This window comes from the organism of the source record quoted next, unplaced genomic scaffold, assembly GCF_019419815.1.
Source record: "Pyrus x bretschneideri cultivar Hongxiangsu unplaced genomic scaffold, Pyrus_bretschneideri_v1 Contig15, whole genome shotgun sequence".
NCBI lineage: Eukaryota > Viridiplantae > Streptophyta > Magnoliopsida > Rosales > Rosaceae > Pyrus > Pyrus x bretschneideri.
Genome location: NW_025999446.1, coordinates 1,699,540 through 1,771,628, shown reverse-complemented (window position 1 = coordinate 1,771,628; position 72,089 = coordinate 1,699,540). Strand labels below are relative to the sequence as shown.

The 72,089-nt window shown below is 35.5% G+C and overlaps 4 protein-coding genes, 1 non-coding gene and 2 pseudogenes across 5 annotated transcripts; 5 read left to right on the top strand and 2 right to left on the bottom strand.

Annotated features, from left to right (window-relative positions):
* The first annotated feature begins 5,570 nt into the window (after positions 1–5,570).
* On the top strand, positions 5,571–8,207 carry LOC125475622 (patatin-like protein 2). The gene is made up of 7 exons (XM_048580600.1): positions 5,571–5,793; positions 6,212–6,393; positions 6,502–6,691; positions 6,815–6,976; positions 7,064–7,366; positions 7,484–7,656; positions 7,768–8,207. Exons 1-7 carry the CDS (start codon positions 5,659–5,661, stop codon positions 7,847–7,849), a joined length of 1,227 nt encoding a protein of 408 aa, XP_048436557.1. The 5' UTR covers positions 5,571–5,658; the 3' UTR covers positions 7,850–8,207.
* Positions 8,208–10,514: 2,307 nt separating this feature from the next.
* LOC125475438 lies at positions 10,515–14,237 on the top strand (annotated as a pseudogene).
* Positions 14,238–14,722: 485 nt separating this feature from the next.
* Positions 14,723–17,031, bottom strand: LOC103959548 (patatin-like protein 2). Its single transcript, XM_009371902.3, has 7 exons — positions 16,758–17,031; positions 16,441–16,622; positions 16,065–16,254; positions 15,800–15,961; positions 15,305–15,610; positions 15,018–15,190; positions 14,723–14,877 (listed from the first exon to the last, which is right to left on the bottom strand). Exons 1-7 carry the CDS (start codon positions 16,908–16,910, stop codon positions 14,793–14,795), a joined length of 1,251 nt encoding a protein of 416 aa, XP_009370177.2. The 5' UTR covers positions 16,911–17,031; the 3' UTR covers positions 14,723–14,792.
* An 8,048-nt stretch (positions 17,032–25,079) lies between these two features.
* Positions 25,080–27,635, top strand: LOC103959569 (patatin-like protein 2). Its single transcript, XM_048580602.1, has 7 exons — positions 25,080–25,214; positions 25,640–25,821; positions 25,929–26,118; positions 26,242–26,403; positions 26,492–26,794; positions 26,912–27,084; positions 27,196–27,635. Exons 1-7 carry the CDS (start codon positions 25,080–25,082, stop codon positions 27,275–27,277), a joined length of 1,227 nt encoding a protein of 408 aa, XP_048436559.1. The 3' UTR covers positions 27,278–27,635.
* A 1,781-nt stretch (positions 27,636–29,416) lies between these two features.
* On the top strand, positions 29,417–33,454 carry LOC125475437 (annotated as a pseudogene).
* A 521-nt stretch (positions 33,455–33,975) lies between these two features.
* On the bottom strand, positions 33,976–36,493 carry LOC125475601 (patatin-like protein 2). The gene is made up of 7 exons (XM_048580574.1): positions 36,229–36,493; positions 35,912–36,093; positions 35,535–35,724; positions 35,270–35,431; positions 34,775–35,080; positions 34,444–34,616; positions 33,976–34,303 (listed from the first exon to the last, which is right to left on the bottom strand). The coding sequence occupies exons 1-7, from the start codon at positions 36,379–36,381 to the stop codon at positions 34,219–34,221; spliced, it is 1,251 nt and encodes a 416-aa protein (XP_048436531.1). The 5' UTR covers positions 36,382–36,493; the 3' UTR covers positions 33,976–34,218.
* A 31,381-nt stretch (positions 36,494–67,874) lies between these two features.
* Positions 67,875–71,573, top strand: LOC103959549. Its single transcript, XR_007256869.1, has 7 exons — positions 67,875–67,976; positions 68,149–68,216; positions 68,561–68,633; positions 69,358–69,481; positions 69,578–69,677; positions 70,355–70,454; positions 71,203–71,573. It is a non-coding gene; the product is annotated as an uncharacterized LOC103959549 (transcript).
* The last annotated feature ends 516 nt before the right edge of the window (positions 71,574–72,089 follow it).

The following is a 72,089-nucleotide window of genomic DNA, read 5'->3' as shown; positions in this document are numbered from 1 at the left end:
TTAGCTAGGCCATTTTGTTCAGGGGTTAGGGACATGATTTGTTATGGATAATTCCCTTGTCTTGCAAGAAAATATGTAATTTATGATTGACATATTCTCCACCTCCATCAGTTTGTAAGGTTTTAACAAAAGTTGAGAATTGATTTTGCACAAATGTACACAGAATGAAACAAAGGAAGCAAATAAGTCTGATTTATTAACAAGAGGGAATAACTAACAAAATCTATTACACAAATCAATAAGAATGACAAAGTATTTAAAACTATCCATTGAATTGCATGGTGCAGGACCTCATAGGTCACTGTGAACAATCTCAAAAGGAACAATAGATTGATGAGACCTAGATTGAAATCGTAGCTTAGTGAACTTTCCCTCTAAACAGCTATTACACAGTGCAGGATTAACATCTTTAGCACAAGAGATAACAGCAATCCTAAGCAACAGTAGGGTTAGATGGATGACCTAAACAACTATGCCAAAGATTGGAGTTGACAAGTCTTCTAAAGCATGCAATAGCTTGTTGAATGCTTATTTGTGGTTGAGCAAGTGAAGGGATATGATATAGACCATCACTGCACAGTCCTTTATACAAGATCCTCCATGTGGCTTTATCTTGGATCCAAAAACAATAGGCATCGAAAATAAGCCAACATTTATTGTCAAGACAAATCTTGTGAACTGATAGCAAGTTATGAGATAATTGTGGAACATATAAAATGGATTGAGTTTAATTAGATGAACTGAAGGTTTGATAATGCTGCTACCAATGTGAAACACTTTCAAACCTTCACAATTGACAGTTTGAACTGTTTCATTTGCAAGATATGGAGATGCCAATGACAAATTTTGAAGATCAGAAGTCATGTTGGAGCATAGGATATGAGTAACCAGCCATAGGTGCAGATGGAGCATAAGACATACTAGGCTGAGAAAACTGAGATACACCAATGTAATTAGGACCCTTTTCATTGTAGAAACAAAACCAAGTGGAGTGATTATGTTTTCCACATATATGACAACCTTGTTTTGGTGGTTGTTTTAATGCCCCAAAAAAGCAGGAGAATGACCAAATGTATTACATAGTTGGCAAATGACTGAAGGAGAAGAAGAACCACCACTTAGGGTACTGCCAAGAACACCTGATGCAGAAGTGGGATACACATTGTAAGACTGTCTAGGGAATCTAGACCCTTGATTGAATTTGCCCCTTCCCTTTTGCTTGTTTTGATTAAATTGTCTGGATCCTCCTAAGAAGTAAGTTGATTGTCTAGAAGAAGGTCCATAGTTGTTGTGAAATTGTTGCTGGGGTTGCACATTTGTGTTTTTAGACTCAGAGGAAACATTGTTAGCTATCATTGCAGAAAGAAACTGTGAATTCACACTGTTTTCCACAACCAATTCCTCAGCAAGAAGTTTAGACCTAAAGTCTTTAAGAGAATCAACATTTTCACGCCCCCTTATAACTGTCCTAAAAGTGTTATACTCAGGTGATAATCCATTCAAGGCAAGAGTCACAATGTCTTCATTTGCAAAGTGAACCCCAACAGCTGAGAGGTAATCTCTAACCTTTTTAATTTTCTGCAGATATTGTGACATAGAATCTGACCCCTTCTTGATAGTTTGAAGATTGGATTTTCTTCTAAAAAATGCTTATTTGAAAGATAGTAGAAAACTGTTCTTTCAGCCTTGTCCATAAATCTTGAGCATTAGTGCTTCCAATTGCACAAGAAGCAACAATCGGAGACAAAGTAGCAGTGATCAATTGCATCAGTGCATGATCATGCATCTTCCAAAGAATATATTCATCATTTTCAACTTGTGTGGAAGAATTAAGGGTATTATTTTCAATGAGCAATTAACAATCTAGCAGGACATGGATGAGTACCATAAACAAATCTAGAGAGTCCATGACCATCAAGTAGTAATTGCATTTGAAATTATCAATTCAAGTAATTAGAATCATCAAGTTTAACATTCACAAATGTAGAAATAGTGGAAATATATGAAGTAATCGGCGATTGAACAATCTGTAGTTGTGAAGCAGTCATCATGATTGCAAAAATCAATTGATTCAGAGAAGCAAGAAGAACTATCACACAAATCTTTTCGAACAGTGATATCGTGAAGAATAGAGAATCGTAGTAAAAATCCCTAGAAATTAAAGGGTATGAACATTGCAAACCCTAGAAATTGTGACCAAAATCACCAACCTTGAGAAATGAAGAAACTAAGATGAAGAACTCAGCAAAGAGAGACAAAGAGTAGCGGAAGCACGTCAGAGGATCAAGGATGTGTTTTCAATTTCTACGAGTGATACCATGCATGGGCTTATAAGCCTATAGCAAGGCATGTCCATCACTAACGTGGGACAAACTTTTGCTCACATCATCAAATCTCAATACGCTCCTACACGTGTGGCTGATTTTCAAGTCTACATGTGGACAAAATGGGTGACGCGTAAGCACGTGTGGCCCTTGGGCTTTCACATGAAGCACAACCTGCTCTGATACCATGTTAACCATAGCTGATCGATCTGATAGTTCTTGAATATGTATCTTAGAAAGAGAAATAGAGGATTTGAAAAGAGAGAAAGAAGAGGAAAATTTGATATCGTTGTATTTCTTAATGAAGTTATTACATCACACTTCTATTTATAAGCAATAGAATCTAACAACCTTCACTAATTAACTTTACATATGAATGACAAGTGTCACAATCTCTATACATTGAATATACTCTAACAGTGCAGGTTGGCATTTAATTAAGCCTTCGTGATCAGGCCTTATCATCGACGATACTAGGGCGGCCGGCTAATTAAGCATGACATAAATTTTTGAGTACTTGTGTTGTATCTTGACCTGAATAAAAGTAGCGGAAATACGGGATCGTTTGTAAGTGCTTAAAATGATTGAAAGCACTTTTAAAGAAAATGTTTTTGGGTTCCAAATGCACTTGAAGTGCTTTTTGCAAGAAGCACTTTAAGTGTCTTTTCAGGATTTACTTGCATTTTTACTAAAGATTGGTTCCAAAAATATTTTCACCAAAAACACTTTCAGCTATTTTAAAAGCACTTCCAAACCAACTCGGCTTGAAAACTAATGCAATAAAATCTGCTTAGAAATTTGAAAATAGTCCAAATCTTTAAGTCATCAAAATTCTGTTTGTTTTTTAGTATGAGCTGTATTACTACTCTAAATTACAAACTACGGGAGAGATGGTTTTTTTTTTTTGGGAGAAGGGGGGGGGGGGGAGGGTGGGGGGAGTATTTCAACCAGGAACATAGTAAGTGGAGAAGAAAGACTTTAACCGTCAAGGCAATCCATCACTAAATATAATAATAACCATGTATATGCCATAGGCCCCTTTTCTAAAATAAGGGTTTTGGATTCTATATGTTATCACTACCTATGTTGGATGGTTAAAACTTTGTTTTCTAATGTTTTGGACACAAGAAAAGTGATCAAATAAATGATGCTGGCGATGGTTTCTTTTTCTGCATGTTTGAAATTTTCCACCTTCATGGCAAAATCTGTTGGAATGCTACCAACGTTTGACGACAATAACTTGCAGTTCAAGAATCAAGACTAGTCCTTTATGATTTTCTTCTACGGCTGCTATGTACGTCTGAGAAGAGAGTAACTTTAGTAAAAACTCTCAGAATAGTTTATTTCTGTCTCGAACTCTTGTTCGATAAGTTTTAAATATTAGTGTCGTGCACGTACGCAATGAAATATGTCACCAACTTGCGACCAAGAACCTCAAAGCTGCCAGTTCAATTTCTTATCACGTGAACCAAAAAAAAAAAAAAAAAAACAAAGGTCTTTTATTCTCAGAAGAAGTAATTGTCAAACCTTTTTCTTGGACTGTGAATTCGGAGTTTGATCATTTGAGTACGGTGTGATACACATTTTTTCCTCAGCGTGGCATCCACCTGGAGGAAAAACATACGTTACTGAATCAACAGTGAACAGTATGGTTTTGCAGACTCAGTTAACCATACTTTCTTACGATATTTTTGCATCTGTGCATTCATCATTGATTGTCTGAATCTTAGGAAAAAAAATTTGAACACTCGTGTACTAATTTGGACTGCTTATGCACGTACATATCTTGAATTAGCATTTCAGCATATCATTCTTATATCTTCCGGTTACCCTAGGGCACAAATAATTAAGTTGAAGCTGTTTTCATATGGGGAAAAATTATGAAAAGGCCAAAAGTCTGAATGAGACTTAATGTAGAAAAGAAATCTTTGTATGTATGCAATAGTATCCAATACAACTACAAGAAGCCGCCATCCTATATACGCACCAGAACAAAGTCTACAGAACTCTGTTGTATCCGGATAAGATTAGAAATGCAGTGAATTCTTAATTGATGAGGAACTAAGCTGGAGGGATTAGCTTCAGCCAGCCTCTGACAGCTAATTACCTCCCTGATTTAGTTTGCTTGCAAACTTTGATCAGTTAAAAACTTTAACTTAGGGAAGGTGCCAGGAAATGAATGACCTGTAAAAAATTCCAAATTTATAGTCTTCTCTAACACTATATGGTATGGGACAATGAGAAATGGAGCAAAATGTTTTTCTTTTCGCTGATCCAGAATACTGTATAATTGTAGAAGATGATGCAATGATGATCCGGATCCATAATGCTAACATAATAGTGCAAGATAGGTTATATGTAGGTCAATAATTTCCGTCCTAATCAAGGTACAGGAGTCAAGGTACAAGAGACACATATAACCATAGAATATGATTAAGTTATGGACATTTCCTTGAGATACCATACATCTCTTTATTATCATCATGCATGATTTTGACTACTCTGTTCCATTGTTGTTCATCCTAATTGACCTTGTAAACCTGCTATGCCCCTGTTAATCATCGCCGCCTTTTGCGAATCAAACTAATTGTAGCGTGTTATATATGATATGATATTCTACTAAACCTTTGAATGCAGCATCAATCTTATCATGATTCCTTCATAGTAATGTTGGCCGCACAAAAGAAACTGATTTAATAATTAAAAATCTAAAGCAGTACTTGTTTGCTTGATGGAGGTTACTTTAGATGTTAGGCAAATTTCATGAGCAGAGGTTTGGCATAACAAGCTGTTTCCTTTATGTTTCCTAACCTCAGTTGTTTCACCTAATCACTCTTACCTACAATTCTCCTGGAGTCTCACCTACAAGTCTTGAATTCTCAAATAGATATTTTTGTCCATGACCTTGCTAGGGGAGCAATGAACATTTTCTCTCTAGCACACAGGGCACAGCTGGACAAGGTATGAACAATTAGTTAATTATATATCGTTTTGTTGTTTAGAAAAGATGCCGAGTTCAACTCAGACCATATCCAAGAAATATACAAACCGGGTCAAAATTTTGCATCGCATAGACATTCTTGCTTATTTGATCTTAATTTTTTTTTTGGGGGGGGGGGGGGGAGGGAATGTGGGGGCGCATGTAATCCATTGACTTGGATATCTCTTGGAAAATGAGTGTAATAGGGAGTCTATAAATACCTATATTTCTCTTATGGGAAAACTCACCAAAGAACTCTAGCTAGCTATTTTTCTAAAGCATTTTCTAAGTTCAGACTCTTTCTCTTCAGCTCCCTTTTATATACACAGCAGCATTTCAAAACTCTCAAGTGTCATGGAAAGAACCACTAGCATTCCCCTTCAGCCCCCAACTTATGGAAACCTAATCACTGTTCTAAGCATTGATGGGGGTGGAATAAGAGGACTTATCCCAGGAACCATCCTTGCTTTCCTAGAGTCCGAGCTTCAGGTAGAATATGAATATCTAGGTTAATCTCATGCGGGGAATATATAGATATAAATGTTTTAAGACTTGCATTTCACAAAAAACATCCATGTGCAAATCATGTATATGCATTGCTAGTTTTTGAGGATATGCACATAACCTCACTGTGTGTTTTTTAAGCCTTGCATCACAAGACATAAAATTCAAGACTTCTCGATCAAACGTTACCATTCAATTTTGAGTCCGATGCTTCAACTTTAACGTGCTAGTATAATATTTGGTCATCTTCACCTTGCATGCATAATATGGTTATCCAGTTCACTTCTTAACCATCTCTCTTATAATGCTAGTACTCTATATTTTATTAACAACTGTTGCAAAAGGAATTAATGTCGTATATCAATTTAATTACTAATCTATATTTTTGTTGATCATGTTGCAGAAGCTGGATGGTGAGGATGCAAGACTTGCCGACTATTTTGATGTGATTTCAGGAACAAGTACAGGTGGTCTTGTGACTGCCATGCTAACAACTCCAGATGAGAATAACCGTCCTGTATTTTCTGCCAAAGATATAAAGGACTTCTACCTTACTGAGAGCCCTAAAATCTTCCCCCAGAATACGTAATGTTAATTTGCATAACTTTGATATAACTAATTTGCATATTGCAACAGTTTTTGGATATAAATACTTTCTTCCTGGTTTCTAATCTTAGGTTTAATAATTGACAGTTGTTGGTTGTTTCCTTATATTACGAAGATTATCAAAAGTCTAACAGGACCAAAGTACAATGGGAAGTATCTGCATAGCTTGGTTAGGCAAAAGCTTGGTGAAAAAAAGCTCCACCAGACATTGACTAATGTTGTCATTCCTACATTTGACATAAAGAATCTTCAGCCAACAATCTTTTCTAGCTTTGAGGTTCACCTTCTTCTCTTCACCTCTTCGGTTTGTTCTCAAGGTTTAATTTTACCCTTACATGCCTTGCTGGACATATATCTGTCGCTGAGTTATAATATCCACTTTTCTTGGGCGATCGATCAGGTGAAACATAAGCCATCTTTTGATGCCTTAGTCTCAGACATATGCATTGCAACCTCAGCAGCACCAACTATTCTTCCAGCTCATTATTTTGAAACCAAGGACCACAATGGAAATGTTAGAGAATTCAACCTAATCGATGGTGGAGTGGCTGCAAATAATCCGGTACATATTATAAATAGATCAAATAACGAATATTAGATTCTTTTAAAATAAATATTGTACAGGAAATAACTTCAAGACAATTTTCAGACTTTAGTTGCTATTGGTGAAGTGACAAAGCAAATAATCAAGGGGAGCCCGGACTTCTTTCCTATCAAACCTATGGACTATGGACGATTTCTAGTCATATCATTAGGAACTGGCTCACCAAAAGCTGAATTGAAATATAACGCACATGATGCATCTAAATGGGGCTTATTGAATTGGTTAACCAGCGGAGGCTCGACACCGATCATCAATGTTTTCAGTCACGCAACTGCTGATATGGTTGATCTCAACCTTTCTGTGGTTTTCCAAGCCCTTCACTCGGAGAAAAATTACCTTCGAATTCAGGTATACTTATCTATTCGACTAATAACATGCATAAAATAATTATTGGAGTCAAGACTAAGATTGAAGGTTCAGATTTATTAAAAAATTCATTTGAATGAAAAAAAAAATAATACGCAGGATGACAAGCTGCATGGGGACATATCTTCTATGGATATAGCAACAGAGAAGAATTTGGACAATCTTGTGAAAGTTGGTGAAGGCCTATTGAAACAACCTGTTTCTAGGGTTAATTTAGAGACAGGAAAATTCGAAGCTTGTAATCATGAGACTAATGAAGAAGCCCTTATAAGGTATACAGATCATATATCAGTTCCTAATATATATTACCACATTCTATATGCTAATATCTGCTCTGATTTTAATTGATCCAAAATCTGAATATTGTAACTTATGCTTTGCAGGTTTGCAAAACTACTCTCTGAAGAAAAGTGGCTTCGTCTTGCAAAGTCGCCACAGGGTCAATGTACTGCAAAATCCAACTGATCATCAAATACACATTTTAATCTTTGTGTACACAGCTCATGATTCTTTGATTTAGTATACTGTTCAGGTAGTAAATTCAATATTTGTAAGTTTTTAGGTATGGGAGGAGCCAATAATCCAACATACTAAATTCTTTAATATTCTTTATGTAATCGAATAAATCCCCGGTGTGTACACAGCTCATGATTCTTTGATTTAGTATATTGTTCAGGTAGTAAATTCAATATTTGTAAGTTTTTAGGTATGGGAGGAGCCAATAATCCGACATACTAAATTCTTTAATATTCTTTATGTAATCGAATAAATCCCCGGTGGGTTTGCAAATGTATTCCTTTATTCTATTGTGATTCATCAAAAATAAAGTTAAAAGTATTGCAAGCAAAAATTCCTTTCCGTGTCAAATTGTTTTTAAATTATCACCCATATTTCTGTGTTATATTATGCACGTACTTGTGGGGAGACCCTTGGAGCTCTTTCGATAAAACGGCATAAATTCACCAACTCTTCTTAGTATATTACCTAGAGAGCGATATTACAACATTCCACTTTAAGAAGTTTTTTTGTTTGGCACTTTGTTGCTTGTTTAAACAAAAGGTTTGAGGGTTTTTTTTCTTTCTCTGTAAAGGTATTAATGTTGCATGCAGAATCGTAGATACATCACTGTTGGAAACGTTGGTCACAAATTAACTTGACTATTTGGTCAGTTGGAATGAGACAATATTAATATAATTTTGCATTAGTCAAGTTGGAATGTGACTGTTACCAACAAGTCCACAAGCTTTAGTTTAATTGCGCAGCGACTTTAAAAATTGAGGGATAAAGACATATTTGGTAAAAGAAGAACGCCGGCCACCATCTAACTCGGCCTCTGGGGGTTGCAGTTACTAATTTAGAGCATTTTTTTTTTTATAGTACCATGAACAATCACATGGGCGGAAGAACCGGTCTTTCTTGGCATCAATATATGAATCAGTCAGCCAGAAAGTACAAGCTCCCTATTTGGTTTTTCAATTGAACACCCCCAAAGCACAGCATCAGACATGAACACAAATTAATGATCAGTAAAACATTAAGCATGGATCACTAGGGATGGCTTTCTTTTTGGTTCATAACAATACCTGCATTTTCAGAGAGGTGGGTCAGCGGCACACTACTAATCAACACCGATATTTTTCCTAACTTAACTACATGGCTTGTATAGTCTGGCAAGTGTGAGTATTCAGCAATGTGAGACTAGTTGCAACTTATTCTCGAGCTCAGCTTTCTAACCAATTAACTGTCGTAGAATTTTGTTACATCAGGAGTATCGATCCGTTTTATTAATTGAAATTGAGTTTTTTGCTGATCTGTGCATAGTTGCACTTGTTTTTTCTTGAGAAATTACTGGACTATAGCTAACAAAACCTAATATGTTGGAGAAATATTGCAGACTGATTAATCTGATGAACATACTGCAATCTTATGATCTATTTTTGCATCCTTCAAATCTTGTCGAACAAATCCTCTAATAGAGTCATTGTGATTCTTTGCTTTTCAATTTTTTCTTTATAAAACTCATCCAACTCACTGCGGTGTAGTGTGCTTATACACACAATGGTTTTAAATATGCATGTACAGTATGCTCTAAAAACCACTGAAATTTCTACCTCTCACAACATGTAATTTTGAATCATCACTTCAGCAAGTTCAATCAAAATATAAGTTAATTTTCACTTTAGTTATATTGAAGCCTAATTTAATTATATCAGTCATGTGTTCTGCTAAAGAGAAGCAAATATATCTCCAAGTTACTGCAGGGCACATTCAATTAAGCTGGATAATTTTGTGGAAAAAATTATTTTCTGAACTGCAGTGTGATATATACACGGTATGAAAAAATAGAACCAAACTATTTTCCTCTCCCTTGTTGATAGGAGGATTAGAATCATACAATGATTATGGTATTGCTGAAGTATAAGGTTACTGACAGGACGATAAAAGACTACATACGCCCTTAATCAAAAGTAAACGAAATAATCATAACAATATAGAACTTGATTAAATTATGCAGCATTACTTTACCATCAAGTTGAAGTTATATGCAGACATAATTGAATGGTAGACCAATTTTTCATATCTTACAAGTGGTTTACATTTGGCCAATAGATCAATCACACTATCAACTTTTGGCCTTCGGATTGACCTTCTTAAGTTGCTGCTAAAGTACATTGCCGCCTTACACGAATCAAAATATATACAATGTGTACAGTTTTGACAAGGAATCTTATCATCATGCGGCTTGATTGAACGCAGCTGCACAGAAGAACTTGATAACCTTAATAATATTAATAAGCTTAAAATATTAGCTGCATGCTTGATGGAGGTTGGCTAAGCTTAGTTCATTTCTTATTAATCCTCCAATATGGCTTCACATTATAACCAACAAGTCTTATGCTTGGAGTCTCACCTACCAGTCTGCATTATCTCACAGAGATTAGTAAACAATTTATGATTAGATACAAAATGATTTTCATGTTTATAATTAACCTGCCATGCAACTTGATGAGCTCTATCCAAGAAGCTACTCCAGAATATTTCAATCAAATTATAATCCACTGACATTGGACTTGGTTGGATGCATGCATGCATATGATCCAGTAACTTGGTTGATATTCTTGGAAAATTGATGCAAGAGGAGTCTGTAAGTACCAAGAGTATACCATTACAGGCCCCAACTTACGGAAACTTGATAACGATTCTCAGCATCGATGGGGGTGGAATAAGAGGACTTATCCCATGAACGATTCTTGGTTACCTTGCATCTGAGCTTCAGGTAGTCAGAATATTCAATGTCGTCTTCATATGCATCCTTATTAGTTGCATGTCAGAGAACAGTTGCTAAATTATATTAATATTCACATTACATACTAAATCTCGAATTTCATTTGTCATGTTGCAGAAGTTGGATGGTGAGGATGCAAGAATCGCTGACTATTTCGATGTGATTGCAGGAACAAGCACTGGTGTTCTGGTGACTGCTATGCTTGCAACCCCAGATGAGAACAACCACCCGGTGTTTGCTGCCAAGGATATTAATGTTGAATTGTAATCTTGTCTTGGCCCGAAGATAATTGATCCGGCCCATACACAAAGAAAGATCCATGCACATGCTAGAGAATTCTAGCAAAGTTCAAGTTGGTGGAAGAGTCTAGAAGAATGGTGAGAATTCCACCAACATACAAGATTAGTGTAGATAATTCTAGCTTAGGAAGGTAGTAGAATTATCTAGATATCTCTAGCATAATGTTTTCATGCTTCTCCAAGGTTCCATCCATGCCTATAAAAGGAGAAGGCATCCACACCATTTGTAACCACCAAGAGAGCAAGTAGCAAGAAGTGAGAGTGTCAAGTAAGAAGTAAGAAGAAGCAACAAAGCTTCTAAGAGTGTTTGAGTGTTTCCTTTTGTACTAAGTTTGTGAGTGAATAAAAACCTTGTGTAATACTTTGAGAATTCTTTCTTTCTCTTGCCTATCAATTCCGCTGCGTTACATTTTTCTTTGTGAGATAAACCTCTCCAAGTAGTGAAGCATTTTTAAACCCGCAACAATTATAAGGACTTCTACCTCACTCACTGCCCCAAAAATCTTCCCCCAGAAACAGCAATGTCTACATGTTCATGTCAATTTTTGTTTTAATATTGATACAGAACATATTTTTCTCAACCGAAAAAAAAAAATAAAAAAAACAACCTTCTCTTCCTGCATATATAGTTTCTAATATGAACATTAACGTTTTAAACAACAGTTGTCCATTGTTTCCGAAAATGACGAAGATTATCAAAGCCCTATCAGGGCCAAAATATGATGGGATGTATCTACATGACTTGGTCGGGCAGAAACTTGGTTCTAAAAAACTGCACCAGACATTGACTAATGTTGTCATTCCCACATTTGACATAAAACAGCTCCAACCAACTATATTTTCCAGCTATGAGGTAGGTTTGTTATTTTTTCCCCAGCTTATAGCAACCAAAAAAGAAGATTATAGCTGAATTTAATATCTGCTTTTCTTGGGTGCTCAGTTGAAAAGTAAACCATGCTTTGATGCTTTACTCTCAGACATATGCATTGCAACCTCAGCTACGTATCTCCCAGCTCACTATTTTGAAACAACTGATCCAGAAGGGGAATGTAAAAGATTTTAACCTTATAGATGGAGGTGTGGCTGCGAATAATCTGGTATATATAAAAACTAACTCGAACTTAAGACCTTTTATAACAGGTTAAACGTTATTTGGTTAATTAAATGTCTTCCAACTTTATTTTTGGTCTTATTCCAGACTTTAGTTGCAATTGGTGAAGTGACAAAGACAATAATAAATGGGAGTGAAGATTTAATTTCTTGCCTATAAAGCACATGGACTACGGGCGATTTCTAGTGATATCTCGCCCACAGCTGAGTTCAAATACCGTGCACATTCTGCAGCCAAGTGGGGTTTATTAGATTGGTTAACCAGCGGTGGTGGAACCCCATTAATTGATGTTTTCAGTCAATCAAGTTCTGATATGCATGTGATTATCATTTTTCTGTGGTTTTCCAAGCCCTTCACTCGGATGATAATTACCTTCGAATTCTGGTACTTAAATTAATTTTACCGGTTATTAGTTATTATTTGTTGAGAATAAATCACATTGATGAGAGGAGGAATATTTGCATGTGTTTCTAAGTAATTGGGCTCATCATCTTGTCAATTGGTTTTATGGTAGAACCTCAACTTTTTCATTGTATCATAGCAAGTTGTCTTACATATGAAGCCCAACGGCCACACATATTCTACAACACCCAATTTATGTTATCCACATGATAGACTTATAAATGCACCACATGTAAGAAGACATGTTGAAAATACATCTTACATTGAAGAGATAAAGGACCTTGAATTTACAATTCCTTTTGTTGAAAACTTACTTTTAAATAATAGAGAAAAAAAAAAAAAAGAGTATTAAGAGATATTATCTCCTCCCCTAAACCCAAAGGCGAAGGGTCCTATACTTTTTGAAAGCACACCCCTCCCCATATTCTTATTAAAATAAATAGAGCACGCCCCTCACCAATGAACTCCGGGTGATCAACACCATGCCAAACAGTCAACAACTTCTCATTAACATATGAGAAATATAATCCTGCACGTAGAGATTACATTTACTATTTAACTACCTTGATTATCAATGAAATTGATACAAAAAACATTATGTTAAGGCTAATTTGAAATCTCTTTTGTAAGAATAGTTTTGCTCATAAAGCACTTTTATTAGAAGTGTTTCTGTTACAAATATGTTAAAAATTCAAGTGTTTCTCTAAAAAAACGTTTAGTCTATATATACACGTTTTTTCTTCCAAACAATATCATAAGCGTTTTTAAGTGTTAGCAGTCCAAAACAGGTTATAATCTGAGTTACCGACTTAATACTATGCATGGAATATATATATATATATATATATATATATGTGTGTGTGTGTGTGCGCGCGCGCGCGCGCATTAATGGTAATAAGACAATTGAATGGAATAAACAAAAATGCAGGATGACACATTAACAGGACAAGTATCTTCTATGGACAGCCGATAAGAAGAATTTGGATGATCTTCTCAAAGTGGGTGAAGGCCTGTAAAAAAAACCAGTTTCTAGGGTTAATTTGGAGACTGGCAGGATCGAGCCTTGTAAACACGAGTCCAATGAAGAGGCTCTAACTAGGTACACCATATCAACTACCAAAACCAGATATAAATTTCCATAATTTTTGAGGTAGAATTTTAGTAGTAACAGAAAGTTGTAACTTGTGATTCTCTAGGTTTGCAGAACTATTATCTGAAGAGAAGTGGCTTCGCCTTGCAAGGTCACCCGTTGGACATGTTGCAAATCCTGGATTTGGATCCTCGCTGGATACCTTCCCTAGGGATCTTAGAGATCAACGCATGTGGACTGTTGATAAAAAATCGTGCTGTCACAATTTTTTTCTTTTTTTATATTTTTCACGCAAAATAAGGCTGCTTTACTTTTAAAAATATAAAAAACATTTAATCGTCACTGCATGATTTTTTATCAACAGTCCACGTGCATTGATCTCTAGGATCCCCAGGGAGGGGATCCAACGAGGATCCAAATCCGTAAATCCTAACTGATATATGGCCCTAGCTATGAGTCTATGACCAAACTAGCCATGATTCTTTTGTTTTTGTTTTTAGGATAAAATTCATGACTCTTTTGTTTTTGCCATTAATTTGATTGATATTTAAATTGTTGTAATAAGGTCAAGTTGGGGGCAAATGATCCATCTTACTGTTTAGATTATTCTTTTAAAAACATTTTTTGTATTGGAATAGTTTTCTTCCGAGTGTGGGAAACGCTAACCTAATGATTGACTCCATTTCGTGATTGAATTTGTTTCTCATAGACCCGTCAAAGAATTGATTTAAAGATTGATTTTTCGTACCAGCAAGCAACCAAACGAATGATATAAAAACACAGAAGGCTGAAGCAAAATGGAAAAATTATATATTTTGGTCGGAACTGCTCAAACTTTAGTCAGTTGGCAATATTGGGATAGTTAATTAATCTTTTTTGCATAATTTGGTTATATATGAAAAAATAATCAAATAAAGAATTAAAAGATGAAAACAATAATCAAATAAAGAATTACAAGATGAAAAATAATCAAAACCAACAAGTTGAGTGGTCTTTATTGGGAGAGAAAATAGTGAATTTCAGCACTGAATTACAAGAGTAATTTAATTAGCACTAATTTCACCGTATGGTTAATTAATTTTCTATATAGTGTTATTTTTTTAAACTAAAAATGTATCTATTAACTAATTTTCCAAAAAAAAAAAAAAAAAAAAAAAAAAAGAATTTTACTGAAGGGAATAACAAGTGTTTGTGAGAGAAAGCAGGCTGAGTTGTGATCATCAGTTGGAGCTGGTTACGGCGCCCTTTCCATGTGGTGATCTCGTTTGACGGACCTTCCTCTCCCTAGACAGAATTCCAGCAATCCTGCAGCACATATAGATTGATTAATGATTAAGAAAACGAATAGTAGTCAGCAATGTTTAATCAATATTATGAACATATGATCATGCTAACATACGTATATATTGGAGATATTTGGTGAATGATGATTAAATTATATCTACCTTATGAGAGCCTCTTCATTTGTAGATTGATGGGCTGGTTCAAATACACCGGTATCCAAATTCACCCTAGAAACAGGCTTTTTCAGCAATATCTCTCCGACTTTTATAAGATTATTCAAGTTTTCCTCCGTAGCAATGTCCACTGAAGACACTGTCTTCTCCAATGTATCATCCTACAAACATAAATTTTCCTCACTTAAATATGTTTCGACATATACTTGATGTTACTTGAATTTATATACCATCTAGATTTATATAGCAATATAGAAGGATCGATGTATACATACCTGAATTCGGAGATAACTTTTCTCACAGTTAAGAGCTTGGAAAACAGTGGCAAGGTGAAAATCTACCATATCACTACTGGCTTGGGTAAATACATCGACCAGTGGACAAGAACCTCCACTGGTCAACCATGCCGCAAGACCCCATTTAGCTACGTCATTGGCATGGTACTTCTCCTCACATTTTGGTGAACCAGTACCCAACGATACAACTAAGAACCGACCATAATCAGTTGGTCTCATGGAAAAGCTGAAGTCGGAATTTCCCTGGTGAACTTCCCGCGTCACTTCGCCAATAGCAACCAAAGCCTGATAAATGAACAAATATTATTAGATGAAGCCGTAGTTCTAGTTGGTAATTATATTGTCATGAATAGATATTTTTACATGAAATATAGGTGTTTTTTATTTAAAGAGAGACAACTGGTGGCAAGCCACAGTCTTTACATTAAATTTATCCATATTCCCTAACTATGACAACTATGTGTTAATGTATACCGGGTTATTAGCCGCGACAGCACCATCAATGAGATCGAATTCTCTTGTTTCACCAGTGGAAGTTTTTGTTTCAAAATGATGTGCTGGAAGATAAGTTGGGGCTGCTGAAGTTGCAATGCATATGTCCGAGAGTAAAGCATTTATGCTACTCTTCTTCTTGGCCTAAAATCACCAACATATATACAAAATAAATATACATAGAGATAGAGCTAGCAAACTTTTCATAAAATTATTCCAAGCTGATAGTATCAAAAAATTAACCAACCTCATAGCTGGAGAAGATGGTTGGTTGGAGCCGCTTTATATCGAAAGTTGGGATTATAACGTTAGTCAATGTGTCGTTCAATCGTTTGTCTCCTAATTTTTCCTTCACTATCTCATGTAGATACTTCCCATCGTACTTTGGTCCTGTCATAGCTTTTACCATATCCACGGCTTTACCAAATAGTGGAGCGCTGTTGTACAAGAAAAAAAGATATTTGATTGTTAGCCACTATATACATGTGAAATATATGAAAGAAAAGAAGCAGAGAGAGAAGATTTCAAAACTTGTATGTATGTATTCATGATAAGCTTATAAGAACATGCAAGGTCCCCTTCAAACAGATTTCAAGTTAAGTTTGTAATATTTAAGTAGGTACCTGTCCTGGGGGAAGATTTTCGGGCAGTGTTCGAGATAGAAAGCGTTAATATCTTTAGCAGAGAACAAGGGACGATCATGTTCATCTGGAGTGGTAAGCATGGCAGTCACGAGGCCACCTGTGCTAGTCCCTGCAATCACATCAAAGTAATCTGCTAGCCTTGCACCCTCACCATCCAGCTTCTGCATATGACCAACAAATTAAGGTGAAGATTAGTTAGAGTGTGCAAGCATATTATTCTGCATGAGACAAATTAAAGTGACGTTTAAAATCTTTTAATTTGAAGTTAAATTATGGGTTTGAATTGATATTTATACCTGAAGCTCAGACTCCAGGAAGCTGAGTATAGTTCCGGGGATAATCCCTCGGATACCACCTCCGTCAATGCTAAGAACAGTGACTAGGTTTCCATAAGTGGGAGACTGAAGAAATGATCTTGCTCTCTCCATTTGAGAAAAAAGAGAAGACATATTATGAATGATACTCGGTACAGGGAAGGGTACGTAGGAAGGAAACGGTAAGTAGGTACTATTTATGAACTGGAAGAAAAATGCAGATAGCAAAAAAATTGAACCTTAAATAATGGGGTGATGACAATAATTGAGTGTAGGAACCTTGAGTACCTATCTACGCCTTATATAGAGATCTTTTCCCCTCCAACTTTGACCCAAAACTTGTAGATATCCAAAACAAGTTTTAGTTCGACCTATTCCAGACTTTTCAAATTAATTATTGCATTCTTGTGGACATGGTTAATTAATCAAGGCATCAATTGAACCTTCTAGGTAATTACACTTTCAAGAATAATAGTCCACTTTAAATCTTATTTAAATTATACAAGTAAGATATTAACAATCAAATGAACAAATCACTATGAACATGTTTTGGTGAATAAAGTTGGTGATTTCATGCACCTTAAGTACATGCTCTGTTCTCGCATGTATGAATGGTAAAGAAAATTCATTCAAACAGGTAATAATCTTACAAGTGATACTATTTAAGCACACAAAATTGAGATTATTGGTGTTTGGTTCTTAATCTTCAACATGACAAACGTTCTTGATTTGATTTTCTCCTAATTGTTCTGAATTGTTTTTCGAGCAAACGCATATACATACAATCCTGAGCCGAGTCAATTACAAGAATTGGTCAGACTTCAAGTGGCCTCTTAAACGGCAACAAATATTGTGGCAAAAAAGTCATCCCCAGACGACTAACTATAATTTTTGACACACATTACTCGACTTTTATTTCTGAATGATGTCGAATTCAACACGACATAATTTCAGGGATATTATTAATTAGGGAGACTAAATTTATAAACCAATCAACGATTAAGTAACAAACCAATCACCAACAACCACATCACTTGATTTACAAAAATTGGTTTAAACATTTGGCTTGCATCTTAAAACAATGACGAAAAATAATTAACTAATAATTAAGTTCCATGAAAACAACCGTATAGAAACTTTTGACCAACATTCATCAGCTGTAATAGCACGTAAAATATGTAGTAAATAAACAACTCCCTAATCGAATCCTGTTGGGTGAGACCTAACCCTAAAGGCCTCTCTAGCCGAACCCTTGCTGGTTACGGAATACAGGTAAACACATAACGGCCGTGAAGTGCCGTTTTGAATGGTCTACCAAATAAGCATGGCCTCTCTAAGATAATTTATGTTTCGCACGGAACATTTCGGCCAGAAGGCATATCCAGTCTTAACAATGTGTTAGAGAAGATTCATGAATCCAAGTCTCATGGACAAATCATCAAATACAGACCTTAATACATAGATTACTGCTTTTCCCCTTCTCGGTCTGAATGCATGGAAAATTGACAAACTAAGGCCTAGAAGATGTCCATGAACGCTTTGGAAAATCATGCTGTACTGGGGTTTGATTTTTCTTTGTGAGATTCCACACCTAATTTTATTTCATCTTTTTGCTTATATAGAGACTAGTTGGGCATGCCCAAGTGCCGCTTCTACAGGTGTTTCGACTAATTCTTGTTTTTTTTTTTCGACAAATTCTTGTTTTCTTTTCAACAAATTCTTGTTGCTTGACTAGCCTGCCTTGGTGTGTAGTTTCTAACCTAATTCTTCATTACCTTCGATACCGTCAATCAGGAAAAAAAAAAGGCCTAGAAATGTGATTTGTTGGTTATGTAATATTCATCTAGCAAGAAGGTAATTAATTAATGAAGTATTGTATCCGAACAAGTATACATCTATTAACATCAACAAATCAAGCATTAAGTCTAAGTTAGGGACTTCTCAATAAAAAGAAAAGTCTAAGCGAGGGATGGTTTGAGAAGAATATGTGAGATTCCTCCAAACTATAATTGGTCAAGGGTCAAAACTAATAATCATCATCTATATATAAAGCCAATACTAAAGATGAATAGTACTTTTAGTGTCACCAAGTTTCAACAAAAATATTTGGACAAAAATGTCCCTAATACAAAAATCTTCAAAGGCATCCCAAGATAATGCAAGGGCATTTTCATCATTTTAACAGTGTTTTTCTCAATAATTTTTTTGTGCTTTTTTTTTCTTTTTAAAAAAAGAAAAATTAGTATCTCACAATAGGCTAGCAATAATGTGATTCAATTTCTCTATTTTTAAACACCTTCATAACATCTTAAGAGACGTGTAATGCCAATTATAAAAAAGAGGTATTTCACACGCGGATAATAATGTGATTAAATTAGTTGTCAAATGATTTTTTTTAACAAACAATAATAGTACTTTTGGTGTCACTAAGCTTCAACAACAATATTTGGACAAAAATGCCCCCAATACAAAAAACTTCAAAGGCATCCCAAAATAATGCATCAAATAAGGAAGGAGCATTTTCTTCATTTTAATAGTATTTTTTTAATAATTAATATTTTTTTTGTGCTTTTTTTTTTAATTTTTATAATTAGTACCTCACAATAGGTTAGCAATAATGTGATTCAATTTCCCTATTTTTAAACACCTTTATAACATCTTAAGAGGCGTGTAATGCCAGTTATAAAAAAAGATCTTTCGTACACAGATAATAATATGATTAAATTAGTTTTCAAATGATTGTTTTTTTTTAACAAACAATAATGGTACTTTTGGTGTCACCAAGCTTCAACAAAAATATTTGGACAAAAATGCCCCCAATACATAAAACTTCAAAGGCATCCCAAAATAATGCATCAAATAAGGAAGGAGCATTTTCTTCATTTTAACAGTGTTTTTTTAATAATTAATTTTTTTGTGCTTTTTTTTTTTTAAAAAATTAGTATCTCACAATAGGCTAGCAATAATGTAATTCAATTTCTCTATTTTTAGACACCTTCATAACATCTTAAGAGGCGTGTAATGCCGGTTATAAAAAATGTCTTTCGTACGCGGATAATAATGTGATTAAATTAGTTGTCAAATGATTTTTTTTTTCTTTTAACAAACAATATTATCTACACTAAGGGAAAGGGGGGGTGGGTTTAGCCTCACAATGGACTAGTAATAATATGATTCAATCAGTTGTTTATTAAATATTATTTTTTCTGTTTTTAAAACATGATCAAAACATCTTAAGAGGCGTGTAATGCTGGTTATAAAAAAAGTCTTTCGTGTGCGGATAATAATGTTATTAAATTAGTTGTCAAATGATTGTTTTTTTTTTTTTTGTAAACGAACAATATTATCTACACTAAGGACGAAGAGGAGGTGGGCTTAACCTCACAATGAGCTAGCAATAATGTGATTCAATCAATTGCTTATTAAATATTATTTTCTCTATTCTTAATGTAAATTCTATAGAAACCGATTTTATTATGTGAATTCAACTGCTTTAATTAGCTTATGAGGGGTTTCTTCTAGCATAATCTAAGATTATTCATTTACTTCAAATATTTGACTTTTCTTTTATCAATTTATTCATATAAATACGTTTAAAACGTATAAGTCGCGTGTAGCATGCCGTGATTTAAAAAATAACTTCTACACACACGAGCGTGTGCATGAAGGCTAGTTAATAAAAAAGCCAAAAAATTGTAAAGACAATGGAAACTTCATTTGTAAAGTGACTCGTTTGTAGCCGTGCATCCACCCGCGGAGCCAATTAAAGCCCACATGGGTTACTTGTGACAACCCGTCCCAAATTTTACATTTTTATTAATTTTAGAAGCGTGAATTTACGAAAATACCCTAGAGGTAAGGACTTTGACTTCCATTGATCATTGATTAGAGTGACGTATGACTTATTCTTTTAGCATATCCTTGTAGTACTTGCCACTATGAACGCTTAGGCGAAAGCCGTTTGCAAGTCCGAATGATAACGGTACAATTACGGACGTTTGAAGTTGGTTATTTAAAGGTAGTTAAATTATTTGAACTCCCACCTTGTGGGAAGGCTAACTAATCATCCTTAAGTAAAGAGGAAAATGGACCAATCAAATTAAAAGGTATGGAGGACCAATGAGAAATCAGAAAGAGAGAAGAAAAGATAAAAAAAAAAAAAAAACCTCCCAGCTTTCCCGTGGGTTTTTCCACTCGCGACCACCCATTTTCCAAGGCCGATTCCGGCCAACTCTGGTGGAGTTTTTTTACGCCACCACCACCATATTGAAGCTCTCATTCCCCTCTACAAAACCCACCTAAGAACCACCTTGATTAACCACGGTATGTGGCGGTTTGAGGCCACGAAAGTTGACGGTTCTCACGGTGCTCCAGCCACCATTTTTGATTTTCTGGCAAATCGGCAAAGCGATGGTTGATGCCACCACCTGGGCTTTGTAGCCCATCCTCCTAGGAGCAAAACACAACCAACCTTGACCCCGTTGGACCACCGTAGACAACAAATCGACACCGGGAAGCTTTAGGCACCCGCCGGCTTCGTGGGCAAAATTGATAATCTTTCGTCTACTTTTGGGCTTTGTGACAGGTATGAAAGTTGTTCCTCTCTTTGAGATCTTCATTCCTGTAAATTTTGGTAAATTTTTGAAATAGTTGGATTTTCAGGCGAGTCGGGGCGGCCGACCGCCACCGACGGAGGCGCATGGCCAGCGGGCCGCCAATGCTATTGTTAGGCTATGTTAAATGTCTTGAATTTAGTCTTGATATTTGAATGACGTAGGTTGATCGTTGGAACCTAAATTCTCTACGATATGTTAATAGGTATTTATGTGAATCGACGATCCAACCGTTGGATCGTCACCAAACTTTGTTACATTGTAGTACATAATATTTGAAGAATGTAGGAACTTATAGATTGGGAATCCGATGTACAGATCTTTCCGAATTGGATTTGTAAGTTCATAAAATAAAACGTTAACCATTAATCAGTTTTGGGAATTGGTGAGGATCCAACCGTTGGATCGTAATAAAATCTTATTATGTTATTCTAGAAGCATAATGTGGATCTTTGGAAGTTACGGATTGGAAATCTGAAACGCGGATCTTCCGAATCGAGTTATACAGGGTTGTAGACCCTACCGTCAATCAAAGATCGACGGTTAACTTTTGGTCAATGGATCTCAAATTATTCTTGATGGTCCTTGAGGATATGTATCTTAGAAAGAGAAATAGAGGATTTGAAAAGAGAGAAAGAAGAGGAAAATTTGATATCGTTGTATTTCTTAATGAAGTTATTACATCACACTTCTATTTATAAGCAATAGAATCTAACAACCTTCACTAATTAACTTTACATATGAATGACAAGTGTCACAATCTCTATACATTGAATATACTCTAACAGTGCAGGTTGGCATTTAATTAAGCCTTCGTGATCAGGCCTTATCATCGACGATACTAGGGCGGCCGGCTAATTAAGCATGACATAAATTTTTGAGTACTTGTGTTGTATCTTGACCTGAATAAAAGTAGCGGAAATACGGGATCGTTTGTAAGTGCTTAAAATGATTGAAAGCACTTTTAAAGAAAATGTTTTTGGGTTCCAAATGCACTTGAAGTGCTTTTTGCAAGAAGCACTTTAAGTGTCTTTTCAGGATTTACTTGCATTTTTACTAAAGATTGGTTCCAAAAATATTTTCACCAAAAACACTTTCAGCTATTTTAAAAGCACTTCCAAACCAACTCGGCTTGAAAACTAATGCAATAAAATCTGCTTAGAAATTAGAAAATAGTCCAAATCTTTAAGTCATCAAAATTCTGTTTGTTTTTTAGTATGAGCTGTATTACTACTCTAAATTACAAACTACGGGAGAGATGGTTTTTTTTGTTTTGGGAGAAGGGGGGGGGGGAGGGTGGGGGGAGTATTTCAACCAGGAACATGGTAAGTGGAGAAGAAAGAACTTAACCGTTAGGACAAACCATCACTAAATATAATAATAACCATATATATGCCATAGGCCCCTTTTCTAAAGTAAGGGTTTTGGATTCTATATGTTATCAGTACCTATGTTGGATGGTTAAAACTTTGTTTTCTTATGTTTTGGACACAAGAAAAGTGATCAAATAAATGATGCTGGCGATGGTTTCTTTTTCTGTATGTTTAAAATTTTCCACCTTCATTACAAAATCTGTTGGAATGCTACCAACGTTTGACGACAATAACTTGCAGTTCTAGAATCAAGACTAGCCCTTTATGATTTTCTTCTACGGCTGCTATGTACGTCTGAGAAGAGAGTAACTTTAGTAAAAACTCTCAGAATATTTTATTTCTGTCTCGAACTCTTGTTCGATAAGTTTTAAATATTAGTGTCGTGCACGTACGCAATGAAATATGTCACCAACTTGCGACCAAGAACCTCAAAGCTGCCAGTTCAATTTCTTATCACGTGAACCAAAAAAAAAAAAAAAAACAAAGGTCTTTTATTCTCAGAAGAACTAATTGTCAAACCTTTTTCTTGGACTGTGAATTCGGAGTTTGATCATTTGAGTACGGTGTGATACACATTTTTTCCTCAGCGTGGCATCCACCTGGAGGCAAAACATACGTTACTGAATCAACAGTGAACAGTATGGTTTTGCAGACTCAGTTAACCATACTTTCTTACGATATTTTTGCATCTGTGCATTCATCATTGATTGTCTGAATCTTAGGAAAAAAAATTTGAACACTCGTGTACTAATTTGGACTGCTTATGCACGTACATATCTTGAATTAGCATTTCAGCATATCATTCTTATATCTTCCGGTTACCCTAGGGCACAAATAATTAAGTTGAAGCTGTTTTCATATGGGGAAAAATTATGAAAAGGCCAAAAGTCTGAATGAGACTTAATGTAGAAAAGAAATCTTTGTATGTATGCAATAGGATCCAATACAACTACAAGAAGCCGCCATCCTATATACGCACCAGAACAAAGTTACAGAACTCTGTTGTATCCGGATAAGATTAGAAATGCAGTGAATTCTTAATTGATGAGGAACTAAGCTGGAGGGATTAGCTTCAGCCAGCCTCTGACAGCTAATTACCTCCCTGATTTAGTTTGCTTGCAAACTTTGATCAGTTAAAAACTTTAACTTAGGGAAGGTGCCAGGAAATGAATGACCTGTAAAAAATTCCAAATTTATAGTCTGCGCTAACACTATATGGTATGGGACAATGAGAAATGGAGCAAAATGTTTTTTTTTTCGCTGTATCCAGAATACTGTATAATTGTAGAAGATGATGCAATGATGATCCGGATCCATAATGCTAACAATATAATAGTGCAAGATAGGTTATATATAGGTCAATAATTTCCGTCCTAATCAAGGTACAGGAGAGACATATAACCATAGAATATGATTAAGTTATGGACATTTCCTTGAGATAACATACATCTCTTTATTATCATCATGCATGATTTTGACTACTTTGTTCCATTGTTGTTCATCCTAATTGACCTTGTAAACCTGCTATGCCCCTGTTAATCATCGCCGCCTTTTGCGAATCAAACTAATTGTAGCGTGTTATATATGATATGATATTCTACTAAACCTTTGAATGCAGCGTCAATCTTATCATGATTCCTTCATAGTATGTTGGCCGCACAAAAGAAACTGATTTAATAATTAAAAATCTAAAGCAGTACTAGTTTGCTTGATGGAGGTTACTTTAGATGTTATGCAAATTTCATGAGCAGAGGTTTGGCCTAACAAGCTGTTTCCCTTATGTTTTCTAATCTCAGTTGTTTCACCTAATCACTCTTACCTACAATTCTCCTGGAGTCTCACCTACAAGTCTTGAATTCTCAAATATATATGTTTGTCCATGACCTAGCTAGGGGAGCAATGAACATTTTCTCTCTAGCACACAGGGCACAGCTGGACTAGGTATGAACAATTAGTTAATTATATATCGTTTTGTTGTTTAGAAAAGATGCCGAGTTCAACTCAGACCATATCCAAGAAATATACAAACCGGGTCAAAATTTTGCATCGCATAGACATTCTTGCTTATTTGATCTTAATTTTTTTTTTTGGGGGGGGGGGAGGGGAGAGGGAATGTGGGGGCGCATGTAATCCATTGACTTGGATATCTCTTGGAAAATGAGTGTAATAGGGAGTCTATAAATACCTATATTTCTCTTAAGGGAAAACTCACCAAAGAACTCTAGCTAGCTATTTTTCTAAAGCATTTTCTAAGTTCAGACTCTTTCTCTTCAGCTCCCTTTTATATACACAGCAGCATTTCAAAACTCTCAAGTGTCATGGAAAGAACCACCAGCATTCCCCTTCAGCCCCCAACTTATGGAAACATAATCACTGTTCTAAGCATTGATGGGGGTGGAATAAGAGGACTTATCCCAGGAACCATCCTTGCTTTCCTAGAATCCGAGCTTCAGGTAGAATATGAATATCTTAGGTTAATCTCATGCGAGGAATATATAGATATAAATGTTTTACGACTTGCATTTCACAAAACACATTCATTTGCAAATCATGCATCCAGTTTGCATTGCTAGTTTTTGAGGATATGCACATAACCTCACTGTGTGTTCTTTAAGCCTTGCATCACAAGACATAAAATTCAAGACTTCTCAATCAAACGTTACCATTCAATTTTGAGTCCGATGCTTTAACTTTAACGTGCTAGTATACATATTTGGTCATCTTCACCTTGCATGCATAATATGGTTATCCAGTTCACTTCTTAACCATCTCTCTTATAATGCTAGTACTCTATATTTTATTAACAACTGTTGCAAAAGGAATTAATGTCTTATATGAATTTAATTACTAATCTATATTTTTGTTGATCATGTTGCAGAAGCTGGATGGTGAGGATGCAAGACTTGCCGACTATTTTGATGTGATTTCAGGAACAAGTACAGGTGGTCTTGTGACTGCCATGCTAACAACTCCAGATGAGAATAACCGTCCTGTATTTTCTGCCAAAGATATAAAGGACTTCTATCTTACTGAGAGCCCTAAAATCTTCCCCCAAAATACGTAATGTTAATTTGCATAACTTTGATATAACTAATTTGCATATTGCAACATTTTTGGATATAAATACTTTCTTCCTGGTTTCTAATCTTAGGTTTAATAATTGACAGTTGTTGGTTGTTTCCTTATATTACGAAGATTATCAAAAGTCTAACAGGACCAAAGTACAATGGGAAGTATCTGCATAGCTTGGTTAGGCAAAAGCTTGGTGAAAAAAAGCTCCACCAGACATTGACTAATGTTGTCATTCCTACATTTGACATAAAGAATCTTCAGCCAACAATCTTTTCTAGCTTTGAGGTTCACCTTCTTCTCTTCACCTCTTCGGTTTGTTCTCAAGGTTTAATTTTACCCTTACATGCCTTGCTGGACATATATCTGTCGCTGAGTTATAATATCCACTTTTCTTGGGCGATCGATCAGGTGAAACATAAGCCATCTTTTGATGCCTTAGTCTCAGACATATGCATTGCAACCTCAGCAGCACCAACTATTCTTCCAGCTCATTATTTTGAAACCAAGGACCACAATGGAAATGTTAGAGAATTCAACCTAATCGATGGTGGAGTGGCTGCAAATAATCCGGTACATATTATAAATAGATCAAATAACGAATATTAGATTCTTTTAAAATAAATATTGTACAGGAAAATAACTTCAAGACAATTTTCAGACTTTAGTTGCTATTGGTGAAGTGACAAAGCAAATAATCAAGGGGAGCCCGGACTTCTTTCCTATCAAACCTATGGACTATGGACGATTTCTAGTCATATCATTAGGAACTGGCTCACCAAAAGCTGAATTGAAATATAACGCACATGATGCATCTAAATGGGGCTTATTGAATTGGTTAACCAGCGGAGGCTCGACACCGATCATCAATGTTTTCAGTCACGCAACTGCTGATATGGTTGATCTCAACCTTTCTGTGGTTTTCCAAGCCCTTCACTCGGAGAAAAATTACCTTCGAATTCAGGTATACTTATCTATTCGACTAATAACATGCATAAAATAATTATTGGAGTCAAGACTAAGATTGAAGGTTCAGATTTATTAAAAAATTCATTTGAATGAAAAAAAAAATAATACGCAGGATGACAAGCTGCATGGGGACATATCTTCTATGGATATAGCAACAGAGAAGAATTTGGACAATCTTGTGAAAGTTGGTGAAGGCCTATTGAAACAACCTGTTTCTAGGGTTAATTTAGAGACAGGAAAATTCGAAGCTTGTAATCATGAGACTAATGAAGAAGCCCTTATAAGGTATACAGATCATATATCAGTTCCTAATATATATTACCACATTCTATATGCTAATATCTGCTCTGATTTTAATTGATCCAAAATCTGAATATTGTAACTTATGCTTTGCAGGTTTGCAAAACTACTCTCTGAAGAAAAGTGGCTTCGTCTTGCAAAGTCGCCACAGGGTCAATGTACTGCAAAATCCAACTGATCATCAAATACACATTTTAATCTTTGTGTACACAGCTCATGATTCTTTGATTTAGTATACTGTTCAGGTAGTAAATTCAATATTTGTAAGTTTTTAGGTATGGGAGGAGCCAATAATCCAACATACTAAATTCTTTAATATTCTTTATGTAATCGAATAAATCCCCGGTGTGTACACAGCTCATGATTCTTTGATTTAGTATATTGTTCAGGTAGTAAATTCAATATTTGTAAGTTTTTAGGTATGGGAGGAGCCAATAATCCGACATACTAAATTCTTTAATATTCTTTATGTAATCGAATAAATCCCCGGTGGGTTTGCAAATGTATTCCTTTATTCTATTGTGATTCATCAAAAATAAAGTTAAAAGTATTGCAAGCAAAAATTCCTTTCCGTGTCAAATTGTTTTTAAATTATCACCCATATTTCTGTGTTATATTATGCACGTATTTGTGGGGAGACCTTTGGAGCTCTTTCGATAAAACGGCATAAATTCACCAACTCTTCTTAGTATATTACCTAGAGAGCGATATTACAACATTCCACTTTAAGAAGTTTTTTTGTTTGGCACTTTGTTGCTTGTTTAAACAAAAGGTTTGAGGGTTTTTTTTTCTTTCTCTGTAAAGGTATTAATGTTGCATGCAGAATCGTAGATACATCACTGTTGGAAACGTTGGTCACAAATTAACTTGACTATTTGGTCAGTTGGAATGAGACAATATTAATATAATTTTGCATTAGTCAAGTTGGAATGTGACTGTTACCAACAAGTCCACAAGCTTTAGTTTAATTGCGCAGCGACTTTAAAAATTGAGGGATAAAGTCATATTTGGTAAAAGAAGAACGCCGGCCACCATCTAACTCGGCCTCTGGGGGTTACACTTACTAATTTAGAGCATTTTTTTTATAGTACCATGAACAATCACATGGGCGGAAGAACCGGTCTTTCTTGGCACCAATATATGAATCATTCAGCCAGAAAGTACAAGCTCCCTATTTGGTTTTTCAAATGAACACCCCCAAAGCACAGCATCAGACATGAACACAAATTAATGATCAGTAAAACATTAAGCATGGATCACTAGGGATGGCTTTCTTTTTGGTTCATAACAATACCTGCATTTTCAGAGAGGTGGGTCAGCGGCACACTACTAATCAACACCGATATTGTCCCTAACTTAACTACATGGCTTGTATAGTCTGGCAAGTGTGAGTATTCAGCAATGTGAGACTAGTTGCAACTTATTCGAGCTCAGCTTTCTAACCAATTAACTGTCGTAGAATTTTGTTACATCAGGAGTATCGATCCGTTTTATTAATTGAAATTTAGTTTTTTGCTGATCTGTGCATAGTTGCACTGGTTCTTTCTTGAGAAATTACTGGAGTATAGCTAACAAAGCCTTATATGTTGGAGAAATATTGCAGACTTATTAATCTGATGAACATACTGCAATCTTATGATCTATTTTTGCATCCTTCAAATCTTGTCGAACAAATCCTCTAATAGAGTCATTGTGATTCTTTGCTTTTCAATTTTTTCTTTATAAAATTCATCCAACTCACTGCGGTGTAGTGTGCTTATATACTCAATGGTTTTAAATTTGTATGTACAGTATGCTCTAAAAACCACTGAAATTCCTACCTCTCACAACATGTAATTTTGAATCATCACTTCAGCAAGTTCAATCAAAATATAAGTTAATTTTCACTTTAGTTATATTGAAGCCTAATTTAATTATATCAGTCATGTGTTCTGCTAAAGAGAAGCATATATATCTCCAAGTCACCACAGGGCACATTCAATTAAGCTGGATAATTTTGTGGAAAAAATTATTTTCTGAACTGCAGTGTGATATATACACGGCATGAAAAAACAGAACCAAACTATTTTCCTCTCCCTTGTTGACAGGAGGATTAGAATCATACAATGATTATGGTATTGCTGAAGTATAAGGTTACTGACAGGACGACAAAATACTACATACGCCCTTAATCAAAAGTAAACGAAATAATCATGACAATATAGAACTTGATTAAATTATGCAGCATTACTTTACCATCAAGTTGAAGTTATATGGAGACATAATTGAATGGTAGACCAATTTTTTTATATCTTACAAGTAGTTTACATTTGGCCAATAGATCAATCACACTATCAACTTTTGGCCTTCGGATTGACCTTCTTAAGTTGCTGCTAAAGTACATTGCCGCCTTACACGAATCAAAATATATACAACGCGTACAGTTTTGACAAGGAATCTTATCATCATGTGGCTTGATTGAACGCAGCTGCACAGAAGAACTTGATAACCTTAATAATATTAATAAGCTTAAAATATTAGCTGCATGCTTGATGGAGGTTTGCTTTAACGCTAGGCAGCTCATGATCATATCAAGGGGTTTGAGTTTGTCTAAGCTTAGTGCATTTCTTATTAATCCTCCAATATGGCTTCACATTATAACCAACAAGTCTTATGCTTGGAGTCTCACCTACCAGTCTGCATTATCTCACAGAGATTAGTAAACAATTTATGATTAGATACAAAATGATTTTCATGTTTATAATTAACCTGCCATGCAACTTGATGAGCTCTATCCAAGAAGCTACTCCAGAATAGTTGAATCAAATTATAATCCACTGAAATTGCACTTAGTTGGGTGCATGCATGCATATGATCCAGTAACTTGGTTCATATTCTTGGAAACTTGATGCAAGAGGAGTCTATAAGTACCGTTGTACTCTCAAAGGCTAACTCACCAAAAAAGTCTAGCTATATATTTGCTTAAAGCCTCTTCTAGAATCCATCTCTCTCTCTCTCTCTCTCTCTCTCTCTCTCTCTCTCTCTCTCTCTCTCTCTGTGAAAGTGTCATGGACAGAACCAAGAGTATACCATTACAGGCCCCAACTTACGGAAACTTGATAACGATTCTCAGCGTCGATGGGGGTGGAATAAGAGGACTTATCCCAGGAACGATTCTTGGTTACCTTGAATCTGAGCTTCAGGTAGTCAGAATATTCAATGTCGTCTTCATATGCATCCTTATTAATTGCATGTCAGAGAACAGTTGCTAAATTATATTAATATTTCACATTACATACTAAATCTCGAATTTCATTGATCACGTTGCAGAAGTTGGATGTTGAGGATGCAAGAATCGCTGACTATTTCGATGTGATTGCAGGAACAAGCACTGGTGTTCTGGTGACTGCTATGCTTGCAACCCCAGATGAGAACAACCACCCGGTGTTTGCTGCCAAGGATATTAAGGAATTCTACCTCACTCACTGCCCCAAAATCTTCCCCCAGAAACAGTAATGTCTACATGTTCATGTCAATTTTTGTTTTAATATTGATACAGAACTTTTTCTTAACCCAAAAAAAAAAAAAAAAAAAAAAAAAAAAAAAAAAAAAAAAAAAAGGGAAAAAGCCCTCTCTTCCTGCATATATAGTTTCTAATATGAACATTAACGTTTTAAACAACAGTTGTCCATTGTTTCCGAAAATGACGAAGATTATCAAAGCCCTATCAGGGCCAAAATATGATGGGATGTATCTACATGACTTGGTCGGGCAGAAACTTGGTTCTAAAAAACTGCACCAGACATTGACTAATATTGTCATTCCCACATTTGACATAAAACAGCTCCAACCAACTATGTTTTCCAGCTATGAGGTAGGTTTGTTATTTTTTCCCCTGTTTATAGCAACCAAAAAAGAAGATATATAGCTGAATTTAATATCTGCTTTTCTTGGGTGCTCAGGTGAAAAGTAAACCATGCTTTGACGCTTTACTCTCAGACATATGCATTGCAACCTCAGCTACGTATCTCCCAGCTCACTATTTTGAAACAACTGACCCAGAAGGGGATGTAAAAGATTTTAACCTTATAGAGGAGGTGTGGCTGCGAATAATCCAGTATATATAAAAACTAATTCGAGCTTAAGACCTTGTATAACAGGTTAAACGTTATTTGGTTAATTAAATGTCTTCCAACATTATTTTTGGTCTTATTCCAGACTATAGTTGCAATTGGTGAAGTGACGAAGACAATAATAAATGGGAGTGAAGATTTCTTCCCTATCAAGCCCATGGACTACGGGCGATTTCTAGTGATATCTCGCCAAAAGCTGAGTTCAAATACCGTGCACATTCTGCAGCCAAGTGGGGTTTATTAGATTGGTTAACCAGCGGTGGGTGGAACCCCATTAATTGATGTTTTCAATCAATCAAGTTCTGATATGAATGTGATTATCATTTTTCTGTGGTTTTCCAAGCCCTTCACTCGGATGATAATTACCTTCGAATTCAGGTACTTAAATTAATTTTACCAGTTATTTGTTATTATTTGTTTGGGAATAAATTTCACATTGATGGGAGAAGGAATCTTTGCATATGCTTTTAAGTAATTGGGCTCATCATCTTGTCAATTGGTTTTATAGTAGAACCTCAACTTTTTTCATTATATCATAGCAAGTTGTCTTACGTATGAAGGCCAACAGCCACACATGTTCTACATCACCCAATTTATGTTATCCACTTGCTAGACTTAAAAATACACCACATGTAAGAATGTAACATCCCACATCGCCCAGAGGAGTGGATTCTCTATGAAATATATGTATATTTTTATCTCTACCTAACATGAGGCCTTTTGGGAGCTCACTGGCTTTGGGTTCCATTGGAACTCCTAAGTTAAGCGATTTCGCGCGAGAGCAATCCCATGATGGGTGATCCACTGGAAAGTTCTCATGTGAGTTCCCAAAAACAAAATTGTGAGGGCGTGGTAGGGGCCCAAAGCAAACAATATCGTGCTACGATGGAGTCAAGCTTGGGATATGGTGAGGGCCCAGACCGGGATGTGCCAAAGAAGAAATGTTGAAAATACATCTTACATTGATGAGATAAAGAACCTTGAATTTACAATTCCTTTTGTTGAAAATTTTTAAATAATAGAGAAAAAAAAATAAGAGTATTAAAAGATATTATCCCCTCCCCTAAACCCAAAGGCGGAGGGTCCTACACTTTTTGAGAGCACGCCCCTCACCAATGAACTCCGGGTGATCAACACCATGCCAAACAGTCAACAACTTCTCGTTAAAATATGAGAAATATAATCCTGCACATAGAGATTACATTTACTATTTAACTACCATGATTATCAATGAAATTGATACAAAAGACACTATGTTAAGGCTCATTTGAAATCTCTTTTGTAAGAATAGTTTTGCTCATGAAGTACTTTTATTAGAAGTGTTTCTGTTACAAATATGTTAAAAATTCAAGTATTTCTCTAAAAAAACGTTTAATCTATATATACATGTTTTTTCTTCCAAACATTATCATAAGCGTTTTTAATTGTTAGGAGTCCAAAACAGGTTCTAATCTGAGTTACCGACTTAATACTATGCATGGAATATATATATATATATATAGATATATATATATATATATGTATATGTATATTTATATATATATATGTATATATATGTGTGTATGTATGTATGTATGTATGTATGTATATTAATTGTAATAAGACAATTGAATGGAATAAACAAAAATGCAGGATGACACATTAACAGGACAAGTATCTTCTGTGGACAGCCGATAAGAAGAATTTGGATGATCTTCTCAAAGTGGGTGAAGGCCTGTTGAAAAAACCAGTTTCTAGGGTTAATTTGGAGACTTGCAGGGTCGAGCCTTGTAAACACGAGTCCAATGAAGAGGCTCTAACTAGGTACACCATATCAATTACCAAAACCAGATATAAATTTCCATAATTTTTGAGGTAGAATTTTAATAGTAACAGAAAGTTGTGACTTGTGATTCTCTAGGTTTGCAAAACTATTATCTGAAGAGAAGTGGCTTCGCCTTGCGAGGTCACCCGTTGGACATGCTGCAAATCCTGGATTTGGATGCTCACCGGATTCCCTCCTTGGGGATCCTAGGGATCAACGCATGTGGACTGTTGATAAAAAATCTTGCGGTCACAATTTTTTTCTTTTTTATATTTTTCACGTACAATGAGATTGCTTTACTTTTAAAAATATAAAAAATATTTAATTGTGACTGCACGATTTTTGATCAACAGTTCACATGCATTGATCCCTAGGATCCCCAGGAAGGGAATCTGGCGAGGATCCAAATCCACAAATCCTAACTGATATATGGCCCTAGCTATGAGTCTATGACCAAACTAGCCATGATTCTTTTGTTTTTGATTTTTGGATAAAATTCATGACTCTTTTGTTTTTGCAATTAATTTGATTGATATTTAAATTGTTGTAATAAAGTCAAGTTGGGGGCAAATGATCCATCTTACTGTTTAGATTATTCTTTGAAAAAAAAAAAAATTGTGTTGGAATAGTTTTCTTCCGAGTGTGGGAAACGCTAACCCAATGATTGACTCCCTTTCGTGATTGAATTTGTTTCTCATGGACCCGTCAAAGAATTGATTTTAAAGATTGATTTTTCGTACCAGCAAGCAACCAAACGAATGAAATAAAAACACAGAATGCTGAAGCAAAATGGAAAAATTATATACTTTGGTCGGAACTGCTCAGACTTTAGTCAGTTGGCAATATTGGGATAGTTAATTAATCTTTTTTGCATAATTTGGTTATATATGAAAAAATAATCAAATAAAGAATTAAAAGATGAAAAAAATAATCAAATAAAGAATTACAAGATGAAAGATAATCAAAACCAACAAGTTGAGTGGTCTTTATTGGGAGAGAAAATAGTGAATTTCAGCACTGAATTACAAGAGTAATTTAATTAGCACTAATTTCATCGTATGGTTAATTAATTTTCTATATAGTGTTATTTTTTTAAACTAAAAATGTATCTATTAACTAATTTTCCAAAAAAGAAAAGAAAAAAGAATTTTATTGAAGGGAATGACAAGTGTTTGTGAGAGAGAGCAGGCTGAGTTGTGATCATCAGTTGGAGCTGGTTACGGCGCCCTTTCCATGTGGTGATCTCGTTTCACGGACCTTCCTCTCCCTAGACAGAATTCCAGCAATCCTGCAGCACATGTAGATTGATTAATAATTAAGAAAACGAATAGTAGTCAGCAATGTTTAATCAATATTATGAACATATGATCATGCTAACATACGTATATATTGGAGATATTTGGTGAATGATGATTAAATTATATCTACCTTACGAGAGCCTCTTCATTTGTAGATTGATGGGCTGGTTCAAATACGCCGGTATCCAAATTCACCCTTGAAACAGGCTTTTTCAGCAATTTCTCTCCGACTTTTATAAGATTATTCAAGTTTTCCTCCGTAGCAATGTTCACTGAAGACACTGTCTTCTCCAATGTATCATCCTGCAAACATAAATTTTCCTCACTTAGATATGTTTCGACATATAATTGATGTTGCTTGAATTTATATACCATCTAGATTTATATAGCAATATAAGTATATTATGTTGTCAGAATTGTAAGTATATCAAACATATGTAGAAGGATCGATGTATACATACCTGAATTCGGAGATAACTTTTCTCACAGTTAAGAGCTTGGAAAACAGTGGCAAGGTGAAAATCTACCATATCACTACTGGCTTGGGTAAATACATCGACCAGTGGACAAGAACCTCCGCTGGTCAACCATGCCGCAAGACCCCATTTAGCTACGTCATTGGCATGGTACTTCTCCTCACATTTTGGTGAACCAGTACCCAACGATACAACTAAGAACCGACCATAATCAGTTGGTCTCATGGAAAAGCTGAAGTCGGAATTTCCCTGGTGAACTTCCCGCATCACTTCGCCAATAGCAACCAAAGCCTGATAAATGAAAAAATATTATTAGATGAAGCCGTAGTTCTAGTTGGTAATTATATTGTCATGGATAGATATTTTTACATGAAATATAGGTGTTTTTTATTTAAAGGGAGACAACTGGTGGCAAGCCACAATCTTTACTTTAAATTTATCCATATTCCTTAACTATGACAACTATGTGTTAATGTATACCGGGTTATTAGCCGCAACAGCACCATCAATGAGATCGAATTCTCTTGTTTCACCAGTGGAAGTTTTTGTTTCAAAATGATGTGCTGGAAGATAAGTTGGGGCTGCTGAAGTTGCAATGCATATGTCCGAGAGTAAAGCATTTATGCTACTCTTCTTCTTGGCCTAAAATCACCAACATATATACAAAATAAATATACATAGAGATAGAGCTAGCAAACTTTTCATAAAATTATTCCAAGCTGATAGTATCAAAAAATTAACCAACCTCATAGCTGGAGAAGATGGTTGGTTGGAGCCGTTTTATATCGAAAGTTGGGATTATAACGTTAGTCAATGTGTCGTTCAATCGTTTGTCTCCTAATTTTTCCTTCACTATCTTATGTAGATACTTCCCATCATACTTTGGTCCTGTCATAGCTTTTACCATATCCACGGCTTTACCAAATAGTGGAAAGCTGTTGTACAAGAAAAAAATGATATCTGATTGTTAGCCACTATATACATGTGAAATATATTAAAGAAAAGAAGCAGAGAGAGAAGATTTCAAAACTTGTATGTATGTATTCATGATAAGCTTATAAGAACATGCAAGGTCCCTTTCAAACAGATTTCAAGTTAAGTTTGTAATATTTAAGTAGGTACCTGTCCTGGGGGAAGATTTTCGGGCAGTGTTCGAGATAGAAAGCGTTAATATCTTTAGCAGAGAACAAGGGACGATCATGTTCATCTGGAGTGGTAAGCATGGCAGTCACGAGGCCACCTGTGCTAGTCCCTGCAATCACATCAAAGTAATCTGCTAGCCTTGCACCCTCACCATCCAGCTTCTGCATATGACCAACAAATTAAGGTGAAGATTAGTTAGAGTGTGCGAGCATATTATTCTGCATGAGATAAATTAAAGTGACGTTTAAAATCTTTTAATTTGAAGTTAAATTATGGGTTTGAATTGATATTTATACCTGAAGCTCAGACTCCAGGAAGCTGAGTATAGTTCCGGGGATAATCCCTCGGATACCACCTCCGTCAATGCTAAGAACAGTGACGAGGTTTCCATAAGTGGGAGACTGAAGAAATGATCTTGCTCTCTCCATTTGAGAAAGAAGAGAAGACATATTATGAATGATACTCGGTACAGGGAAGGGTACGTAGGAAGGAAACGGTAAGTAGGTACTATTTATGAACTGGAAGAAAAATGCAAATAGCAAACAAATTGAACCTTAAATAATGGGGTGATGACAAGATAATTGAGTGTAGGAACCTTGAGTACCTATCTACGCCTTATATAGAGATCTTTTCCCCTCCAACTTTGACCCAAAACTTGTAGATATCCAAAACAAGTTTTAGTTCGACCTATTCCAGACTTTTCAAATTAATTATTGCATTCTTGTGGACATGGTTAGTTAATCAAGGCATCAATTGAATCTTCTAGGTAATTACACTTTCAAGAATAATAGTCCACTTTAAATCTTATTTAAATTATACAAGTAAGATATTAACAATCAAATGAACAAATCACTATGAACATTTTTGGTGAATAAAGTTGGTGATTTCGTGCACCTTAAGTACATGCCCTGTTCTCGCATGTATGAATGGTAAAGAAAATTCATTCAAACAAGTAATAATCTTACAAGTGATACTATTTAAGCACACAAAATTGAGATTATTGGTGTTTGGTTCTTAGTCTTCAACATGACAAACGTTCTTGATTTGATTTTCTCCTAATTGTTCTGAATTGTTTTTCGAGCAAACGCATATACATACAATCCTGAGCCGAGTCAATTACAAGAATTGGTCAGACTTCGGGCTGGTTTGGTATTGCTGTGCTTTGAAAAAAAGCTGCTTCTGCTGTGCTGTGAGAATAAGCAGCTGTGAAATAAAGCAGCAGAGTGTTTGGTAAACTTTTTTGTAAAAGTGCTTTTGAAAAAAAAAAGCAGTATTAGAGTGTTTGGTAAACTTTTATGTAAAACAGATGTGAAAAAAAGCTGGTTTTTCAAAGCTAGGTTTTGCAGCTTCTTGTTTTTGGCTTTTTTTCATCCAAAACTGTGAAAAAAAGCTGAAGCTGAGTGTTTACCAAACACAAAAACAGCTCCCAGCTTTTTTTGATAGCAGCTTTTTTCAGAATCACCTCAGTACCAAACCAGGTCTTCAAGTGGCCTCTTAAACGGCAACAAATATTGTGGCAAAAAAGTCATCCCCAGACGACTAACTATAATTTTTGACACACATTACTCGACTTTTATTTCTGAATGATGTCGAATTCAACACAACATAATTTCAGGGATATTATTAATTAGGGAGACTAAATTTATAAACCAATCAACGATTAAGCAACAAACCAATCATCAACAACCACATCACTTGATTTACAAAAATTGGTTTAAACATTTGGCTTGCATCTTAAAACAATGACAAAAAATAATTAACTAATAATTAAGTTCCATGAAAACAACCGTGTAGAAACTTTTGACCAACATTCATCAGCTGTAATAGCTCGTAAAATATGTAGTAAATAAACAACTCCCTTATCGAATCCTGTTGGGTGAGACCTAACCCTAAAGGCCTCTCTAGCCGAACCCTTGCTGGTTACGGAATACAGGTAAACACATAACGGCCGTGAAGTGCCGTTTTGAATGGTCTACCAAATAAGCATGGCCTCTCTAAGATAATTTATGTTTCGCACGGAACATGGGCGGATCCGTATAGGGACCCGGGAGGTCCCGGGACCCTCCGGAAGTCCGAAGAAATACTTGTGATCGACTTTCGGGATTCTCTAACAAGTTGGGCAGGTGCAGTGGAGAGGCTTGTTGCCTTCATGGATGTGCATGCAATAGTGCTTATAACGAAGAAGAAGAGGTTTCTAATTTTTGTTTTAATCCTCCAAATCGTTGCAACCTCCCAACTTTGAACTCAAGTTATCCCATCCCCCAGCACCATTTGCCGTTCCACCACCTCTAGTTGCCTAATTTTATTTCTTCCAAATTCATTTAAGTTTTTAATCCTAGACTCTAGTATCAACTCCCAATTGTAATATATCTGTTACGTTAACAAATTTCATCTTTGTAGATTCATTAATTGATCTGGTATGTTGCTAAGGAGAATTTGTTGGTTTTATTACCTTTGAGATTAATCTTGTTTAAAAAAAAAAAAAAAAAGCGGGATAACTAGTGGCAAACCATGGTTATCCACCCCTTCTAGGAGCCTGGAAGACTCACATAGGCATTTCAGCTTTCTCCTGGCCAAAGTTAAGCAGACTCACTAGCTTGGAGCCTTGAAACTGGGACCTCCCTAGTTTTTGTATTTTGAGAGCCGAAATACTTGCCCTTACCATTGGGCCACTTGATGTGGTTGATTAATTTTGATTATTCAATGAACGAACCAAATTCAATAAAAAATAGTGATATGGACCAAACTAGTCTAATATTTTTTTTTGAAACTTTTATTTTTGGACCCCTCGATTTTGAAATCCTGAATCTGCCACTGGCACGGAACATTTCGGCCAGAAGGCATATCCAGTCTTAACAATTTATTAGAGAAGATTCATGAATCCAAGTCTCATGGACAAATCATCAAATACAGACCTTAATACATAGCTTACTGCTTTTCCCCTTCTCGGTCTGAATGCATGGAAAATTGACAAACTAAGGCTTAGAAGATGTCCCTGAACGCTTTGGAAAATCATGCTGTACTGGGGTTTGATTTTTCTTTGTGAGATTCCACACCTAATTTTATTTCATCTTTTTGCTTATATAGAGACTAGTTGGGCATGCCCAAGTGCCGCTTCTACAGGTGTTTCGACTAATTCTTGTTTTTTTTTTCGACAAATTCTTGTTTTCTTTTCAACAAATTCTTGTTGCTTGACTAGCCTGCCTTGATGTGTAGTTTCTAACCTAATTCTTCATTACCTTCGATACCGTCAATCAGGAAAAAAAAAGGCCTAGAAATGTGATTTGTTGGTTATGTAATATTCATCTAGCAAGAAGGTAATTAATTAATGAAGTATTGTATCCGAACAAGTATACATCTATTAACATCAACAAATCAAGCATTAAGTCTAAGTTAGGGACTTCTCAATAAAAAGAAAAGTCTAAGCGAGGAATGGTTTGAGAAGAATATGTGAGATTCCTCCAAACTATAATTGGTCAAGGGTCAAAACTAATAATCATCATCTATATATAAAGCCAATACTAAAGATGAATAGTATTTTTAGTGTCACCAAGTTTCAACAAAAATATTTGGACAAAAATGCCCCAAATACAAAAAACTTCAAAGGCATCCCAAGATAATGCAAGGGCATTTTCATCATTTTAACAATGCTTTTCTTAATAATTTTTTTGTGCTTTTTTTTTCTTTTAAAAAAAAAAAAAAAAAAAATTAGTACCTCACAATAGACTAGCAATAATGTGATTCAATTTCTCTATTTTTAAACACCTTCATAACATCTTAAGAGGCGTATAATGCCAATTATAAAAAGGAGGTCTTTCACACGCAGATAATAATGTGATTAAATTAGTTGTTAATAGTGCTTTTGGTATCACTAAGCTTCAACAACAATATTTGGACAAAAATGCCCCCAATACAAAAAACTTCAAAGGCATCCCAAAATAATGCATCAAATAAGGAAGGAGCATTTTCTTCATTTTAACAGTGTTTTTTTAATAATTAATATTTTTTTTGTGCTTTTTTTTTAATTTTTATAATTAGTACCTCACAATAGGTTAGCAATAATGTGATTCAATTTCCCCATTTTTAAACACCTTCATAACATCTTTAAGAGGCGTGTAATGCCAGTTATAAAAAAAGGTCTTTCGCACACAGATAATAATGTGATTAAATTAGTAGTCAAATGATTGTTTTTTTTTTAACAAACAATAATGGTACTTTTGGCGTCACCAAGCTTCAACAAAAATATTTGGACAAAAATGCCCCCAATACATAAAACTTCAAAGGCATCCCAAAATAATGCATCAAATAAGGAAGGAGCATTTTCTTCATTTTAATAGTGTTTTTTTGATAATTAATTTTTTTGTGCTTTTTTTTTTTTTAAATTAGTATCTCACAATAGGCTAGCAATAATGTGATTCAATTTCTCTATTTTTAAACACCTTCATAACATCTTAAGAGGCGTGTAATGCCGATTATAAAAAAGGTCTTTCGTACGCGGATAATAATGTGATTAAATTAGTTGTTAAATGATTTTTTTTCCTTTCTTTTAACAAACAATATTATCTACACTAAGGAAAAGTGAGGTGGGTTTAGTCTCATAATGGACTAGTAATAATATAATTCAATCAGTTGTTTATTAAATATTATTTTCTCTATTTTTAAAACATGTTCAAAACATCTTAAGAGGCGTGTAATGCTGGTTATAAAAAAAAGTATTTCGTGCACGGATAATAATGTTATTAAATTAGTTGTCAAATGATTGTTTTTTTTTTTTTTAACAAACAATATTATCTACACTAAGGAGGAAGAGGAGGTAGGCTTAGCCTCACAATGAGCTAGCAATAATGTGATTCAATCAATTGCTTATTAAATATTATTTTCTCTATTCTTAATGTAAATTCTATAAAAACCGATTTTATTATGTGAATTCAGCTGCTTTAATTAGCTTATGAGGGGTTTCTTCTAGCATGATCTAAGATTATTCATTTACTTCAAATATTTGATTTTCCTTTTATCAATTTATTCATATAAATACGTTTAAAACGTATAAGTCGCATGTAGTATGCCGTGATTTAAAAAATGCCTTCTACACGCACACGAGCGTGTGCATGAAGGCTAGTTAATAAAAAAGCCAAAAAATTGTAAAGACAATGGAAACTTCATTTGTAAAGTGACTCGCTTGTAGCCGTGCATCCACCCGCGGAGCCAATTAAAGCCCACATGGGTTACTTGTGACAACCCGTCCCAAATTTTACATTTTTATTAATTTTAGAAGCGTGAATTTACGAAAATGCCCTAGAGGCAAGGACTTTGACTTCCATTGATCATCGGTTAGAGTGATATATGACTTATTCTTTTAGCATATCCTCGTAGTACTTGCCACTATGAATGCATAGGCGAAAGCCGTTTGCAAGTCCGAATGATAACGGTATAATTACGGACGTTTGAAGTTGATTATTTAAAGGTAGTTAAATTATTTGAACTCCCACCTTGTGGGAAGGCTAACTAATCATCTTTAAGTAAAGAGAAAAAGGGACCAATCAAATTGAAAGGTATGGAGGACCAATGAGAAATCAAAAAGAGAGAAGAAAAGATAAAAAAAAAAAAAAACCTCCCAGCTTTCCCGTGGGTTTTTCCACTCGCGACCACCCATTTTTTAAGACCGATTCCGGCCAACTCCGGTGGAGTTTTTCGACGCCACCACCACCATCTTGAAGCTCTCATTCCCCTCTACAAAACCAAGAACCACCTTGATTAACCACGGTATGTGGCAGTTTGAGGCCACGAAAGTTGACGGTTCTCATGGTGCTCCGACCACCATTTTTTATTTTTTGGCAAATCGGCAAAGCGATGGTCGATGCCACCACCTGGGCTTTGTAGCCCATCCTCCTAGGAGAAAAACCCAACCAACCTTGACCCCGTTGGACCACCGTAGACAACGAATCGACACCGGGAAGCTTTAGGCACCCGCCGGCTTCGTGGGCAAAATTGATAATCTTCCGTCCACTTTTGGACTTTGTGACAAGTATGAAAGTTGTTCCTCTCTTTGAGATCTTCATTCCTGTAAATTTTGGTAAATTTTTGAAATAGTTGGATTTTCAGGCAAGTCGGGGCGACCGACCGCCACCGACGACGGCGTATGGCCAGCAGGCCGCCAATGCTATTTTTAGGCTATGTTAAATGTCTTGAATTTAGTCTTGATATTTGAATGATGTAGGTTGATCGTTGGAACCTAAATTCTCTACGATACGTTAAAAGGTATTTATGTGAATCGACGATCCAACCGTTGGATCGTCACCAAACTTTGTTACATTGTAGTACATAATATTTGAAGAATGTAGGAACTTACAGATTGGGAATTCGATGTACAGATCTTTCCAAATTGGATTTGTAAGTTCATAAAATAAAACGTTAACCACTAATCAGTTTTGAGAATTGGTGAGGATCCAACCGTTGGATCGTAATAAAATCTTATTATATTATTCTAGAAGTATAATGTGGATCTATGGAAGTTACGGATTGGAAATCTGATATGCGGATCTTCCGAATCGAGTTATACAGGGTTGTAGACCCTACCGTCGATCAAAGATCGACGGTTGACTTTTGGTCAATGGGTCTCAAATTATTCTTGATGGTCCTTGAGGATATGTTTTATGTAAATTATGTATTCTATCAGTAAGAACTTTGAGACGTGATTTGATAATTGGTCACAGGCAACGATAGATCGTGATGTCTCGATGTGCATGCAAGGTAATCATAGTGTGGACTCCAGGTGAGTGGGTCTTTTTCTTTCATAGGCATATAATTGATAGTTCCACAAACACTTCTAAAGTGATCTATACTTGTTACCTACAATTAATCATTGCGAACTACGAATGGCTTGATCCCTATTTAGGGTACGTAGGTAGTCTAACAAGACGTTAGATGCAGCCATATAATAAATTAGATTAAATAATTGAGACAATAGCCTTGTTTAGTGAATTGAGCAATGTGAGGGACATTGGTGGGAAGTGTGAGATTTAGCTTTATGATTTGGTGATTAAATGTTGATCATAAATCAATGTGTGAAGAATCAAGAAATTGAAGTAAGGAAAGGTAAGTAATGATAGTTAATTTAACTAGTGTCTAATTGGGCTTATCACTGATGATTACTCTCAAAAGTAAATTATTTGGGAGTTGGGTGTTATTGATTGTACATGTTACGCCGTATTATATATTTTGAGAATATAATGAAATGTTTGGGTTTAGATTGCATCATGGCATATTCATATGGATATTACCTGAACCTAACAATTGTGAATGCTTTGAAGTGCTAAATGACGCCGCGGACACCCAGGTAAGCTTCAGGTGAGTACATGTTGATGATAGTGATGGTAGTGAGTATGATTGTGTTGAGATATATTATAGCTCATAAACCTGCACCCCGGTGTTAGTGCTCTCGCCCGTGGCCAAGGCACAGTCCTTCACGTGATGTTCACCTCCCGCACCTTACGCTTACCTTGGATCCAAGGTAGGTGCACAGTCCTGTCGTACAGACCACTTTAGGTGGTTTCGACTCGTAGGTGACCCACAATTATTCACACAGTCTTGACGTGATCGTAACACTTAAGCGTATTTATTTACACCCAGTCTTGTCGTACAGACCACTTTAGATGGTTCCGACTCGTGTGCAAGTATATTTATTGAGCTATTGGGTAGCATGTTATTGAGCTATTAGCTAGCATGTTATTGAGTTATTGGCTAACATGATTAATGATATATGTGATGACATATGGATAAGTCGTACAGGTCACATTAGGTGACTCCGACTTATATGCTAGCATTGATTGATGAGATATGGATAAGTCACACAGGTCACTAAAGGTGACTCCGACTTATGTGTTAGCATTAATTGATAAGATATGGGTGCAGTCGTACATGTCACATTAGATAACTCCGACTGATTAAGTTTAAGTTCATTTGGCCTACTTGTTAATGCATGGTGGAGTTAATGGACATGGCAAACCGTGGTTTTGGGCATTTTTTAGTATGGTTTGGATATATGTATATATGTTGTATTGTCTTATGGAAAACGATACAGGTTTTACATTGAGGGGCATTACTTTTAGAGAGCTAATAACTTTGGGAAGCTTGGTTTTATTGCTCACTCACGCTCTCTGTTTGGTGCCCTTCAGGTTTTAGCTGCTGAGTTTGTATCGACAAGGATCTGTGGCGAATCTTAGAATTGATGGATATTTCTGAGGGTATGATTCTTACCCACACTTTTGTACCTTACTTATGCTCTGACGTCGTGTGTGAAATGAGTTCGTTCTCGTTCACAATGCATCCTGGTATTTAAAATTTTTAGGTTCAAATTATTCACATTTTTTTCTACACTCTTATCACATTTTATGGCTTCATCACCTTTTAGGTGTCGACCAGCACAACTCGATTCAGGGTCCAAGTGGACTTTCTAGGTCGGGGTGTGTCATTACTTAATCATTTTCATTATTTTGAAAATATGTTTTTGTACGTATATGCACTGTTGTAAAAATCCCCACCTAGCGCCGCCTAAGCGTTAGGCGGCTGGCTACCATCCCGATTAATGTCTAGGCGTTTGAAAATTAATAAGGGACGCCTAGACCTACTAAGGCGTCTATGTACCCGCCTAGCCCACCCAGACCTGCCTAGGTTACGACTCACTTAGACAGAAAATAGGTAACTTTCATTTTGCATTTTATTTTTTCAATAAATTGTAAGAGACTTGTTGAATACTTAACTGATTGTAAGAGACTTGTTGAATACTTAAATAAACACACATTATATGCTTGTTCCCACGTTTTTATTATCTTCCAATAGCTCATAATAGATATGTCATTCTATTTTGTAGTTTATGATGAAATCATATCTATGACTTATTTACACGTTTTTATTATCCGCCTAGGCGTTAGGCCCTAACCCGCCGCCCGACTAGCACCTAGCGTCTTTTAGAACCTTACGTATATGTTATCGATTCCTAGGTTTTTCATATTTGTATGGTAATATTTGCTCCATTAAACATAATTTAACATTGTAAGTGCTTAAGATTCATGAAACTGAAGACATTTGGGGCTTAAAGGTGTATGTCACTTTCATTTCTTGCCTCAAGTTTCTTAATTAATTCACATGTGTGTATTAAATTTGTTTGATTTTTTCAGTAAATTTAAATCAACATTTAATACTCTTATTGTTTGCGTATCCTTTCAATCTCTTTTCTTGATAAAATTTTGGCTATAATTTTATTTAAAAAATGGGTTATGTGGTATTATTATTGTCACATTCCGGCCCAAGCCCCCACCACATCCGGGCTCGACTCCACCGTAGCACGATATAGTCCGCTTTGGGCCCCGATCACGCCCTCACGGTTTTGTTTTTGGGAACTCACACGAGAACTTCCCAGTGGGTCACCCATCATGGGAGTGCTCTCGCGCGCTACTCGCTTAATTTCAGAGTTCCGATGAACTCCGAAGCCAGTGAGCTCCTAAAAGGCCTCATGCTAGGTAGAGATGGGAATATACATATAAGGCTTACAAGATCCACTTCCATGGGCGATGTGGGATGTCATAATTATCATATAATTTGGAATGATAACATTGTTAAGTCATAAAGATCAAGTTTGTAATATTTATAATATAATTACTGACGTGTAAGATCCTACATATTAAAGTTACGTTCTGCCCCTTATTATAAGTTGTGGCTACACCTGCATGCATCCTAAATTCCTAGTCGTTTTCTCTCGAAAAGATTGTGAATTGTGAGGATTATTGTGCCGACATATTTATTAGGGAGCTTTCATGAAAAGGGCTTGGGCTAAATTTATTTTAATAAAAAACCATGTTAGCTATAACTTTATTTAATAAAAAAGACTTAAATTTTAATGAAAAACTCTTAGATTTTAATAAAAAGGACAAAAGAACTTAACTTTTAATGAAAAAGACATAATTTTAATATTAAAAAAATAAAAAAACCACTAGCCAGACGAATAACATTCCTCCCGTAAAGTATGTAGGAGTTCGTCTCTTAAAATTTAAAGGCGACAGATCTCCATCGGGCAAAAATTGTCACTGAACTTTTAACCTGACGAACCATAGTGTCTATCGGGAAAAAGCACCTGCCCTGGTGAATACCGATGAACATTCGTCGGCCAAACTCACGTTGACCAAAGAGACCCGGCAAAAAATTGTAGCCCAACGAAACCCTTTCCTTGGGGCAAAATTTAAAAATTTAATTAAAAAAAAACATAAATGTTTCCTAACCTAACTCTGATGGCCTCTCTATTCTTGCTTGTTACCTAATCCAGGTAAATACATAACTGCTGTAAAGTGTTTTTAAAAAAAATGATAATATCTACACTATAAGAGGGTGGGGGAATAGGCTAAGCCTTACAATGGATTTGCTATAATAATGAGGTTCAACTTTGCCTATGAGAATCGTACCTAAGTCCTTTCACTTGTACATGAAAATTAATACCATAAGACCATAGTACTAAGTGGTTACAGTACCGTTTTGAATGGTCAACCAAATGTGCGTGGTCTCTCTAATTAACATCACTTAATTTATTTTTTTCACGGAACATTTTAGCCGGAAAGCATCATCTTAACAATTTATTAGAGAAGATCCATGAATCCAAGTCGATGTCATGGACGAATCAACAAATTGTTACAGACCGTGATACATAGATTACTGCGCATGGAAAATTGACGAACTAAGGCTTAGAAGATATCCATGAACGCTTTGGCAAATCATGGCGGACTGGGTTTTGATTTTTCTTTGTGAGATTCCCCTAATTTTAATTCATCTTTTGGCTTATCTCTAGTTGGACATGGCCAAGTATCGTTTTTTTGAGAAGTGTTTCGACTAATTCTTGTATTCTTTCGACAAATTTTTGTTGCTTGACTAACCTGCCTTGGTGTGTAATTTTTCTAATCTAATACTTCATTACTTTAGCTGCTGTAAATAAATAAATAAAAAAGAAAACGGCCTAGATATGTGATTTTTGGTTATGTAATATTGAACTAGCTAGAGGGTAATGAGCTATTAAAAGGGAAAACATAGAGAAGAAAGAAAATATGATTTCATTCACTCCTAGAAGTATAAGTTACTTTGGTATTTATAGTTACACTTTAGAAAAGCTAGCATCTAAATAAAGGTAAAAGAAAATTACAAAGGTAAACTTTTCTAATTAACTTTTGACTGTTTCTTTTTACTATCCTGACTTATTTTTTCACTTTTCAAATTACTCTCTTCATGCCATCTCAAGCCAAACGTAAAGGGTTGAAGTGAAAAATTGGATCGCAAATAAAGAAATCTGGGTTTGGGAAGAGACTTGGTGTGAATATTAGCCACTTGATCTTGACTGCAAGAAAATTGAATTGTAAGAGCTTGGCAAGAACTAGCTCTCGAATATAGTGGTAATCAATTTCCAATTGTTTGGTGTGAGCATGAAACATTGGATTTGAAGCCATTATGACTGCAAGAAAATTGAATTGTAAGAGCTTGACTGTTGAAACATTATCACAACAGATTTATTTGATCTTGACTGCAAGAAAATTGAATTGTAAGAAACTTGATCTATAGTGGAAATTGATCTTGACTGCAAGATCAAATAAATTGTAAGAAACTTGTAAGGGCTCAGTATCAGCACAATTGAATTGTAAGAAAATTGATCAAGTTTCTTGCAGTCAAGATCAAATAAATTGAATTGTAAGGGCTCAGTATCAATATAAGCAAGGGCTCTATATTCAGCCTCGGCATAAGAGCAAGCTATGGTGCTGTTTTTGGCTCTCCAATAATATGAGGGACTTAGAAAAATGCAGAAACCACAGCAGCCTACCCAATCAACATTTGAGAAAGCTTTAAGCATGAGAGGTGTAGAGACCTTAGGGAACCATGAACCATAACTAATAGTCCCTTTGAGATAGCCTAAGATCTATCGAACAACTTGAAAATGAGGTCCCGAGGAGAATGCATGAATTGACAAACCAAATTTACACCAAATGATAAGTTAGAATGTGTCCATGTAAGATACTGAAGCGCCCCAACAAAGACCTATATTATGTAGGATTATCAAGTGGAGAGATGCAAAGATCAAGTTTTGCAAAACCATGAGGTGTTTTGCAAGGTTTTGCTTATCCTCTTAAATAAATTCAAGATTTATTTGGTATGATGAGTGAATCTGCCAAAGAGGATCTTTGAACTTCTACTCCAAGAAAATAGTGAAGATCTCCTAAATTAATTAACTAATAATTAAGTTCCATGCAAACAACTGTGTAGAAACTTTTGACCAACATTCATCAGCTGTAATAGCACGTAAAATATGTAGTAAATAAACAACTCCCTAATCGATTCCTGTTGGGTGAGACCTAACCCCTAAGGGCCTCTCTACCGGAACCCTTGCTGGTTACGGAATACAGGTAAACACATAACGGCCGTGAAGTGCCGTTTTGAATGGTCTACCAAATAAACATGGCCTCTCTAAGATAATTTATTTTTCGCATGGAACATTTCGGCCAGAAGGCATATCCGGTCTTAACAATTTATTAGAGAAGATGCATGAGACAAATCATCAAATACAGACCTTAATACATAGATTACTGCCTTTTTCATGGACAAATCATCAAATACAGACCTTCATACATAGATTACTGCCTTTCCCCTTCTCGGTCTGAATGCATGGAAAATTGACAAACTAAGACCTAGAAGATGTCCATGAACGCTTTGGAAAATCATGCTGTACTGGGGTTTGATTTTTCTTTGTGAGATTCCACACCTAATTTTATTTCGTCTTTTTGCTTATATAGAGACTAGTTGGGCATGCCCAAGTACCGCTTCTACATGTGTTTCGACTAATTCTTGTTTTCTTTTCGACTAATTCTTGTTGCTTGAGTAGCCTGCCTTGGTGTGTAGTTTCTGATCAAATTCTTCATTACCTTCGATACTGTCAATCAGGAAAAAAAAGGCCTAGAAATGTGATTGGTTGGTTATGTAATATTCATCTAGCAAGACTGTAATTAATTGATGAAGTATTGCATCCGAACAAGTATACACCTATTAACACCAGCAAGTCAAGCATTAAGTCTAAGTTAGGGACTTCTCAACAAAATGAAAAGTATAAGCGAGGTATGGTTTGAGAAGTATATGTGAGATTCCTCCAGACTATAATTGGTCCAGGGTCAAAACTAATAATCATTAATAAAAAAGCTAAAAGATGGTAAAGACAACGGAAACTTTATTTGTAAAGACTGTTTGTAGCCGGGCATCCACCCGCGGAGCCACTTAAAGCCCACATGGGTTACTTATTCCTTTTCATTATTTTGAAAATATGTTTTTGTACGTATATGTTATCTATACCTAGGTTTTTTCATATTTGTATAGTAATATTTGCTTCATTAAACATAATTTAATATCTTAAGTGCTTAAAATTCAAGAAATTGAAGACATTTGGAGCTTAAAAGTGTATGTCACTTCATTTCTTGCCTTAAGTTTCTTAATTTATTCACATGTGTGCATTAAATTTGTTTGATTTTTTCAGTAAATTTAAATCAACATTTGATACTCATATTGTTTCCTTATCCTTTCAATCCCTTTTCTTGATAAAATTTTGGCTATAATTTTATTAAAAAAGTTGGTTATGTAGTATTATTATCATATGATTTGGAATGACAACATTATTAGGTCGTAAATATCAAGTTTGTAATATTTATAATATAATTATTGACGTGTAAGATCCTACATATTAAAGTTACGTTCAACCCCTTATTATAAGTTGTGGCTACACCTGCATGCATCCTAAACTCCTAGTCGTTTTCTCTCCAAAAGATTGTGAATTGTGAGGATTATTGTGCCGGCATATTTCTTATGGTTTGTTTCTTTGTTTTTTTCTTTTCTCCCTGACGTAACACGAAAAAAAAAAAAGAGCACCTGCCCTGGTGAATACCGATGAACATTCGTCGGCCAAACTCACGTTGACCAAAGAGACCCGGCAAAAAATTGTAGCCCAACGAAACCCATTCCTTGGGGCAAAATTTAAAAATTTAATTAAAAAAAAACATAAATGTTTCCTAACCTAACTCTGATGGCCTCTCTATTCTTGCTTGTTACCTAATCCAGGTAAATACATAACTGCTGTAAAGTGTTTTTAAAAAAAATGATAATATCTACACTATAAGAGGGTGGGGGAATAGGCTAAGCCTTACAATGGATTTGCTATAATAATGAGGTTCAACTTTGCCTATGAGAATCGTACCTAAGTCCTTTCACTTGTACATGAAAATTAATACCATAAGACCATAGTACTAAGTGGTTACAGTACCGTTTTGAATGGTCAACCAAATGTGCGTGGTCTCTCTAATTAACATCACTTAATTTATTTTTTTCACGGAACATTTTAGCCGGAAAGCATCATCTTAACAATTTATTAGAGAAGATCCATGAATCCAAGTCGATGTCATGGACGAATCAACAAATTGTTACAGACCGTGATACATAGATTACTGCGCATGGAAAATTGACGAACTAAGGCTTAGAAGATATCCATGAACGCTTTGGCAAATCATGGCGGACTGGGTTTTGATTTTTCTTTGTGAGATTCCCCTAATTTTAATTCATCTTTTGGCTTATCTCTAGTTGGACATGGCCAAGTATCGTTTTTTTTGAGAAGTGTTTCGACTAATTCTTGTATTCTTTCGACAAATTTTTGTTGCTTGACTAACCTGCCTTGGTGTGTAATTTTTCTAATCTAATACTTCATTACTTTAGCTGCTGTAAATAAATAAATAAATAAGAAAACGGCCTAGATATGTGATTTTTGGTTATGTAATATTGAACTAGCTAGAGGGTAATGAGCTATTAAAAGGGAAAACATACAGAAGAAAGAAAATATGATTTCATTCACTCCTAGAAGTATAAGTTACTTTGGTATTTATAGTTACACTTTAGAAAAGCTAGCATCTAAATAAAGGTAAAAGAAAATTACAAAGGCAAACTTTTCTAATTAACTTTTGACTGTTTCTTTTTACTATCCTGACTTATTTTTTCACTTTTCAAATTACTCTCTTCATGCCATCTCAAGCCAAACGTAAAGGGTTGAAGTGAAAAATTGGATCGCAAATAAAGAAATCTGGGTTTGGGAAGAGACTTGGTGTGAATATTAGCCACTTGATCTTGACTGCAAGAAAATTGAATTGTAAGAGCTTGGCAAGAACTAGCTCTCGAATATAGTGGTAATCAATTTCCAATTGTTTGGTGTGAGCATGATGTTGGAAATGTGCCCTAAAACCAATCATATGATGATACTTTACGGACATTTCAAACTAATGTAGTTTAAAGGGCAAAGATTATTGTTTGAGCCGTCTAATATAAATGTTATATGCTTAAACGATAAGTCCAAGGAATATGTGATTGGAAGAATGCGATCTAAAGAAGTTAGATTCATGAGACCATTCTTTCGTTGACACATCCTAAACGTTCCTGATCATAGGATTGTCAATTGGGCATTGACAGTCCGTTAAGATCAGTACGTGCTATGTCTTCTCTCAGGGAGAGTGACTAGTCTCGAGTCATTGGTGTGTGTGACATCAAGACAAGTACGTAGGTGCTCAATAGAGAATGAGTTCACTGAACACGATCAACGAAGAGTTCTCATATTCATGTCACATGAGAACTCATGGTTGGGATAATGCAAATTAGTCTTTTGACCTGAGGCATCACAGTTGTCTTGTGGTTAGGTCCTTAATCTTTGATTATGTCAAAGTCACTCTATCAGGGTGTCCACGGCATCGTTGGGGTTAAGCCACTTAGCCATGGAGGCAAGTGAATGCGCAACAAGGGATCTCTAACCTTCAAACTGTTTGAGGGAGAATACTCTATGATATGATTTAGAATCTCTGGCCAGAGTATGAATGAGATGTTGGAATGCGTTCCAGATCACATTCAAGGTAATCATATAAGTACAAGATTCACATTGGATAGTAGACATGAATAAACTATCAAACCAAACAATGTGGTCAAGAGTATTGTATTAGAGAAAGACCGTATTGCATTTGTAATCCTAAACTGAATAGGTTATCCACCTCTTCTGATTAGCTTGGGTAACCATGATATGCTGCTAGGTGTCACTCATGGTTTGTGGAAGCCCTAAAAGTGTATTATCACTAACGGGAGAATTGAAAGTAAGTTTCAATTCACAATCGATTTGAAAGAGTTTGAATCGCCCACTGCCTCGCTAAAAGGAACCTAATGGATCGTACACCGTGTAAGGTAGAGATTGAAGATTCAACGGAGATGAGTAAGAATAATTAAATGGTTTAATTATTTATGGCAATGATTAATTAATATGATTATTAATCAAACGAATAAGTTCGTTAAAAGACCTCGGGTTAGTTTTGGGCCGCAAGGTCCAATGGGATTTGAATGTCAAGCCCATTAACTCAAGTTGTATGACAACTTGAATAAAACAAAGGGCTTGAAAGCCCAATAAACCTATAGGCTAGCCATGTGTAAAAGAATAGGGCTTTTGGTCCATTAGGTCACTTATTTGAAGGGACTATATAAAGGACTTTATAGCCTAAAATTTACTAAGGGTTATTTTTGGGGAAAGGATGAGAACACAAGCTCTCATTTCTCTCAAAAATTTTGGCCAATCTAGAGGGGAATAGCTAGCAATCTTACTTCCTCTAGGTCACTCATTTCTTCTACAATATACCTTGGTGTGGAGACTTAGAGGTTCTCAATTTTGGGAACTTGGAGAAACCTTTTCATCCATCCAAATCCATGGATCCAAGATGCAAGGAATGAAGGCCCTCTCTTTGGGTGATTAGCCTTTGCTTATGCAAAGAGGAATCTACAAAGGTATTGATTTCTCAACTCACTTTGTTTTGAGTTGAGTCTTGGTTCACCTATCTACTAGGCTTTGAATTTCATGGGTAAATGTTTTGTTTTAAGTGCATACAAGCATGATTCCGCCTTTAATTGTTAATTGCATGCTATTGATGTTGCTTAAATGAACATGTTTTTCACAAATCTTCCTTCAAGTGGTATCAAGAGCCTAAGTCTAGTAGTTGGTGAATCCTTTTGGGTTTTGTAGTTCATAGTTTGTGATTTGAATGTTGTAATTGTTACAAGCTTTATTCTTGCTTCTTTGAATGTAAATTTTGTTAGAAAATTTGCCATCTCAAATGTTGTAGATGTAGTTCATATGAGCATGAATTTTGGAGCTAAAATTTGGTGCCATGTTTTTGGGGAAATTCGGCCAAATCCAAAGGGTGGAATTTTGGGTTCTTGTTTGACTTGTTAAAAGTGTTTTAAAGTGACTTTTGGAACCCCTATGTACCCTAGTATGGTTGTATGTTATTTCCCTTAAGTTTGAGTGGTTTTGGTATGTTTTTTGGGTGAAGAATGTTCATGGAGCTCTTATGGGTTTTCATGAATGTTCTTCATTGTTCTTGATATGTTTTTGCCAAGAACAAAAGGTTTGGTGTTTTGATTCAAAGTTTTGATTTATTTCATAAAGTTTTTGTTTTGAAATATTTCTTATGTTTAAATATATTAGATATTTATTTTAAAAAATTAAAGAAATTTTAGTGGGTTGGTGTGTAATGATTTATTCCATTACACACACCCCACTTACAAAAACTTTGAATTTTTTTTTTATTACTTTGCTTCAAAATCAGCCACCCTACTCAATTAGGGTCCTTGTGGGGCTTTTGTGCAATTATATAAAGTTTTGATACTTTTGTGTATTTGCATTTTGGCCCAAAAGTTTACGTTTTTACGTAAAGGTCCAAAATCACTAAAAGGACAAATTGTTTTGCTCCTTTAATGAAGTTTTATTTTTTGTGGAAATTTTTGGGTTCTAGTTGTAATTACATGAAGTAGTGGACTTTTGTGTTTTTACAAAGTGACCCCAAAAGTTTAAGTTTTTGCAAAATAGCCCAAAAGTTGAGGTTAATTGCACTATGGCCCAAACAAGTTGAGGTCATAGCATTTTGGCCCAAATTAGGTAGAGAACAAAAATTGTTTTGTCTCTTTAAATGAGAATTGGATTTTCATTTCATTTAGCTCCATTTAAATCAATTCTATGGATACAAAAACCAAATGAAAATGTTGCATTCAAGTTTAATTAGTTAAAGCGTTAATTAATTAAAGAAAGGGTGATTATGAACCTTAGCCTACGATAATTGAGCTATGTGAAAGGCCGTTTCAAATTTGTTTGAACCATGGGAATGTGTAGATTAAATTTTGGTTGTAATTTGATATGATCAATTGTTGTAAAAGAGCATAAGCTCTTCTTTACTTTAAAGTAATTTGATTTGATCAATTGTTTTAAAAGAGCATAAGCTCTTATTTACTTTGAAGTACTCCTTTCTTGTTTTATTCGATATGCATGAAAATGGAGTAGTTGGGTCCAACGCCCAATAAGACAACACGCCTTAATGTGATTAAACGCGTAACTAAAATCAATCACCATCCCTAGACCGAGATTCAACACTAGGCTCGTGTTGAATCGAATCAAAGGTTCATAGTCATCCTAAGGCCCTAAGGCAACTATATAGTCCATCAATGAATGCAAACCTTATGTTAGTAGTATCATATACTCTTGCTTTAAAAACCGTTTTAAAAGCTTAGTGGGAGTATTATATACAACTAAATCAATCAAATGGACCAATAGTTGTAATAGGACCAAAATGTTTTAATTGGATTAAAATGTATGTTTATATGTGATGAGACCTAAAAACCCTCAACCAAATCAATATTAAGTTGATAAGCGAGAGATGCTTTGAATATCTCTTCGTGGCCTTCCACCGTGGTAGGCTCCAATCGTTTGTGACTTGTACACCGGCTTCACCCTATCATGGGGGAGTACAAAGTGCATGCTTACATTCAGGAGGAGTCTATACGCATATGATGAGGTGAGTGTAGGCAACGAGGATGGCCAACATCATATCATTGTGAGGCTATTCTTGAACCCTTTCATGAACTAAGCATGGTGGGAATAACTTAACTAAGTGCAATAGTGCCAACATCGTATCATCGTGAGGCAACATTCTCTAGAGGCCAAACAAGATGGGTAATTACAAACGTTGTAAATGAGTAAAGCGTTATTCTCTCATCATTATTTTTGCTAACCAACATCGTATCATCGTGAGGTGGGCTTGGTAATAGTGAGCCTCCCATACCCTACTAAGAGTTTCCTCCAAAACTCTCGAATTCCGATGAGGGATATGGAATTTGCCAAAAATAGTGGGTGGTGCTATTTGATTTAAAGACCCGGATCAAATAGCTTAAAATCAATCAATTTATATTCGTTATGTATTTGTTTACCAATATATTTGCAAACGCTATCCAAAACTTGACAAAGAAAAACCGAACGCTTTAGTTTCCGAACTTGGTACCACAATCCCATAGATTGTCTTGAATGGATTGTAAAAGTACCTAAGTAGTCTCGTCCTCACAATCTTCCTATTGATAATGTATCAATAGAAGAACATGTTAGATAAGTCTACCATGAAGAGGACAATGCAAACTCTAGTGCTTGTCTTTTTGTTACACGAACAAGGAACTTGAGAAGTAAGCACAAGGGCATGGACACTTTATGTGCCATGATTCTTCACTTACAAATTGTTGTATGAAGAAATGAGAGTTGCCTTGAACAACTCTTGAGAGTTTGTTATTATGTTTAGTACATAATGGTTGGTTGACAAAAATAGTCCATTTATATGGACTTATGATGATTTTGAATCATTGAGTGTTGAAGTGTTAAACCACTTAACGAGATGGAAACTAGGCAAGGACTTCACCTTTGTGTCCCTATCCTAATGGTTCACTAAGTTTATTGTAAACTATATAGTGAACAATAACCGCACGCTCTCCAAATCGTTTGATGTGTATAACACATTTGAAATAAGTTTCAAGAGAGATAGTGGGAGTTTAGGGACCATGACTATTGTAATCAAAAGGGAAGTCAAATGAAGAAGGCAAAATAACTCCAAGGGAACAAACTTTCTTTATGAAATGATGGACATTGGAAAGGGTATTTGCAAGAAATGTCTTGCAAGTGTCAAGAACACACCTTTCGAAGGTGTTGTAATATGTTCTTGAAATAGTTCAAAACAGTTGGTTCTTCTACTTGAATGCTTGATTCCGTATTAGTAACTATGTTTTACAATTGTTGTAAAAGTGTGCTAATAAGAAGTAGAAGATTAAATGAGAGAAGAGAAAGTACTTCACATTCGGAAAGTGAATAAAATATAGATCTCTGCGAAAGCGGATTGTACTTACTTCCTCATATGAACTACCAAAGAAATTGGAAAATACTAAAGATTGTCTTTACATTCCAATTTTAAGGAACTTAAATCCGTCACTATAGTAGAGATAGATAAATGTTTTGTTTGACAAAAACATTGTTCTTTATTAATCAATAATTAGATTATTGTAATTTAATTGGTTGTCTCTATAGTATAGATGATGTGGTAGTTTAACTGTTTAGAATACGATGATGCTTAAAACCCAAAAGGTTGCAAGGTAGTGACTAATCCCAACTGAGTTGTGATACCTCTAAAACATAAGTTACGAGTTGGTCATAGATGGATGCTTTGGATCGTTAGATCCGGATCCAAGACCTTCTTGTTAAAAATTGCATAGAGGCGAAATGTTCGAATCTTTATTCTTTTGGAAAGAAGAAAGAATCACAAAGTTGTTGAGGTTAATTCACTTAGATGTTAGTGGCACTTGTCCACAACATAATACTACTCATGTTGTATGACATTCACCGAATATCACTCTCAGTTGGACTATAGTTTATTTTGAATAAACACAAGTCCGAATACTTTGCAAAAGGTTTCAAAGAATTCAAGAAATGTAAGTAGATGAGTAAGACGTGTAAAGTATTTACCTCCTTAGATTTGATCCAAGGAAAAAGTAACACTTTAGATTAATTTCCTTGAAAAATATCAAGGAAAGTAGCATCGTAAGATAATGAATTTCTCCATTAGGAGAAGAATGAACATAAATAAGATTTAGTTCGTTGGACATTATCAATTACCCATATATATATGATATATACTTCTAAGACATGTTAGTTGTAGAGATCCATCCATCATGGATCTTAGCAAGCTAGTGGGAGCCATAAGCGTCTTATGAGAAAAGATCAATTGTTTGATTTCTCATAAAGATGTAAATGAATCTTTTGTTTACTAGGTTTACAAAAGATTAGTGGGAGTTGATCATATTCCTAAATTAGAATATATATATACATGATATATATTAATTTTGAAAATGAAAGGAATTCTTCATCGTTAAAGTTATGACTTTAAACATTCTATAATGATAGAATGTATATGGGAGACATAGTCTATATACATGGGATGGAAATCTATAATGATAGATTTCAAGATATAATTGGATTATATCAATCCCTAAAATAGACAAGAGATGCTAGGAAGTTTCTCATATGATGATAAACTTCAATTAGAATGACAATTCTAGTGAGACTAGGAAGTTGTTCTTCTCAAAGGGAATGTACCCTTTGACTCCCAAAGAAATAATGCGTAAATAGAATCCTTTATGCATACGCAGAAAGGTGATTTATGTATTTCATATTGTATGAAAACATTGATATAAGTCGTACCTAGAACGGTACAAGATGATATCAATGCAAGCCCAGGATCAGAACCATGGCAACTGTCAAGTGAATCCTTAGGTATTTAAGAAATACTAAGGATGGATTCCTCAAGAATGAGGAAGAATTAGAGTAACGTAATGAAAGCGTAAATGTATTAGATTATGAATCTAATCTATCATAGAATATCTCTTCATTATGAATGAAGTGATAAAGAGATATCTCTTTATTATGACTAAAGAGATATTTGGGTGGAAACGTTAAAAGTAAATGACTTTAATGTGTTCCATCATGTATGCAAAATATATTGCCATATAGAAGCTTACAACATTGTTGTTTGGATGGGAAAGTTCATTCATGAACTCTTCATTCGGTTCCAACCAGAAAGTGTATGACACTAATGGGGCGATAGCTCAAGCCAGGGAATCAAGGTCTCATCAAGGTCCGAACTCAAATGAGAGACTGAACCACATGATTGAGAATCATGTATAATGGTGACGTCGTTATTCTCAAGGTTGCTTCTATGGATAACATATAGATATCCATTGTTTAGGCCTACTACTCAGCCATTTATGAAATGAATTACAGAAGAGGTATCATCAATGATGACTAAGCTGATTGGCTCTAGTGCAAGTGGGAGATTGTTGGAAATGTGCACTAAAACCAATCATATGATGATACTTTACGGACATTTCAAACTAATGTAGTTTAAAGGGCAAAGATTATTGTTTGAGCCGTCTAATATAAATGTTATATGCTTAAACGATAAGTCCAAGGAATATGTGATTGGAAGAATGCGATCTAAAGAAGTTAGATTCATGAGACCATTCTTTCGTTGACACATCCTAAACGTTCCTGATCATAGGATTGTCAATTGGGCATTGACAGTCCGTTAAGATCAGTACGTGCTATGTCTTCTCTCAGGGAGAGTGACTAGTCTCGAGTCATTGGTGTGTGTGACATCAAGACAAGTACGTAGGTGCTCAATAGAGAATGAGTTCACTGAACACGATCAACGAAGAGTTCTCATATTCATGTCACATGAGAACTCATGGTTGGGATAATGCAAATTAGTCTTTTGACCTGAGGCATCACAGTTGTCTTGTGGTTAGGTCCTTAATCTTTGATTATGTCAAAGTCACTCTATCAGGGTGTCCACGGCATCGTTGGGGTTAAGCCACTTAGCCATGGAGGCAAGTGAATGCGCAACAAGGGATCTCTAACCTTCAAACTGTTTGAGGGAGAATACTCTATGATATGATTTAGAATCTCTGGCCAGAGTATGAATGAGATGTTGGAATGCGTTCCAGATCACATTCAAGGTAATCATATAAGTACAAGATTCACATTGGATAGTAGACATGAATAAACTATCAAACCAAACAATGTGGTCAAGAGTATTGTATTAGAGAAAGACCGTATTGCATTTGTAATCCTAAACTGAATAGGTTCTCCACCTCTTCTGATTAGCTTGGGTAACCATGATATGCTGCTAGGTGTCACTCATGGTTTGTGGAAGCCCTAAAAGTGTATATCACTAACGGGAGAATTGAAAGTAAGTTTCAATTCACAATCGATTTGAAAGAGTTTGAATCGCCCACTGCCTCGCTAAAAGGAACCTAATGGATCGTACACCGTGTAAGGTAGAGATTGAAGATTCAACGAAGATGAGTAAGAATAATTAAATGGTTTAATTATTTATGGCAAGGATTAATTAATATGATTATTAATCAAACGAATAAGTTCGTTAAAAGACCTCGGGTTAGTTTTGGGCCGCAAGGTCCAATGGGATTTGAATGTCAAGCCCATTAACTCAAGTTGTATGACAACTTGAATAAAACAAAGGGCTTGAAAGCCCAATAAACCTATAGGCTAGCCATGTGTAAAAGAATAGGGCTTTTGGTCCATTAGGTCACTTATTTGAAAGGACTATACAAAGGACTTTATAGCCTAAAATTTACTAAGGGTTATTTTTGGGGAAAGGATGAGAACACAAGCTCTCCTTTCTCTCAAAAATTTTGGCCAATCTAGAGGGAAATAGCTAGCAATCTTACTTCCTCTAGGTCACTCATTTCTTCTACAATATACCTTGGTGTGGAGACTTAGAGGTTCTCAATTTTGGGAACTTGGAGAAACCTTTTCATCCATCCAAATCCATGGATCCAAGATGCAAGGAATGAAGGCCCTCTCTTTGGGTGATTAGCCTTTGCTTATGCAAAGAGGAATCTACAAAGGTATTGATTTCTCAACTCACTTTGTTTTGAGTTGAGTCTTGGTTCACCTATCTACTAGGCTTTGAATTTCATGGGTAAATGTTTTGTTTTAAGTGCATACAAGCATGATTCCGCCTTTAATTGTTAATTGCATGCTATTGATGTTGCTTAAATGAACATGTTTTTCACAAATCTTCCTTCACATGAAACATTGGATTTGAAGCCATTTTGACTGCAAGAAAATTGAATTGTAAGAGCTTGACTGTTGAAACATTATCACAACAGATTTATTTGATCTTGACTGCAAGAAAATTGAATTGTAAGAAACTTGATCTATAGTGGAAATTGATCTTGACTGCAAGATCAAATAAATTGTAAGAAACTTGTAAGGGCTCAGTATCAGCACAATTGAATTGTAAGAAAATTGATCAAGTTTCTTGCAGTCAAGATCAAATAAATTGAATTGTAAGGGCTCAGTATCAGTATAAGCAAGGGCTCTATATTCAGCCTCGGCATAAGAGCAAGCTATGGTGCTGTTTTTGGCTCTCCAATAATATGAGGGACCTAGAAAAATGCAGAAACCACAGCAGCCAACCCAATCAACATTTGAAAAGGCTTTAAGCATGAGAGGTGTAGAGACCTTAGGGAACAATGAACCATAACTAATAGTCGCTTTGAGATAGCTTAAGATCTATCGAACAACTTGAAAATGAAGTCCCGAGGAGAATGCATGAATTGACAAACCAAATTTACACCAAATGATAAGTTAGACTGTGTCCATGTAAGATACTGAAGCGCCTCAACAAAGACCTATATTATGTAGGATTATCAAGTGGAGAGATGCAAAGATCAAGTTTTGCAAAACCATGAGGTGTTTTGCAAGGTTTTGCTTATCCTCTTAAATAAATTCAAGATTTATTCGGTATGATGAGTGAATCTGCCAAAGAGGATCTTTGAACTTCTACTCCAAGAAAATAGTGAAGATCTCCTAAATTTTATTGTGCACTGAGATGAGTTATAACTGCAGTACAAGCAGTAGAACAGTGGTCTGTGACAATAATATTATCAACATAAATCAGAAGTAACACCAAGTGAGGTTGAGAAAGAACAAATAGAATGTGATATGATTGAGAAGCTTGAAATCCCATAGAGAATAGAGTAGCCTGAGTTTTTCAAACCATGCTTGAGGCACCTGTTTGAGATCATAGAGTGACTTTTGCAAATGATAAACATGTGTTAGTTTATCCTAATCAATGACTTCAGAAGGTTGGGTTATGAAAACATTTTCATTCAAGAAACCATGCAAAAAAGCATTTCTTACATCCAATTGATGTAAAAACCAATTGACTTGAACTAACAAAGTGAGCAAAATTCTTATCATAACATGTTTAGCTACAGAGTTAAAGATTTCACTATAATTAATGCCTTCTTATTGATTATAGCCTTTAGCAACCAATCGAATTTTATCTCTATCCACATAACCATCTGATTTATCTTTAATTCGAAAAACCTACTTGCAACCAATTAGATTTTGAGAAGGATGAACTAGAACTGAAGGTCCAAATACTTGTTTTTTTGTAAAGAATTAAATTCATCTTGAACAGCATCCCTCCAATGAGAAAACTTAGAAGCTCAAAGATATGTGAAACGTAGAAAGTTTGTATCTAGATGAGAAGGCAGGGGGTGTTTGGTTGCAACAAAGGCTTTTGGTTTATAAATTTCCGATTTTGGTCGAGTTTGCATAGGGTGAATAGAATGGATAGGTTGTGGGGGATGAGAAGATGAAGTAGAGAAATGGATTAGGTGCAGCAAATAGTAAAGATGGTGGAGAAGTAGTTGGATAGGGAGATGGTGGAGGAGGAGAAATAGAGGAGAGAGATTGAACTAAAGAAGTGGATCAGATTAATTTCGTCTTGCAGACACCATCGTTGATGAAATTGATGGTCTCTTGCTCAACAAAGAGATGGATTTTGCTCGAAGGAAGCACATCAAGCTCATTTTTCTTCAAATAAGCCTTATTAGGACTTTTCATTATTTCTGGTACCCTCATACGCTTAGCTGCTGCTTCATACACCTTGAGAGCCTCCACCTCAAGCCTCAAATGCTCAGCAAGTTCCAAATCGAGATAATTTTTATAAGAACAACAATTTTCAGAAGAATCCTAATAATCGTAACAGATTCAATCATAACAATTGTGGCGGTAACCAAATCTGATCCCTTGGTCCAACAGTTCCTTGTCAAATTTGTAAGGATCCTGGACATCTTACAATCAATTGGTACAGTCGTAAGAATCCAAACTTTCAAGGTCGCATTCCACCAGCCAAACTTGCTTCTATGTGTGCTGGCATATTAACTCTGGAGCAAGCTTTCATATAACAGACAACATCAATAGTTTGCATAATCATTTGCCTTATTCTAGCCCTGACAAGGTTTACATTAGTGATTTTCAAGGTCTGTCTATTCCCCAGTATGATTCTTCTTTATTTAAAAAACCACATTCAACTTTTCATTGAAAGAATGTGATGCATGTTTCTCATTTGAAACTATGATCTTTGCTTTGAAAGTATGTTTCTACTTAATAATTGGTGTTCATTGACATTAAAGGATTCATTGACATTAAATCCTTTTGACTTTTATGTGAAGAATCTTATTATGGGAATGACACTTTCTAAAGGTCCTGTTGGTAGAAGTCTTAATCCTTTTCGTGCATTTCCTTTGTCTCCATCAAGGATTTCTTCTAATCCTGCAATAAAGGCTTCTTCTTAGATTTGACATAAATGTTCAGAAATTTAAGCTATGTATTTTTTAAGTCTGCTTTACCTATCTCTAATTTGTTGATAATGAGTCTCACATTGATGAAAATAGGAATCTTGCATGGGCTTAATTATAATAAGTTTGGTTACTTCTCATATTGCCAATTGGTTTTATAGGTGGAACCTTAACTGTCTTCAAACTCAGTTCAACATTTTTTGTGTACCAATTGTGTTTTATGCAAGTGTGCTAGATTACCTTTCACAGTTTCTCTATGTATTACTTCTAGGCGTTTAGAATTAGTACATGTTGATATTTGCGGTTTAGCTCCACTATTAACTGTTGGTGGTATTCGAATTTATATCATCTTTGTTAATGACTTCACTAAGTACTCTTAGTTGGAGACTCTCAAGCATAAATCATAAATTTCACTATTTTTCTTCAATTTCAAGTCCTGATACCATTAAAGAAACAGAGATGAGAGAAAATATGATTTCATTCGCTTCTGAAAAGATAAGTTCCATTGGTATTTATAATTACACTTTAGGAAAGCTAACAACTATAAATAAAGGTAAAAGAAAACTGCAGAGGTAAACTTTTCTAAAAAACTTTTGACCTGTTTCTTTTGACTATCATAAATTATTTCTTCACTTGTCAAATTACTCTCTTCATCATTACATCCGTGCATGTATTACCACTATTACCATCAACTGGGAGTGGGTACTTTGTATGCCATGGATAGGGATTGGATACAGAATCCGAATCAAGTGACTAATGAATATTTTAATGGGATTTCAGAATTTTTTTTTTATAAGTGTAAGCAAACATGTCAACACTGAGGGTTATACTAAGTGCCCATGCCAAACTTGTAATAATTGTAGATTGAAGTCATTGAGAGAGATTCAACAAGATTTGGGTAGATATGGAATGTCATACAATTATACTATCAACAATGATAATGTCGAAGTGGATGATGATGATGATAAGAATCTTTATCCACAAGAAATTCAACGATCTTCATCCACTGAGAGATGATTAAAACAAGCTCAAGGAGAATTGTACCTTGGGTGTGAAGGTTTCTTTGTACTAACAGAAATTGTGGAGTTCATGCATGGCAAGGTCATGTTTCGAATGTCAAACACATGCTATGATTATTTCATTGCACTTTTCAAACATAATATTGAAAAGTGCCACAAAATTTTTTGCCGAAAAACGTAATTGAACCGATCATTCAATTATCAAGCTTCTTTCAACAAATATGTGCCAAAATTTTTGCATGTGGCAAACTTGGAAAGGCTGAAAGAACATATCGTGCCGGCTTGAAGAAATATTTTCCCTGCATTCTTTGATGTAATGATTCAAGTTATACTTGATGGGCCTTAATATTTTCGGTAGATGTACCCTATAGAAAGGTAGCAATATTATTCTCCCATTCAATCTCATTGTTTCCAATCGATGTGAATAAAATATTGGCGATGTCGTGCGACAAGAGAAGCTTTTTGTATTTGCCGAAATTGCAAAACCGTTTATGGGTAGTTCAAGTGTTGGATTCGCTAGCGCTTACGTGAAGATAGCTGAATGATTTATATTCAACAATTGTGACGAGGTGACACATTCCTTGAGTAGGTGACATCCTTTATATTTATGTTAAATAGTTTTTTCCCTCTAATATTTATTTGACTTGTTATGCAAGGAACATAATGAAATAATAAAGCATGAAAGTAGTTCAAACATGGAGCAAAGACACAAAGATAAGTATCCTTCTTGGTTTCGTGAGCATGTACGTCAAAGTTTGTAGTAATTGTAATGTGTTGCATGATTTTAAAACAATTTGTGCATTACACTATCCATTATATTACTAGATGAGGAGCTTGGGAAAAGAAAAATTGCCTTTATATAATGATGATCCTCACCCTTTCCCGGATTTCGTGATGCAGCATATCAACATGATGAAGGAGCTGCATCAACATGATGAGGGCTAGAGTGAAAATGATGATACTTAAGGATATTTTTTCTATATTATGGTAATGTCGAAATGAAAACATAAATATTTTCGTATTTTGTAACTGAATTGAATTGTGAACCTTTCATTAGTTTATATGATATGAATTTTTGTGTTGTTCCTACACTAATTCTTCATTCACGCCCCTTCTCAATCTCTTAAGCTTGCTTGTCAATTTGAAGGTGGTACGCAAATGATGATATGCCAGGTACATAATTAACGACATGATCAATTCAATGAAACTAATTCACTATTACCAGCTTAATTTAAACAATAATAGGAAATGTCTCTTTTTTTTTTCCTTCAACTAAATTTGAATTTCTAAAGTATATTTTCTATCTAATTGAAATTGTATTGCAGGTTGCTATCGGAGTGATGATAGTCATGAAGTTTGGTCTCAGTGGAGAAGGATCATTTACAAAACATGAAGCCAATTAGATCTTGTTCTTGATATGTACATATGTAGCAGCATTTGCATGCTCTTGGGGTCTGTTGGGGTGGCTGGTACCGAGTGAGATATGCCCTCTCGAGATCCGATCAGCCGGACAAGCCATCAACGTCTCGATGAACATGTTGTTCACATTCATCATTGGTCTCTTCTTTTTCTTTGCCGATTTTGTGTTGATTATGACCATCTTCATTGCCGTCTTCTTCCCCGAGACAAAGAACGTTCCGATTGAAGAGATGAATAGAGTGTGGACAACACACTGGTTTTGGGGCAAGTACATCCCTAATGAGGCTGTCATTGGTAGGCAAGTTTGATTGACAAAATTAGAGTTGGATTTGTAAATAATCCAAGCACCTGGTTTCGATCGAGAGGCAATTAGGGGATTTGGGGATAATTGTTGTCCATCCTTGTACTCAATTTTTGGGTTTTAAATCAATAAAATCACATTTTATTTTCTTGGTCAACCAAATGGAGTTTGATATATTTATTCTAAAGTTGAGGAGTGTTTTACTGTAGCAAATCTGCAGTCAAACCTTTGCCACTCGATTTTGCCTTTTTTACACCATTGCCATCACATTTGTACTGAGTAGGAGGGTAATTATTTAAAGTTAGGAGGGTAATTTTGTCAGTACAGTCAATCCCTTTGCCACTCGATTTTACCTTTTTTTACACCATTGCCATCACATTTGTAGATGGGTTGGAGGATAATTACCAAAAGCTAGGAGGGTAATTTTGTCAGTGAATTCGAGATATTCACATTTTTACCACTCTTCACAAATTAGACGCGTCCTCTCCTCTCATCTCTCACTATTAGGGGTGGGTTCGAAAAACCAAAAACCGAACTGAACCGAAGCCAGAAAAATCGAACTGAAACTGTTAAACCGAACCAAACCGAATTTGATTTGGTTAGGTTTGGTTTCTGGGGTTTGGAAACCGAACTGAACTGAAGTTTTTATCATTAATTATAAATTAATATTTTTATTACTTAAACGGTGTCGTTCTTTCAGTCTAAAAGGTAAACCCTACACCCTTAGACTATCTTCAACTGAAGGCTGGCCAAATGGCTTGTTTTAGCCCTCTGGCCCTTTAAGATATTAATACTTTAATGAACAGTACATGGTCATATTTGCCTCCATCTCGAACTGAGGGCTATAGGGTTTGCTTTAGCCTTGTCACAAAAAACAGTCTCCAATCGAGGACCAAAGGGCCATAGGGTCCAAATATAGTTTATTATTTAAATTTAAAAATTACAACAACTTAAATTTACAAATAACTTAAATTTAAAAACTACAACTTAAATTTAAAAACAAAAACTACAACTTAAAAAAATTTGGCCCCAAAAAAAAAACAAAAATGAATCCAACAGTAACTGATGTTAGCTAGCCGTTGTATTTGAAATTTTGGCCTATCATGCCTGTCAAATATAAACGATAGAAATAAGTATAATGCTGTCGGATATAACCGACATGAATAATGAAAATTTTGATCCGGCTCGGAACTAGTTGAGTTGGGCCAGCTGATTGGCCTTTGGCCCTTTTTGTCCAGTGTCCACGAGCACTATGGCTTAGTCATCAGTTAGACAATTTTCGGGCTATTTTTTTCCTTGATGCTTGGGTGGGAGAGGGTCTTACACTTCTAGCCTTCCATCTCTGCCTCTGTACTCTGTAGTCTGAAACCCTTCCCTTCCCTTGTCCTTCCCGAATCCCAAGTTCCCAGTTCCCATTCGCAGCCTCCGCCGCTCCGCGCACCTGCGATCTGTCTTCGTCTTCTTCCTTCTCAGCGACCTGCGACGGTGCAACCCGTCTCACTCTCAGTCAGTGTCGCCGTCTCACTCTCAATCTTTCACTCCCGTGACCCGTGACGGCGTGACCCGCGACCTCCTCTGGCTCTGAGTCCTCTCGCCGTTTCCAGTCTCGAGTCTCTCGACCCACGACTTCCTTTGCAAGGTTACTCAGTCAGTATCTCATGTTCTACAGATTTTCTTTGATAGTAATGCTTACTATTGTTGTCAATTAGAAGAATCTGATGGGTGAGGAAGGGGTTGTCAATTAGAAAAAAATGGGAGGTTTTGATTTAAGGGTTTGTAACCATTGGCTGTGCATACTGAGTCCTGACAAGGAGGCGCTTCTGCATCTGAAAGCGTTTGCGAGGCGATCGGACTTCCAATTGGGTCTGAACATTCATACCCTTGTGGTGAAAACCGGGTTTGACTTCGATGTTTATGTTAAAACCAGTTTGCTCTGTTTGTATGCGAAATGTGGGTATTTGGAACATGCACATAAGATATTTGATGAAATGCCGGAGAAAGATGTTGTTTCTTGGACTGCCATGATTTGTGGGTACATTAAAGGTTTTTTTTTTTTTTTTTTTTTTTTTTGTGTGTGTGTGTGGTTCTTCTCTTTTAAAGATTTAATCTCTTCACTTATTATGGTAAAAGGGTACCTGCATAATCTAGATATCTCTATTGAATTTGGTGTCATTGTTAAAGCACTGTGTCAGCTTATCTGAAAGGTTCTTTTATGTACATCTCCACTGCCTGACGGGGAATTTGAAACCCGATTGCTATGCCATGGTTGGCGTACTTTCTGCTTGTGCAAGATTAGGAGCGCTAGAATTAGGAGTTGTGTATCTTGAATAGGGAACTCTTGCATCTTGATTACTTGTACGTACAACCTGTGCAGAATTGGGTTATGGATTTTCTTTTTTTAGAGTTTGGGTTAATTTTTTGGGAAATTTATGAAATGATCACTTACAAATACCAATTGTTGAACTGATCAATATCAAATTGACGACGTTTAGATAAAAAAACAAAGCATAGAGATCATTTACAAAAAGGTGATCGTTTCATGGGTGTTGGTTGAGTGTTGAATTGCTTGTTGTTTTATGTTTGTTAAATGGTGCAGGATTTTGGGATGAGAATCAGTAAAACAGAGGTGAATTTGAAGAGGCTGCTTGCAGCTGCACCTCAGCAACAGAACCAGGCAAAACTTGTACATGTATGTTGTTATTAGAATTATAGGTTACAAAGTTTTATCCATTTGCAGTTAATTCCTTTGTGCCAACTATTTCCAGTTTCTCGGCGTGATATTTACAGTTCTAGGTTTTTGTTTTGTTTTTTCTTTGGGGATATGTGCCATTTATGGATGACTAAGTATGGCTACTTTGCAGTATGTTGCTACTTTACGAGAACTGGTAGAACAACTAGCTGAAGAGAGAACTCCAGAAGGCTTACCCAGGTCAGTATGTTTTTTATTTTTAATTTTTTGTCGAAGTATGTGTTTTATTTTCTCCCTTGATTTACTTTTGTTTAACGATTATTTGTCCAATAGTTGGATGCATGTTCCAATACGCTTCCTTTCTTTTACCTTACGAACCTTTACAGATTTTGGTAGGTATGATGGAAATATTGATTCACATTCCAAACACTTTTTTCTTGATACTGGGTACTAATGGTGGCTACACAGATCAACATTTTCATCTTCTCTATTTCAATGTATTTTCTTGATACTGTGCCCTACTTAAGAGTTTGCAACATTCTTAGTTTACTAATTGATATCATTATCTTCAATTTTATACCCAGAGTTTCAAAGGCTGTTTTGAGTGACTATTCAGAGAAGATTGAAGCCATTGCTTCCAAATTAGCTGCTCCACCGGTGTGTGCATATAATCTAGAAAGCATACACGTTGCCTTTTGTTGATGTGTTGGTTTTATGTACTTTAAACCCGTTACATTGGCAAAATGAGTACTTTAATTTACAATGTTCTGTGAATTTCTATGATTTGAATCAATTTTACTAATAGTAGATTTAGTTTGAAAGCCGGTGTACTTTAATTTACAATGTTCTGTGAATTTCTATGATTTGAATCAATTTTACTAATAGTAGATTTAGTTTGAAAGCCGGGAAATTATAATGATAAGGTATGAAAAACAAAATATTGTTAGGCTGAAACAAATTTCTTGGGAGACTGTTTGACATGACAACTAAAATATTACAGGTTTTTTTTTTTTGAGCTGTGATGGATGGTTGGACAGTTTTTAGTTCTTATGCGGTGAACAATTCCTAGAGATAGTTTATAGTTCAAGTGCCCACACCATTTCATGCTACATGTAATTTGTTGTGTCATTTCATGGCATCTCAAGAGTGAATCTGTAATAAATGGATAATGTTCTGTTGCTAGATATCTGACATGGTATATTGAATATTGTGAATCTGGCATCATATAAAAGCACAAGTTTACCAGATTAACAGTTTGGCAAGCGAATATTTCTTTAGAATGTAATGTATTGTTTGTTTTTTGGTCAAAGAATGTAATGTATATATGTGCAATATATGGAGTTCCTTGCTCCTAACTGTGATTTCTTTCGCCAATTCCCAGCCTGATATTCAAACACCCGAAGAGCCCCTTGCAAGAATTTCTGTCAAAGCAAACTCTTCTGATACAGGAGGCAATCAGATTCCCCCTTCTCCAGGTTTGAGAAGGAGATTTGTGTAAGTGAATGGTAGTTGGGATCACTATGGTTTCAGCTCCTTCTTTGTGATATTTTGTCTGCAATGACTTGTTTTATTTGAACTGTGTTTTTGTTAAACAGGCCTAGTCTCTAATACTGAAGATGGAACTCGCGAGACTGCTGGTGTTGATTCTTCAGGGCCTGTCAAACTGGATGCTGCGGCCCAAGCACACATTGAAAAGCATAGGTATATTCACAGTATCTCAATTTTTTCTATTAAACTGGAGTCATGAGACTGGATGAAATTGAAAACGGGAGTTCTAGGATGTTAATCATTAATTACCACAGCGATGCAGTTATATGTGTTTTCAGTATGAAACTTTTGTTTTAGTAAAAATAGAAGTTGATTTTTGCTTAAAAAAATGCATATGTACAAATAGAAATGACATGGATGCTCACTTGGGACATCAGATAATTTTTGAACAATAGTCAGGCAACTTTGGGAAGTGTTCCTTCTTTCTGTACAATTTCTTGCTTTACTTTGATGGTAACAAAGATAAGATGCTACCCAAAGATAAATATTGGCCTACAGACCCCAGCCTCTCTGTTATTCAGAGTGCTTAAGGAACTAGGAGGACCATCCAAATTGTAGCAACCCTAGTCCATGGCCAACCCATGTCTTTCCTGCCATCATGTTTGTACACCATTGCCAACAGATGATGGCTCGAATAATGTGACCTTGAATCAGATAACCCATCAGAGTAGATACAGTTACTGTTAGAGAGGAAATTTCCTCAATCCCAAGTCAATTGATGTCCATAAGGTAGAACACACAATTCAGCCGTTAAGACTTTCAAATGTTAATTACATTTCTTTTCCACATTATGCTTTCGATTCTTATAAACTTTTCTCTCTTGTTTACAGAAAGCTTCAAGAGGATTTGACAGACGAAATGGTTGGATTGGCTAGACAGCTCAAAGAGAGTAGTCTCATGATGAGTCACTCCTTGGAAAACACTGAAAAAGTAAGCACCCTGAGATATCTATTGCAGGATGTTGTAATGTCTATAGAGTCAATACCTTTTGGATTTAGCTGGCTGTGGTTTGATTTGTTTAGGGCGACACTGAAGGGAAGTTTTGGTGAATATTGCTTTGGATTTAGAGGGTTTGAGATTAGGAGAAATTCTTGAAAAGGAAAATGTTAAACAAAGAAACGAATGTTGGGACTGTCATGAGTTCCTAAGAGACGGGGGCTAAAAATTATAAAAAAATAAAAAATAAAAAAAACACCTGCCGAGGAATTTAAGTGGTAACAGAACTGATTTAATTTTTGTTGAGAAATAGTTTACAGTAAAGGGGTTTGGGGAGGCTTGCAATATGATATCTGGTCCGGTTTTCCATGTTTTTAAATTTAAAATAAAGAAGGAAGTTGAATAACACAATAAGCTTGGCAATCAGAGCTAGGAAAAGAAGGATACGCTGCTGAGTGTCTTTTATTGGATCTCTTAAAAATTTGGAACACTAAGTATTCTTATATAAGCTGTTGACTCTGCTAGTCATGATTGTAATAGAACTTACATTGTCACAAGCAAAAACCGTTTTATCATCAGATATATGGCGACCATCGGAAAATGTTCCCAGCAATAATGCAACATCGTTTGTTACATAAAAACTTTTTATCTGTTTACTCTTTGGTGTGCCTTAGATGTAAATGGAGTGCTGATGGAATGACATGTATGTTGATCTCATAACTTAGTTATGGCTTGTGTGCAGATACTTGATTCTACAGAGAAGGCTGTTGAAAGTAGCTTGGCAAGCACTGGTCACGCCACTACACGGGCAGCAGGTATATACTCGAGGACGTCCAAGACTACTTGTTTCACATGGCTTCTGATGTTTGTCATGACATGTGTATTTATCATGGTGGTTCTTTTAATTCGCGTAACTTAAGGGTGTGTTGTGTTAGGAAGACTCATCTTTCGTCCCATAATTTCTATGTATATTTTGCAATGTTCAACAGCGACAGTCTACAAATTATGATAGATATAATTTCTCAGAGCATAGAAATGTTGTTCGACGATCACTGGAAATGGACGGGAATGGATTTAAATGTTAATGATACTGCGACGCTAGTTACCGAAACATTTCAAGGGATTGCACTGCAACTTTCATTGGTGCTACTTATTGCAATTAGAATTAGCAAATATTGACTTCCTACCGCAACTGTGTTTGTCTGGCCTTACTCTTTATTTTGGGGGCTTTGTCTTCTCAAGCCACGTTTCGCACTCTCCAAGATGCATCAATGTACGGAAAATATGAGCAATGAATGGCTTGTTATGGACGTGCATATACCGGTGTTAACGAGGAGGAGAAGCGTTTCAATATATTCAATATATTCAAGGATAACGTGGAGTCTATAGAATCTTCCAATAGTGATGCAAACGAACCTTACTAAGTTGAGCGTCAATCAATTGCAGACCTTACAAATGAAGGCTTCAATGCCTCGAGAAATGGATTCATGGGGCACGAATGTTCCACAAAGACTTCTTTCAAATATGAAAAAGAATGTGCTGTTTACACATTTTTTTTTTTTAAACTTCTCATGTATTCCTATTAATTTTTATCATTTGATATTCTTCAATTCATCCGATCTGATGGCT

What these genes read in the sequence shown, in the direction of transcription:
- LOC125475622 (XM_048580600.1), top strand. Translation starts at nt 5,659, where the DNA reads ATGGAAAGAACCACTAGCATTCCCCTTCAGCCCCCAACTTATGGAAAC. An exon ending in CAATCTTTTCTAGCTTTGAG is followed by an intron (nt 6,692 to 6,814) that starts GTTCACCTTCTT and finishes GCGATCGATCAG; the next exon opens with GTGAAACATAAGCCATCTTT. An exon ending in AAAATTACCTTCGAATTCAG is followed by an intron (nt 7,367 to 7,483) that starts GTATACTTATCT and finishes AATAATACGCAG; the next exon opens with GATGACAAGCTGCATGGGGA.
- LOC103959548 (XM_009371902.3), bottom strand. Translation starts at nt 16,910, where the DNA reads ATGTCTTCTCTTTTTTCTCAAATGGAGAGAGCAAGATCATTTCTTCAG. An exon ending in CCATCTTCTCCAGCTATGAG is followed by an intron (nt 15,962 to 16,064) that starts GTTGGTTAATTT and finishes TGGTGATTTTAG; the next exon opens with GCCAAGAAGAAGAGTAGCAT. An exon ending in CTGTCGCGGCTAATAACCCG is followed by an intron (nt 15,611 to 15,799) that starts GTATACATTAAC and finishes TTCATTTATCAG; the next exon opens with GCTTTGGTTGCTATTGGCGA.
- LOC103959569 (XM_048580602.1), top strand. Translation starts at nt 25,080, where the DNA reads ATGGAAAGAACCACCAGCATTCCCCTTCAGCCCCCAACTTATGGAAAC. An exon ending in AAAATTACCTTCGAATTCAG is followed by an intron (nt 26,795 to 26,911) that starts GTATACTTATCT and finishes AATAATACGCAG; the next exon opens with GATGACAAGCTGCATGGGGA. An exon ending in AATGAAGAAGCCCTTATAAG is followed by an intron (nt 27,085 to 27,195) that starts GTATACAGATCA and finishes TATGCTTTGCAG; the next exon opens with GTTTGCAAAACTACTCTCTG.
- LOC125475601 (XM_048580574.1), bottom strand. Translation starts at nt 36,381, where the DNA reads ATGTCTTCTCTTCTTTCTCAAATGGAGAGAGCAAGATCATTTCTTCAG. An exon ending in CCATCTTCTCCAGCTATGAG is followed by an intron (nt 35,432 to 35,534) that starts GTTGGTTAATTT and finishes TGGTGATTTTAG; the next exon opens with GCCAAGAAGAAGAGTAGCAT. An exon ending in CTGTTGCGGCTAATAACCCG is followed by an intron (nt 35,081 to 35,269) that starts GTATACATTAAC and finishes TTCATTTATCAG; the next exon opens with GCTTTGGTTGCTATTGGCGA.